We start from the raw sequence: 72,089 nt of genomic DNA, 5'->3' as shown, positions 1-72,089 counted from the left end.
CTCACGATTTGGAGGTAGAGTAATTGTTGTCTGTCTTGGGACTCGAACCCTCCCCACCGGGTAGCGGCTCCCACCATTCCTCCACAGTCCTCGGGCACGGATAAGGTGTTGGAAGACCTTTTGGGCGGGCCTGTTAGCAACTGTCGTTTTCCAGTAATCACAGCCCCCCTTGTTGAAGAGCAACTGGTCTAATTCTTTCAGGACGTTCATACCCACGATAGCCGGCACCTCTCTGTCGTATCGGCCCTCCGTTAACACAATCCCTTTTTTGCCTAAGTTCTGGCCACATGCACGTATGTTCATCCACACGACTCCTACAACCGGAATGGGAAGATTGTTTGCAGCCCTCAGTTTGATATGTGCCCCTTTGTCAATGGATACAGTTTGTCCAAAATGTTGGTAGAAGAACTGTTCTGGCATGGTGGTCACTTGGGACCCAGTATCCATCAAGCATCTTACTTATTTCCCTTCAAATTCGGCCATGATCGTCGGCGTGCTGGCTGCTATATCTTCAGGGCGTTGGTTTTCTCTAAGCTCAGTTGGTCTCCCCGCCATGTGCCCATCCATGGAGGGAGGCACTAGTTTAACGGCGGTCTTTCTTGAGAAGTCTTCCTCTCCGGACAGTGTCGGAATAAATGGTTCTGATTTCCACAGTTCCAACACTGGTAGTCTCCAGCGGGTCTCGATCGTCTCTGCTCGATCTGTCCCCTCTCTTCTTGATAGGTATGCGTGCGGGTATTTGGCCGCGGTGCTGTCGTTCTTACTTCTGACGCCGGGGCTTGCATATTCTTCAGCAACTCTTGTAGAGCAGTAACCGTCTCTTGTAACTGATCCACTTTAGCCTCAAGCTGGCTCGGTTCTCGGTTTTTCTCACCCGGGACTATCTTATGCATACAAACTTCTCCCCAGGCGTTCTGCGGGTCGCAGTTTTCAGTTTGTGCGCGGGAGACTGCTTCTTACAGTATCTCCTGGAAAGTTAGTTTTTTTTCTACCCTGAGCCGTTCACGGAGGGCACCTTTGATCTTGGGGTTATGTAACCCACGGAGGAATTGATCTCGTAGGGTACGGTCAGCATAACCGGGGGTTTGTGCTAGCTCTGGCTCTGCTGTAAGCATTTGTCTCATTATTCTCTGGAGTGCATTTGCATACTGTGGCAGACCTTCTTCTTCACCCTGCAGCCTGTAGAACAGTTGCGCCTGTAAATCTCCTGCTTCTGGTTTGCCGCCATACACTCTCTCAAGAATCTTCACCACCTGCTCTAACGTCTTTCGTTCACTCTCAGGGCGCAATAAAATAGTCTCTTGAGCATGGCCTTCAAGGGCAATCAACAATATCTCCCCTTGATTTTCTGCAGTCACTCCTGCTACTCTCAACATGCCCCTTACTCTCTGCGCCCAGTCATGGAGAGGTACATTGCTGCCAGTAAATTTTGGTATATGGGTCAGCATAGCCCCCAGGGACAGCTGCCTTGCTGGTATTCCCCCATCAGGTTGTATTAGAACACCTCCATCAGCGACACCACCCTGTCCGTCCATTGTTCCGTACCAGCCTGCGTATCCTGCCGACTACGCCAAATGTAATAACCTGCAGGTAACGGGATACGCAAGGACTGCACGGAACCACGGGGGTTAATCAATGCAAATTTAATAACATATTGCACAACACAGGTGGAGGAATAGTGCGGGAAAGGAGGGAGAGAAAAGCGGGAATGTGCACAGCAGTAGATATAATGTAATATACATACAACCACTTTGAATAGCTTGTCAAGGGTGGGAAGCCTCAGATTGTACTCCCAAAAGCAAAACACAAAAATCCTTATTAAGCAAAAAAACCGCAGGGTCCTTGTTACCTTACTCGTATAACACAGTGCAGAGTCTTTTCCTATCTGTCCCTAACTAAAAGTAGTGTGCACACTTAACTGCAGGTTTCAGCGTGGGGTACCTCGTCACCGTTGGGGCCCGTATTCTGCCGGCAGACACCTCTAAAGTTCAGTCTTTGTCCCGTCTCTGTAATTTGCCCGTGCTGTCTGGCTCCTCGCTCCACATCCAGCCTTTCTTGGATCTGTGTCTTGGGGAGATGTCACGCAACACTCAGGTACTTGGACCTTGTTCAGCAGGGCAGAATGCAGCCTTGCCTTCTTCAGCACGTCCGAACAAACACTTCTCTGCATAAACAGCTACCAAACAAAACTAGCTCCTCTGCACATCCTGTTCAGGACTGTACCAAGTAAATCAAGTAGCAGGGGTTTGTGCCCGCTGTTCTTTGTTTTGACAGCAGGTGGCAGCATAACAAGGAAAAGTCCACAGTCTTCTAACCTATATATGTAAATGTTAACAGGTCTTACACGTCCATTACCTCATATGCCCATTATCTCATACGCCCATTATCTCATATGCCCATTATCTCATATGCCCATTATCTCATACGCCCATTATCTCATATGCCCATTACCTCATATGTCCATTACCTCATATGCGCATTACCTCATATGGTCATTACCTCATATGCCCATTACCTCATATGGTCATTACCTCATATGCCCATTACCTCATATGTCCATTACCTCATAGCCCATTACCTCATATGTCCATTACCTCATATGCCCATTATCTCATATGCCCATTATCTCATATGCCCATTATCTCATACGCCCATTATCTCATATGCCCATTACCTCATATGTCCATTACCTCATATGTCCATTACCTCATATGCCCATTACCTCATATGGTCATTACCTCATATGCCCATTACCTCATATGTCCATTACCTCATAGCCCATTACCTCATATGCCCATTATCTCATATGCCCATTATCTCATATGCCCATTATCTCATATGCCCATTATCTCATACGCCCATTATCTCATATGCCCATTACCTCATATGTCCATTACCTCATATGCGCATTACCTCATATGCCCATTACCTCATATGTCCATTACCTCATATGCGCATTACCTCATATGCCCATTACCTCATATGCCCATTACCTAATATGTCCATTACCTCATATGTCCATTACCTCATATGCCCATTACCTCATATGCCCATTACCTCATATGCCCATTACCTAATATGTCCATTACCTCATATGTCCATTACCTCATATGCCCATTATCTCATACGCCCATTATCTCATATGCCCATTATCTCATACGCCCATTATCTCATATGCCCATTACCTCATATGTCCATTACCTCATATGCGCATTACCTCATATGCCCATTACCTCATATGCCCATTACCTCATATGGTCATTACCTCATATGCCCATTACCTCATATGTCCATTACCTCATATGCCCATTACCTCATATGCCCATTACCTCATATGCCCATTACCTCATATGTCCATTACCTCATATGCCCATTACCTCATATGTCCATTACCTCATATGCCCATTACCTCATATGCCCATTACCTCATATGCCCATTACCTCATATGTCCATTACCTCATATGCCCATTACCTCATATGCCCATTACCTCATATGCCCATTACCTCATATGTCCATTACCTCATATGCCCATTACCTCATATGTCCATTACCTCATATGCCCATTACCTCATATGCCCATTACCTCATATGTCCATTACCTCATATGCCCATTATCTCATACGTCCATTACCTCATATGCCCATTACCTCATATGTCCATTACCTAATATGTCCATTACCTCATATGTCCATTACCTCATATGTCCATTACCTCATATGCCCATTATCTCATACGTCCATTACCTCATATGCCCATTACCTCATATGTCCATTACCTCATATGCCCATTACCTCATATGTCCATTACCTCATATGCCCATTACCTCATATGCCCATTACCTCATATGTCCATTACCTCATATGCCCATTATCTCATACGTCCATTACCTCATATGCCCATTACCTCATATGTCCATTACCTAATATGTCCATTACCTCATATGCCCATTACCTCATATGCCCATTACCTCATATGTCCATTACCTCATATGTCCATTACCTCATATGTCCATTACCTCATATGCCCATTACCTCATATGTCCATTACCTCATATGCCCATTACCTCATATGTCCATTACCTCATATGCCCATTACCTCATATGGTCATTACCTTATATGTCCATTACCTCATATGTCCATTACCTCATATGTCCATTACCTCATATGTCCATTATCTCATATGCCCATTACCTCATATGTCCATTACCTCATATGTCCATTACCTCATATGCCCATTACCTCATATGGTCATTACCTCATATGCCCATTACCTCATATGTCCATTACCTCATATGTCCATTACCTCATATGCCCATTACCTCATATGTCAATTACCTCATATGTCCATTACCTCATACGTCCATTACTTCATATGTCCATTACCTCATATGGTCATTACCTCATATGCCCATTACCTCATATGTCCATTACCTCATATGTCCATTACCTCATATGCCCATTACCTCATATGTCCATTACCTCATATGCCCATTACCTCATATGTCCATTACCTCATATGTCCATTACCTCATATGTCCATTACCTCATACGTCCATTACTTCATATGCCCATTACCTCATATGGTCATTACCTCATATGCCCATTACCTCATATGTCCATTACCTCATATGTCCATTACCTCATATGCCCATTACCTCATATGTCCATTACCTCATATGCCCATTACCTCATATGTCCATTACCTCATATGCCCATTACCTCATATGGTCATTACCTTATATGTCCATTACCTCATATGTCCATTACCTCATATGTCCATTACCTCATATGTCCATTATCTCATATGCCCATTACCTCATATGTCCATTACCTCATATGTCCATTACCTCATATGCCCATTACCTCATATGGTCATTACCTCATATGCCCATTACCTCATATGTCCATTACCTCATATGTCCATTACCTCATATGCCCATTACCTCATATGCCCATTACCTCATATGCCCATTACCTCATATGTCCATTACCTCATATGTCCATTACCTCATATGCCCATTACCTCATATGTCCATTACCTCATATGTCCATTACCTCATATGTCCATTACCTCATATGTCCATTACCTCATAGCCCATTACCTCATATGCCCATTATCTCATATGCCCATTATCTCATATGCCCATTATCTCATATGCCCATTATCTCATACGCCCATTATCTCATATGCCCATTACCTCATATGTCCATTACCTCATATGCGCATTACCTCATATGCCCATTACCTCATATGTCCATTACCTCATATGCCCATTTCCTCATATGCCCATTACCTAATATGTCCATTACCTCATATGTCCATTACCTCATATGCCCATTACCTCATATGCCCATTACCTCATATGCCCATTACCTAATATGTCCATTACCTCATATGTCCATTACCTCATATGCCCATTATCTCATACGCCCATTATCTCATATGCCCATTATCTCATACGCCCATTATCTCATATGCCCATTACCTCATATGTCCATTACCTCATATGCGCATTACCTCATATGCCCATTACCTCATATGCCCATTACCTCATATGGTCATTACCTCATATGCCCATTACCTCATATGTCCATTACCTCATATGCCCATTACCTCATATGCCCATTACCTCATATGCCCATTACCTCATATGTCCATTACCTCATATGCCCATTACCTCATATGTCCATTACCTCATATGCCCATTACCTCATATGCCCATTACCTCATATGCCCATTACCTCATATGTCCATTACCTCATATGCCCATTACCTCATATGCCCATTACCTCATATGCCCATTACCTCATATGTCCATTACCTCATATGCCCATTACCTCATATGTCCATTACCTCATATGCCCATTACCTCATATGCCCATTACCTCATATGTCCATTACCTCATATGCCCATTATCTCATACGTCCATTACCTCATATGCCCATTACCTCATATGTCCATTACCTCATATGCCCATTATCTCATACGTCCATTACCTCATATGCCCATTACCTCATATGTCCATTACCTAATATGTCCATTACCTCATATGCCCATTACCTCATATGCCCATTACCTCATATGTCCATTACCTCATATGTCCATTACCTCATATGTCCATTACCTCATATGCCCATTACCTCATATGTCCATTACCTCATATGCCCATTACCTCATATGTCCATTACCTCATATGCCCATTACCTCATATGGTCATTACCTTATATGTCCATTACCTCATATGTCCATTACCTCATATGTCCATTACCTCATATGTCCATTATCTCATATGCCCATTACCTCATATGTCCATTACCTCATATGCCCATTACCTCATATGTCCATTACCTCATATGCCCATTACCTCATATGGTCATTACCTTATATGCCCATTACCTCATATGCCCATTACCTCATATGTCCATTACCTCATATGCCCATTACCTCATATGCCCATTACCTCATATGTCCATTACCTCATATGCCCATTACCTCATATGTCCATTACCTCATATGTCCATTACCTCATATGCCCATTACCTCATATGCCCATTACCTCATATGTCCATTACCTCATATGCCCATTACCTCATATGTCCATTACCTCATATGCCCATTACCTCATATGCCCATTACCTCATATGCCCATTACCTCATATGTCCATTACCTCATATGCCCATTACCTAATATGTCCATTACCTAATATGCCCATTACCTCATATGCCCATTACCTCATATGCCCATTACCTCATATGTCCATTACCTCATATGCCCATTATCTCATATGCCCATTACCTCATATGTCCATTACCTCATATGCCCATTACCTCATATGCCCATTACCTCATATGTCCATTAACTCATATGCCCATTACCTCATATGTCCATTACCTCATATGCCCATTACCTCATATGGCCATTACCTCATATGCCCATTACCTCATATGCCCATTACCTCATATGTCCATTACCTCATATGGTCATTACCTCATATGCCCATTACCTCATATGCCCATTACCTAATATGTCCATTACCTCATATGCCCATTACCTCATATGCCCATTACCTCATATGCCCATTACTTCATATGCCCATTACCTCATATGCCCATTACCTCATAGGTCCATTACCTCATATGTCCATTACCTCATATGCCCATTACCTCATATGCCCATTACCTCATATGTCCATTACCTCATATGCCCATTACCTCATATGCCCATTACCTCATATGTCCATTACCTCATATGCCCATTACCTCATATGGCCATTACCTCATATGCCCATTACCTCATATGCCCATTACCTCATATGTCCATTACCTCATATGCCCATTACCTCATATGGCCATTACCTCATATGCCCATTACCTCATATGCCCATTACCTCATATGTCCATTACCTCATATGCCCATTACCTCATATGTCCATTACCTCATATGCCCATTACCTCATATGCCCATTACCTCATATGTCCATTGCCTCATATGCCCATTACCTCATATGTCCATTACCTCATATGTCCATTACCTCATATGCCCATTACCTCATATGTCCATTACCTCATATGCCCATTACCTCATATGTCCATTGCCTCATATGCCCATTACCTCATATGTCCATTACCTCATATGCCCATTACCTCATATGTCCATTACCTCATATGTCCATTACCTCATATGCCCATTACCTCATATGTCCATTACCTCATATGTCCATTACCTCATATGCCCATTACCTCATATGCCCATTACCTCATATGTCCATTACCTCATATGCCCATTACCTCATATGTCCATTACCTCATATGCCCATTACCTCATATGCCCATTACCTCATATGTCCATTACCTCATATGCCCATTACCTCATATGCCCATTACCTCATATGCCCATTACCTCATATGTCCATTACCTCATATGCCCATTACCTCATATGCCCATTACCTCATATGTCCATTACCTCATATGCCCATTACCTCATATGTCCATTACCTCATATGCCCATTACCTCATATGCCCATTACCTCATATGTCCATTACCTCATATGTCCATTTGCCTCATGTGTCCATGGAGGACGTTACGGTGGGAGAAGAAGTGACTGCGAGGGTTAGATTTCCAAGCCCTGCGGATGTGTCACTACCAGTGTCCAAGACTACAGGATAATCAGCACCTTCTGGTGAAGGATGTCGCTGGCCTGAAGATTAATGCCGCGTGTACTGCTACCTGCCTGCAGGTTAATTAGCAACCAGCAAACTATGTTGCCTGCTGTCAGCAATGTAGCATGCATTACCACAATCCACTAGTTCTGACAGCCTGTAGCTGCCACCACTGCATACCATTCCCTCCATATCGCAGGAATATGCTCGTCTTCAAGGCTAGTTCATATCAACATATTAAACGTCCATGAGCTATTCGTATGCAAAACTAATCGCACCCAAGCGGCACATTGAGCAATGCAAGTCTATGTGGCAGTTTGAAGGTTTTTATACACAGATCAATGGTGCTTGTAAAAAAAAAAAAAAGGATCATATAGGGGTTACCATCTGTAATTCATGCTATCTTCACTGATCCATTACCATTATTAAAGGGGTGGTTCACCCATATTTTTTATTGTCTAGATCGATATTATATTGAGAAACAATGTTTCTCTCAAATACCTTGTGTTGTCAATAGTGCCTGTGAGAGGCGCTATTGCAGACCGCTGCTCCCCGTCCAGTGACGTACCCGTCCAATGCTGCCTCGTCACATCCGTGCAGCCGGCTGCATTCTGAGCCCATCTGCTCCCTGCTCCTCCTCCCTCACAGCACGTCTCTTGCTTGCAGTGTTCTGCGAGGAGGGAGGAGGGAGGGGGGAGCAGGAGACGCGCCATGCTAGGAGGGAGGAGGAGGGGGGAGCAAATGGGCTGTGACAGCAGTGAAGCACCGCTCACAGCTCAGAGTCTGGAAGACTGTAGCCGGCTGCACGGATGTGACGAGGCAGCATTGGACGGGTACGTCACTGGACGGGGAGCAGCGGTCTGCAATAGCGCCTCTCACAGGCACTATTGACAACACAAGGTATTTGAGAGAAACATTGTTTCTCAATATAATATCGATCTAGACAATAAAAAATATGGGTGAACCACCCCTTTAAGATAGACAGCTGTACTTGCCTGTGTTATTTATTTAATTGCTCATGTATAGATACCATACAGATGTACAGAACATACACACGGATGGTATAGAATTGCACTTGGTTTTCAGGAATAAAAGTTGACAATTTTTCATACGGAAGGGTGAAGCGGGCTACATTCCCACGGTCAGGGGACGCAGCGTCATTCATCTACCGACAGCGCTACTGTTCTCCACGGGAGGATGCAGTGTCCATACCAATGAACAGGATTATGAACACTGCGGATTTCTGCTGCATTCTCCCACACAGTGATACAGTGACACAGTCACAGTACAGGGTTAACACACAGTGATGTCACAGTACAGGGTTAACACACACAGTGATGTCACAATACAGGGTTAAAACACACAGTAATGGCACAGTACAGGGTTATGTGTCGGGCGGAGGCACGCAGACCACGGCAGGGGAGGCTACCCGAGGCGCTCGTATCCGGGATCATGGCTGTGGCTCGAGTGGCAGCCGGATCCGGGGCTTGTGCAGCAGCCTGCCGCCCACAACTGTGTAAAGGGGGTTATTTACAGGGGGAGACTTTGTCAGTGACGCCACCCGTGGGTTGCGGTGATTTGTTGGTAACACCGCAGCTGCCTTTGTATGGGATGCCCGGGGCTCATGGAGCGGGGCAGCAGGATGGTATTGTCGCGGGCGGAGGAGGGGGACGCGGCGCTCTCCCACTGCTCGGGTCCGGCCGCTGCTGCTGCTCGGTGGTGGCTCGAGCGGTGGGCCGGATCCCGGGGACTCGAGTTGCGTTCCTCGCGCGTGAGTGAAAAGGGGAGTTTGATTGTGGGGATTAGATATTGTCCGTGACGCCACCCACGGTTGTGGTGAGATTGGTGACACCACTGCTGCTCTGGACAGGGATGCCGGGACCGATGACAGGGAGCAGCTTGGATGTTAGTCCTCCCCTCTGTGGGTAGGGGGATTGGTTGTCCCGGGGCCCGGTGATGGGGTAGAGATGGATTGCAGGCGGATTACGGGGCCTGGCCAGGTGCAGGGTCGCGGGGGCAGCGCTGTGCCGCACGGCATGGTGGTACTCACTCAGCCAATGATGCACACAAAGTCTCCGGTAAAACAAACGGCTGGATGGACGGGTCCCACAGACGGCTGCGGTGTTTCTTCTCCCGGCAGGTTGATGGTGACTGCCTTTCCCTGCACCTGTGTAGTATGTACGGTTCCGATGGGTTCCCACCAGTAACCCGCTCCCCAGCTTGAAGGATGCTGAAGGAGCCCCTTTTGCCCGCAGGCTCTGGCCCTGGGAACTTTAGCCTTGGGGGTGACTGTGTTTCCCTCTCTCGGTTGGACTGTTGCCTTCTGTCGGGACTTGGCTGCTGGGAAACCCAGGAGGTTCCCTTCGCTAACGGATTTGACAAATTCACAGCGACTCCTAGCCTTGTCGGGGTCCGTAAGCCCCTGCTGGATGGTGCTGGCTTCTCTTTGCGTACCGGTCCGGTACCACCGGGCCACCGCCTGTCCACGGTCCTTACGGCTAGCTCCAATAGGCCACTCCTGCAGACGGACACCACCGTCTGCCAACCTTGCTGTTCCGTCCGGGCCCCACACCCGGACCAACTTCAGGCCTCTCAACTACTACTTCCCTCCTTCCACTTTCACTTCCAAACTCTATCTGCCTGCTTTTCCCGCCTCCAGGACTGTGAACTCCTCGGTGGGCGGGACCAACCGCCTGGCCCACCCACTGGTGTGGACATCAGCCCTTGGAGGAAGGCAACAAGCGTTTTTGTCTGACTTTGGTGTGCCTGACCGGGAGTGTGGGGTGTGTTGGTGTAGTACCTGTGATGACCTGGCTTGTCCAGGGTGCCACATTCCCCCTTAGCAAAATGCAGACCGTCAGTGGGCTGCCCGTCCATCACCGGTTTTATTTTCACAAACTGGAAAATATAAAACGGTAAAACATGTAATACAAATATATTAACTCTTCCCACATCGGGAGGCATATTTCTTAAACGTTACTAAACGGTACGGCTTCCGCTCTCTCCCACCCAAGCAACCTAGCCCTGATGCTGCCCCTAAGCAAATGGGCAGCACCCCTTGACCCCAGTCCAGCACAAGTTACCCGAGCGGGTTCTGTCCTTTTCAGGGGACCCACGTCCATGGGGAACCCCTGAAACCCCCAGAGGATTGCCACCGGTTGCGGTAGTGGCGGGCCTGGGCCATCTCTTCCCTCCAGGCCCATCCTCCAAATCAGCCTCTTCGGAGGCGGTAACGGTAGAGCCAACATTTTTATTTACATACCACAAGTTCGTGGTTGCCCTGCCAGTTCTCGGGCTTGTCCGTAGCACTTTCTACGCGTTGATTGCAAACAGTCCCCACGGGGACAACAGTTGCCGGCAACGACCGGTTCAAATCAGGGTTTCAATCAGGTAACATCTCGGTAATTATTCACCTATCATTCTTTTAAAACTTTCACAATGGTACTTTGGTGGTTCCAACGGGGACAACTTGCAATGGAGCTCCGCTGCCATCACTGCGATTCTTCGGCATCGGTCGGGGGAGGGGGCGCGGTGAACACCCGGGCCTCTTGGCTGCCCCTAAGCTTTGCATCCAACGCAAACCACCCCCTCTCCCCGCAGTGCCGGATGTACTGCACCAGGTCTCCCGGCAGGTTGCGGCCTGGGTGCTCCTTAGGCAGGTGGGCATTGACATCCCGCCGGGCTGTAAAGACTTCGGCCTCCAGGCCCGGCTCATAAATAAAGCCATAGCCCCGGCGGACATCAAACCGCCTCACCTGCCCTTCATACAGGGGGCCCCGGACATGGAAGGTCGCTTGCCGGAGGCTCTCTTTTTCCTGGATCGTGCGGGCCACCAACTCTGCCTTCTTTCTCTCCCTTTCCGCGATCTCCGGGCCCAGTGGTGTCGGCTCCCTGTCCCAATACGGGGCTGCTGTGAGCTACGGCGCACAAGTCGGGCACCGCGAGACCTTCTGGACACTGCCCACCACTGGCGATCTGGGTGGAAGGTCCCGCGGTGACTTGGCCTGGGGTGCTGCCTTGCAGCAGCAACCCGGCGCAACCTCAGCCGAGGTGTGGGGGATGGGCACAGGGGTCCTCTTTTGCCGGGCCTCCTGCACAGAGCGGCTTGTCGGCTCCGGTTCGGGGAAAGTCTCCGCGGATGCCTCCGGTTCAGGCTTTGGCACCTTCCATGGAAGCAGTTCTGATCGGTCGCGGGCTCCGGCGGCAGGCCGATCCGCCTGGGCAGACGTGCGGGGTACCGCTTCCGGTTGCGGTGATAGCGGGCCTAGTGGCGGGGGCGCGGCGGCCAATACGGGTAGCGGGGGAGGTAGCTGGGCGAGCTGGTGTGGACCGGGTCCCTCGGCCGCGATGACCGACCCACTAGGGGCACAGGGGAGTGGGTCACTCACCCTCCCTTGCGAAACTCCCTCTTCCTCGCGTCTCCGCACGGTCGCCACAACCTCCGCCATGTCGGCCTCCCACTCCTCCAGGAGGAGCTGCATCTTGACCTGCAGCCGTTGTTGGAGCTGAGCGGTCTGGATCTCCACCCACGCCGCGGTTCCAGGCGTGGGGGCTACGGTGCTGCGGGACGGCATGAACATGGCTCTGGCGGCCTCTTCCAGGAACCAGCAACAAGATGGCCGCAGGGTCCTGGCGTCCCTGCTTTTATAGCCGCGCGCTACATGCGGCCAGACGCCATCAGTCCCCCTTAGTCTCTTTCCGGCTTCTCCTCTACAGGGGCGGGGTTTAGGCCTTCGCGCCTCCACTGCTCGAGGAGACGCTTGAGCGGGAATTTTTCGCGCCCAAGATGGCGGCTTCTCCAAATTTTCGGCCGGACACCTCCGGCGGTCACAAGGCGCACTTCTACCAGACGGCAGAGTGGTAAGATCCTGTTCGTGACGCCAAGTTGTCGCGGGCGGAGGAGGGGGACGTGGCGCTCTCCCACTGCTCGGGTCCGGCCGCTGTTGCTGCGGCTGCTGCTCGGTGGTGGCTCGAGCGGTGGGCCGGATCCCGGGGACTCGAGCGGCGTTCCTCGCCCGTGAGTGAAAAGGGGAGTTTGATTGTGGGGATTAGATATTGTCCGTGACGCCACCCACGGTTGTGGTGAGATTGGTGACACCACCGCTGCTCTGGACGGGGATCCCGGGAGCGATGACAGGGAGCAGCTTGGATGTTAGTCCTCCCCTCCGTGGGTAGGGGGATTGGTTGTCCCGGAGCCCGGTGATGGGGTAGGGATGGATTGCAGGCGGATTACCAGGCCTGGCCAGGTGCAGGGTCGCGGGGGCAGCGCTGTGCCGCACGGCACGGTGGTACTCACTCAGCCAATGATGCACACAAAGTCTCCGGTAAAACAAACGGCTGGATGGACGGGTCCCACAGACGGCTGCGGTGTTTCTTCTCCTGGCAGGTTGATGGTGACTGCCTTTCCCTGCACCTGTGTAGTGTGTACGGTTCCGATGGGTTCCCACCGGTAACCCGCTCCCCAGCTTGAAGGATGCTGAAGGAGCCCTTTTTGCCCGCAGGCTCTGGCCCTGGGAACTTTAGCCTTGGCGGTGACTGTGTTTCCCTCTCTCGGTTAGACTGTTGCCTTCTGTCGGGACTTGGCTGCTGGGAAACCCAGGAGGTTTCCTTCGCTAACGGATTTGACAAATTCACAGCGACTCCTAGCCTTGTCGGGGTCCTAAGCCCCTGCTGGATGGTGCTGGCTTCTCTTTGCGTACCGGTCCGGTACCGCCGGGCCACCGCCCGTCCACGGTCCTTACGGCTAGCTCCAATAGGCCACTCCTGCAGAGTCACCACCGTCTGCCAACCTTGCTGTTCCGTCCGGGCCACACACCCGGACCAACTTCAGGCCTCTCAACTACTACTTCCCTCCTTCCACTTTCACTTGCAAACTCTATCTGCCTGCTTTTCCCGCCTCCAGGACTGTGAACTCCTCGGTGGGCGGGACCAACTGCCAGGCCCAGCCCCTGGTGTGGACATCAGCCCCTGGAGGAAGGCAACAAGGGTTTTTGTCTGACTTTGGTGTGCCTGACCGGGAGTGTGGGGTGTGTTGGTGTAGTAGCTGTGACGACCTGGCTTGTCCAGGGCGCCACAGTATCCCCTCCATGGGTAGGGGAGGTGTAGTCCCGGGGCACAGGTGTAGGTGGAGTGGAGTGCTGGGGCGCAGTCTGCGGGGATGAACCGAATGATACCGGTGTGTACTCATGAATAAAGTCACACAGAGTCCAAGTAGTAAACCAAGTGCCGGATACCGGTAGCTTCCGGAGAGGTGTGCTCGGGTCCGCACATCGGTAGACAGGACAGGTGTTCTTCCTCCTGCACTTCTGTGTTTTTGTCTGGTGTGTTGACTAGTCCGCATGAAACGGGGTAAATCCGATCCCGGTGTCTTTGTTGTGGGAGCTGTGGCCTGCGAGATCTGACCCTTGCGATTTTTGCAGGCACTTGCAGACGCCCTATCCCCCTCGTTGGGCTTCCGTCTCACTCTATCTGGGCTACTTGTGGGACAAGATGTGGAATCTTGTCCCCTGCTGGTTAATCGTAAAGGTGCTTGAAGCTGTCCTTGCCCTGGGGTCCAGGTACCCCGACTGTGCACGGCCTCTGGACCGGATTTCCGCTGTCGGCATCGGCAGGTTACAACCCTGCCCCAGTCCACTTAAGGTTTCGACCGGATCTCCGTCGCCTGTGGCCCTGCTCTGCTGTCTGCCCCCTAGTCAGCTCAGGTAGTCCGGTAGTCCGGGAGCTACAACCCCCGACTACCACTTCACTCCTCTCACTTCCACTGTCAGCACTACACTGACTTGTCTCCACCACTGACGTGTTCCCTCCTCTGACACCTCAGAATCCCTAGGTGGGTGTCACCATTTTCCTGGCCCCGCCCACTGGTGTGTCCCTATTGTCCTTGGGGGGAGTGACTAGGCTTTGTGGCTGGTGTTTGTACCTGTGTTAGGGGTTGTGTTGGTAGGCAAGGAGCAGAGAGTCCTGCACCTGAAAGATGGATGCAGTCTCTTGTGACAACCTGGTTTTGCCAGGGCGTCACAGTACAGGGTTATCACACACAGTGATTTCAGAATACAGGGTTAACACACACAGTGATGTCACAGTACAGGGTTAACACACAGTGATGTCACTTTACAGGGTTAACACACACAGTGATGTCACAGTACAGGGTTAACACACACAGTGATGGCACAGTACAGGGTGAATACACAGTGATGTCACAGTACAAGGTTAACACACAGTGATGTCACAGTACAGGGTTAACACACACAGTGATGTCACAGTACAGGGTTAACACACACAGGGATGTGACAGGACAGTGCAGTGACATTTGCACATTATTATATTCACCTGCACCTGTGCTGTGAGAGATCATGTTAGTGGCAGCCTCTGGCCTCATGCTGCACTTCCTGTCAGTCCTCCTGGCTGTGCTCAGATCCTGTCCTTTGCTTTTTCTTTCTATTCTTTCTGATCTCGCTTCTCGTTTTCTCTGCTCCTTCGACCTCTTTTCTCTCACAATGCTCAGATCTCTGCTCCTTCTGCCCTGCTTAGCTCCATATTTTCTTTTCTCCCGTTTACTGAACAAGCTCCACCCCCTCTTCTGATTGGCTGTTCTCCTCCTGGCATTTCTCACACCTCTCTGATTGGAAGAAGATGCTACCTAGCCACTCCCTCTTCTTCATTAGCGGCCATGTGGTGTGTAGTGTGGGTGTGTCTGCTCCTCTGTGTGTTGCCGCTAACTGAAGCTATACAAACAGTGTGGGCCCCCTGCGGCCTTAATCAACTGCTTGGTGACCGAGCCGGGCAGCCCGTCCCTGCTGGGAATGAGGAAAAATGAAATCGCAGACACAGCGGGCAGCCGTCATGGGGCTCCCCTCAGGTCCCGGGCCCCATAGCTGTGGCGTGGCCTGCCTCTATTGACGGTACGCCACTGCACCTTGCTAACGCAGAACTGATTTTACACGGCACACATACACAGTGCAAAACTTAAAAAAGAAAAAAGTCATGTTTGTAGACTGTCTATAAATTTATACATGGTCGGCATCTGAGCAAAGTTCACATATATCCTTTATATCAGGCTGCTTTTTTGAGCCTAAAGCAACTCAATGGATCAGAAGTGATGGCAACTCAATGTCAAGCAAAAAGAGAGATTAGATCCTGTGATCTCAACGTATTGTTACCCCTCTATAGATCACTTGTAAACAGAGTCGGACTGGTGCATCGGGCCACCGGAGAATCCTCCAGTGGGCCCCACCCCCAGTCCAGCACTGCAGTTCCTGAAACCTGCACATACAGGGTCGGAAGTCGGAATGGCCTGACGGGACAGCGGGGGTTCCCACAGTGGGCCCGCACAAGGTCCTTGGTGGGCCCCTGTCAGGGGCGTAACTACTGTGACCGAGCCCGGGGGTGCAGGGGGCCTGCCGGCCCCAGCCCCTGATGCAGATAGATGTGTTTCATAGTTTCATAGTTTTTAAGGTTGAAGGGAGACTCTAAGTCCATCTAGTTCAACCCGTAGCCTAACATGTTGATCCAGAGGAAGGAAAAAAAAAAACAATGTGTCAAATAAGCTCTAATGGGGAAAAAAATTCCTTCCTGACTCCACATACGGCAATCAGACTAGTTCCCTGGATCAACACCCTGTCATAAAATCTAATATACATAATTGGTAATATTATATTTTTCAAGAAAGGCGTCCAGGCTCTGCTTAAATGTTAGTAGTGAATCACTCATTACAACATCATGCGGCAGAGAGTTCCATAGTCTCACTGCTCGTACAGTAAAGAATCCTCGTCTGTGATTATGATTAAACCTTCTTTCCTCAAGACGTAGCGGATGCCCCCGTGTTCCAGTCGCAGGCCTAGGTGTAAAGAGATCTTTGGAAAGGTCTCTGTACTGTCCCCTCATATGTTTATACATTGTGATTAGATCCCCCTAAGCCTTTTGTTTTTCCAAACTAAATAACCCCCAAGTTTAATAACCTGTCTAGGTATTGCAGCCCACCCATTCCTCTAATAATCTTGGTCGCTCTTCTATCTACCTGTAAGATTATGCTATTTATAACCTTCTATACTGTTTCTATCAAGAAAAGCATCCGTTCCTCTCTTAAATTCATTCAGTGAGTTGGCCATCACCACTTCCTCAGGAAGAGAGTTCCAGAGCCTCACTGCTCTTACCGTGAAGAACCCTCTTCTATGCTGATGTAGGAATTTTCTCTCCTCCAATCGAAGAGAATGCCCCCTTGTTCTTGTCATAGTCCTTGGTACAAACAGATCATGGGAGAGATCTCTATATGGCCCTCTGATATATTTGTACATATTTATTAGGTCTCCCCTAAGTCTTCTCTTTTCTAGAGTAAATAGACCTAATTTTGATAACCTTTCCGTATATTGTAGTGCACCCACTCCATTTATTATTTTAGTAGCCCGCCTCTGAACCCTTTCAAGTTCAGTAATGTCTTTCTTGAGCACCGGCGCCCAAAATTGCACACAATACTCCAAGTGTGGTCTGACGAGTGATTTGTACAGAGGGAAAATGATGTTTTCATCTCGTGCCCCCAGACCTCTTCTAATGCATCCCATCACCCTATTTGCTTTGGTGGCTGCTGCCTGACACTGGGCACTCCAATTTAGATTCTTATTGACTAAGATGCCTAAGTCTTTTTTCATGTCTGATTTCCCCAGCGGTTTCCCATTTAGTAAGTAATCGTAGCATCTGTTTCTCCTTCCCATATGCATAACCGGTGTGTCGAAGGCTGCACATCCAGCTGAAATACATCGCAGCACAGAGATCCGTTGGGTCCCTGTACTGCAATGTACCGTCCGCCGATTAAGGCCATGAATATTGCTCCCCACGCACATGATCCTGGGCATGGGGAGCAGAGAATACACTGACAGCTGCTGAAGTGGCTGCGCATGAGACTGACGTCATGCGCTGCGCCACTTACATGCTGGCCAGTTTCCAGCGTCGCAGGAGGACGCTGGGGGAGCGCAGGGTAGGTGAGTACCATGGCCACCAGTCGCACAGGGCTTCTTCTGGCAGACAGCAGATGGGGCGCAGCAGGGAGCAGCAGTTCACTCTCACTTGCTGCTCCTGCGGTGCACAGGCTCCAGCACAGGGCGCCCTTCCGTGCTCTGTGTCCAGTCTGTTCCCGTCTTCACCACACACACAGAGAGGGGAGGGGCGCCTGCACTGCTGTGGCCGGAGAAGCTGCTTCTAAAGACCCTCTGAACTCCAGGAGGCCAAGAAGGAGGTGAGTATAATGTGAATCATGTGTTATGTGCTGTATGTATGTGTCATATACAGTCATGTGAAAAAGTTTGGGCACCCTTATTAATGTTAACCTTTTTTCTTTATAACAATTTGGGTTTTTGCTATTTCAGTGTCATATATCTAATAACTGATGGACTCAGTAATATTTCTGGATTGAAATGAGGTTTATTGTACTAACAGAAAATGTGCAATCCGCATTTAAACAAATTTGACCGGTACAAAAGTATGGGCACCCTTATCAATTTCTTGATTTGAACACTCCTAACTACTTTTTACTAACTTACTAAAGCACTAAATTGGTTTTGTAACCTCATTGAGCTTTGAACGTCATAGGCAGGTGTATCCAATCATGAGAAAAGGTATTTAAGGTGGCCACTTGCAAGTTGTTCTCCTATTTGAATCTCCTATGAAGAGTGGCATCATGGGCTCCTCAAAACAACTCTCAAATGATCTGAAAACAAAGATTATTCAACATAGTTGTTCAGGGGAAGGTACAAATAGTTGTCTCAGAGATTTAAACTGTCAGTTTCCACTCTGAGGAACATAGTAAGGAAATGGAAGAACACAGGTACAGTTCTTGTTAAGCCCAGAAGTGGCAGGCCAAGAAAAATATCAGAAAGGCTGAGAAGAAGAATGGTGAGAACAGTCAAGGACAATCCACAGACCACCACCAAAGACCTGCAGCATCATCTTGCTGCAGATGGTGTCAATGTGCATCGGTCAACAATACAGCGCACTTTGCACAAGGAGAAGCTGTATGGGAGAGTGATGCGAAAGAAGCCGTTTCTGCAAGTTTGCCACAAACAGAGTCACCTGAGGTATGCAAAAGCACATTTGGACAAGCCAGTTACATTTTGGAAGAAGGTCCTGTGGACTGATGAAACAAAGATTAAGTTGTTTGGTCATACAAAAAGGCGTTATGCATGGAGGCAAAAAACCATGGTATTCCAAGAAAAGCACTTGCTACCCACAGTAAAATTTGGTGGAGGTTCCATCATGCTTTGGGGCTGTGTGGCCAATGCCGCCACTGGGAATCTTGTTAAAGTTGAGGGTCGCATGGATTCAACTCAGTATCAGCAGATTCTTGAAAATAATGTGCAAGAATCAGTGACGAAGTTGAAGTTACGCAGGGGATGGATATTTCAGCAAGACAATGATCCAAAATACCGCTCCAAATCTACTCAGGCATTCATGCAGAGGAACAATTACAATGTTCTGGAATGGCCATCCCGGTCCCCAGACCTGAATATCATTGAACATCTGTAGGATGATTTGAAGCCGCTGTCCATGCTCGGCGACCATCAAACTTAACTGAACTGGAATTGTTTTGTTAACAGGAATGGTCAAATCTACCTTCATCCAGGATCCAGGAACTCATTAAAAGCTATAGGAAGTGACTAGAGGCTGTGATTTTTGCAAAAGGTGGATCTACAAAATATTAACCCCTTCAGCCCCAAGCCTATTTTGACCCTTAGGCTGGACTCACACGAGCGTATGGCATCCGATGCGAGAGCATCGGATGCGATATGCTAATGTCCCCCGGCTCAGGCTCTGCTGCGAGCGTGAGCCGGGTGCCATGCGACTGTAACCCGATCTTGCGATCGAGTCACAGCTGTGAAGCTGAGTGCAGGCGCTGCGGAGGAGAGGGAGGGGTTAATCCTCCCATCTCCTCCACTGTCAGCCTGTGCGTAGATCGCACTGCACTGGGATAACATCCGAGTGCAGTCCGATGTATCTCTCGCATCCATTCACTTGAATGGGTGCGAGAGATACGGCTCTCGCAGACAATCGCAGTGTTACGGTTGCTGCGAGCACTGGAGACTATGTCCAGATTTCTTGCTACTGCACATGTGCGAGCGCTGGAGACTAAGTCCAGATTTCTTGCTACTGCACATGTGCGAGCGCTGGAGACTAAGTCCAGATTTCGTGCTACTGCACATGTGCGAGCGCTGGAGACTAAGTCCAGATTTCGTGCTACTGCACATGTGCGAGCGCTGGAGACTAAGTCCAGATTTCTTGCTACTGCACATGTGCGAGCGCCGGAGACTAAGTCCAATCTTGGAGCCATTGCACATGTGTGGGTGACATCATCGCTGACACGAGGTCACATGTCTCTGACACCTTCTATGCCGATTGGTCGCTGGTCATGTGCTTGTGACGTCTTGCTCGGTGATAGGCCAGCATGACGTCACTCCTGTCGTTCTGGCAGCGGATTGGCTCTGGTGTCCTCCATCTTGGATGAGGCACAGAGTCTATATAAGACCCTGACACACGCCGCATGGTGCTCAGTCCTCTTGGTTCATGCATATGAGTAGACGCTCTGTGCGCGTTCCTCTAGGCATTCCTCTGTCTATGCTAGGTGAGCGCTACCGGCAGGGTAGCGTTCTTATACCTTACAGCTTCGGCTGCTGTCCGTATCCTTACCTCTTAGGGGAGCGGACATAGGCAGGTGCCTGAGGCACATGGTCTGGCTGGGCCTTGTGATTCTACTCGTAGGTGGACGTTGCCGCTAGGGTAACGTTCCTTATACTGCGTCTGGCAGTTGTTCGTATCCTCGCACACTAGGGGAGCGAACAGAGGTAGGAGCTTTGTGCGGCTTACGCTGCTGTTCGTCTCTTTTGCACCACTAGAAGAGCGGACCTAGGCAGGTGCCATATCTAGTGGTTCGTGTCCTCGCACACTAGTGGAGCGAACGCAGGTAGGAGCTTTGTGCGGCTTACGCTGCTGTTCGTCTCTTTTGCACCACTAGAAGAGCGGACCTAGGTAGGTGCCATTTCGCACACATTGCCTTTGTCTCTGTGATTGTTAACAGAGATCATTCCACACACCCTCCAAGTAAGGGAGGAATTGCTTTACTTACTTATTATATCCTTCTGTGAGTTAACAGAGGTATTGCACTCTGCCATAGTCTGCAGCAAAGTCTTTGCACGGTGGACCCTGACTGTCTGATACTCCTTTCGGTTATTATCAGACAGCCCCCCGTAACATTAGGACTGAGCCAAGGGTCTGGCAGTTATGGCAGAATATCAGCAGTTACACCGTTACATACAAGTACTTGAGTCACGGCTCAAGAGTATAGAGGATAAACCTCAGACCATGGTGACATCTGCACATGATCCTCGACTTGCTCTGCCAAACAGATATTCTGGCGATGCCAGATCATGTCGTGGTTTCATTAGTCAGTGTCAGATACACCTAGAGGTCAACTCTTCTCGCTTCTCTACGGAGAGGTCCAGAGTAGGCTTTATCATCTCATTACTTCAGGACAAAGCCTTAGAATGGGCGACTCCCCTATGGGAGCGCTCTGATGTGGTTACTCTGAGACATCAAGACTTTCTTGATGCTCTTAAGGCGGTATTCATGGGTCCGCAGGTTACCCATGATGCGGCCCTGAGACTGTTAGATCTATCTCAGGGTTCGTTATCCACTAGTTCTTATGCCATTGCTTTTAGAACTCTGGTGGCAGAACTAGATTGGCCAGAGAAGGTGTTGATTCCTATCTTCTGGAGAGGGTTGGCAGGCTATGTCAAGGATGCCCTTGCTACTCGTGAGGTCCCTGCTTCTCTGGAGGACTTGATCACAGTTGCAACGAGGATCGATGTACGCCATAAGGAACGTAGACTCGAGGTCTCTTCCTCACGCCCTAAGCATCGGGCTATTCCAGTTGTTGAGGGTCCACTACCATCTTCCTCAGCATCTGAAACATCTCCCACTCCTATGGAGTTAGGTCATACGTTCTCCAGACTACGCAAGTCTGGTCCTCCTATATGTTACGTATGTCGTCAGGCTGGGCACTATGCCAACAAGTGTCCTAGTCGTCAGGGAAACTCCCTGGCCTAGTAACCATTAGAGGGGGGTTACTAGAGACGTCTTCTGCACCCTCTAAGTGTTGTATCCCAGGTCAGCTCTCGTTATCTGAGAATACATGGCCTATTATGGCTTTTGTGGATTCCGGAGCTGACGGGATTTTTGTGTCCTCAGGATTTGTAAAGGGACACAATATTCCCTCTATCATGTTAGAGGCGCCTATTCCTGTCCGTGTTGTTAATGGAACTATGTTGTCTGACTCCATTACATTGAGGACAGTTCCCTTGCGCCTTTCCCTGTCTCAGGGTCACATAGAGGAGATTTCTTTTCTTGTTTTGCCTGAGGGTATAGACGACGTCCTTCTGGGTCTTCCATGGCTTCGGACTCATGCTCCTCACATTGACTGGGAGTCTGACAGCATTATTAGTTGGGGTTCGAAATGTCAGTCCCGATGTCTTCCCTTACCACCTAAGGTCGTTGCGGTTGCATCAACTGATCTCTCTCCCATACCTACACCCTATTTGGATTTCGCTGACGTGTTCTCCAAACAGGGTGCTGAGGTTCTTCCACCCCATAGGCCGTATGACTGTGCCATAGACCTTATCCCAGGTTCGGTTCCACCTAAAGGCAGGGTTTACCCCCTGTCGATACCTGAGTCGGAGGCCATGTCGACCTATATAAGAGAGAGTTTAGAGAAGGGGTTCATTCGTAAGTCTGTCTCTCCCGCGGGAGCTGGGTTTTTCTTTGTTCGGAAGAAAGAGGGTGATTTGCGTCCCTGCATAGATTACAGGGGTCTCAACGCAATCACAATAAAGAACAAATACCCATTACCTTTAATTTCGGAGCTCTTTGACAGACTGAGAGGAGCTCAAGTTTTTACGAAGTTGGATCTGCGGGGTGCGTATAACTTGGTACGAATTCGAAAGGGTGACGAATGGAAGACCGCTTTTAACACCCGAGACGGTCACTATGAATACCTCGTCATGCCTTTTGGGTTACGTAATGCACCCGCAGTATTTCAGGACTTCGTAAACGATGTGTTCAGGGATTTACTGTTATCCTCAGTAGTGGTGTATCTGGACGACATCCTGATTTTTTCTCCTGATCTGGAGACTCATCGTCAGGATGTCGTTCGTGTCCTTTCCCGTTTAAGGGAGCACTCATTGTTTGCTAAACTCGAGAAATGTGTATTCGAGCAGTCCTCATTGCCTTTTTTGGGTTACATTATCTCACAAGAGGGTCTGGCTATGGATCCTGCGAAGCTCTCTGCTGTCCTGCAATGGTCCGAACCTCATTCCTTGAAGGCGGTGCAACGCTTCTTAGGATTCATAAATTATTACAGGCAGTTCATACCCCATTTTTCTACTTTGGTGGCCCCTTTGGTGGCCTTGACTAAGAAAGGTGCTAATCCCAAAGCCTGGTCTACTGAGACATCTCAGGCTTTTGAGGCAGTAAAAAGACACTTTTCAACTGCTCCCGTTCTTCAAAGACCCGATGAGAATAAGCCCTTCCTCTTAGAGGTTGATGCCTCTTCAGTGGGTGCTGGTGCGGTCTTGTATCAAAAGAACGGTGCAGGTAGAAAAAGGCCGTGTTTCTTCTTTGCTAAAACCTTTTCACCGGCAGAGAGAAACTATACCATTGGGGATAGGGAACTGCTCGCCTTGAGATTAGCCTTGGAGGAGTGGCGTCACTTGCTGGAAGGAGCGAAACATCCTTTCCAGGTCTATACAGACCATAAGAATCTGACGTACTTACAAACCGCTCAGCGTCTGAATCCTCGCCAAGCCCGCTGGTCCTTGTTTTTCTCCCGCTTTCACTTCTCCATCAACTATCTGTCTGGGAGTAAGAATAACAAGGCAGACGCCCTGTCTCGCTCTATGCTTTCTACCCAGGAAGAGATTGACGAACCTCGTCTTATCCTTCCCTCCAGGGTTTTTCATACGCTCTCCCCTGTGACGTTAGACCAAATCCCACCGGGCAAGACCTTTGTTCCGCCTGATCGACAGAATGATATACTGTCATGGGCCCACACCTCAAAGGTGGGTGGGCATTTTGGTATTAGGCGGACACGAGAGTTACTGGAGAGGTGGTATTGGTGGCCACACTTAGCCAGCCACGTCAAGAGATATGTCGGTTCCTGCTACTCGTGTGCTCGCAACCGTCCATTACGGCAGAGACCGGCTGGGCTCTTGCATCCTTTACCAGTGCCAGATAGACCATGGGAGGTGGTAGGCATGGACTTTGTGGGTGATCTTCCATGTTCACAGGGACATAGATTTGTGTGGGTCATTACGGACCATTTCTCCCGGATGGTTCATCTCGTACCGTTATCGAGAATCCCATCTTCCAGGGTACTAGCCAAACTATTCCTCAAGCATGTCTTTAGGCTTCACGGGATGCCAGATCGTATCATTTGTGATAGAGGCCCGCAATTTACTTCCCGTTTCTGGCGAGATCTTTGTAGCCTTCTGCAAATTGAGTTGAATCTCTCTTCGGCATACCATCCGGAGACTAATGGTTTGGTTGAACGTACCAATCAATCTATGATTATATACCTTCGACACTTTGTTGCTGAGAACCACGATAACTGGTCCTCCCTCCTACCCTGGGCAGAATTTGCCCTTAACAATTCGCTGGCTGAGGCCACTGGGCAGACACCGTTCGTACTCAATAATGGGCAACACCCTAGGGTACCGGTACCGTTTCCCGCTGCTGCACCTCCTCCTCTTGTGGCCGACTGGGCAACTAATGCCAGAGAGGTTTGGGATCGGACTCAAGAGTCGATCCAAGCAGCTAAGGACCGTATGAAGACGGTGTCCGATAGGTTTCGTCGCCCGGCTCCTGTCTTTTCTCCAGGGGACTTTGTGTGGCTCTCTGCAAAACACGTGAGACTTAGAGTGAGCTCTGTCAAATTTGCTCCTCGCTTCCTGGGTCCTTATGAGGTTCTTCGACAGGTAAATCCTGTAGTCTATCAATTGAAGTTACCTGTCCATCTTAGGATTCATGACAAATTCCATGTCTCACTGCTAAAGCCGGCTATTTTACCTCACGCTCGTGAAGTGCACTCTCCTGCCTCTGATTCCTCTCGCTCTAGCTATGAGGTACGAGCCATAGTTGGTTCTAAGATGGTTAGAGGGCGCAGGTTCTTCTTGATAGATTGGGAGGGCTATGGCCCGGAACATCGCTCTTGGGAGCCTGAGGAGGCTGTCCATGCTCCCGACTTAGTTGCCGATTACCTGCGTCGCCGGGAGGGGGGCCCTTGAGGGGGAGGTACTGTTACGGTTGCTGCGAGCACTGGAGACTATGTCCAGATTTCTTGCTACTGCACATGTGCGAGCGCTGGAGACTAAGTCCAGATTTCTTGCTACTGCACATGTGCGAGCGCTGGAGACTAAGTCCAGATTTCGTGCTACTGCACATGTGTGAGCGCTGGAGACTAAGTCCAGATTTCGTGCTACTGCACATGTGCGAGCGCTGGAGACTAAGTCCAGATTTCTTGCTACTGCACATGTGCGAGCGCCGGAGACTAAGTCCAATCTTGGAGCCATTGCACATGTGTGGGTGACATCATCGCTGACACGAGGTCACATGTCTCTGACACCTTCTATGCCGATTGGTCGCTGGTCATGTGCTTGTGACGTCTTGCTCGGTGATAGGCCAGCATGACGTCACTCCTGTCGTTCTGGCAGCGGATTGGCTCTGGTGTCCTCCATCTTGGATGAGGCACAGAGTCTATATAAGACCCTGACACACGCCGCATGGTGCTCAGTCCTCTTGGTTCATGCATATGAGTAGACGCTCTGTGCGCGTTCCTCTAGGCATTCCTCTGTCTATGCTAGGTGAGCGCTACCGGCAGGGTAGCGTTCTTATACCTTACAGCTTCGGCTGCTGTCCGTATCCTTACCTCTTAGGGGAGCGGACATAGGCAGGTGCCTGAGGCACATGGTCTGGCTGGGCCTTGTGATTCTACTCGTAGGTGGACGTTGCCGCTAGGGTAACGTTCCTTATACTGCGTCTGGCAGTTGTTCGTATCCTCGCACACTAGGGGAGCGAACAGAGGTAGGAGCTTTGTGCGGCTTACGCTGCTGTTCGTCTCTTTTGCACCACTAGAAGAGCGGACCTAGGCAGGTGCCATATCTAGTGGTTCGTGTCCTCGCACACTAGTGGAGCGAACGCAGGTAGGAGCTTTGTGCGGCTTACGCTGCTGTTCGTCTCTTTTGCACCACTAGAAGAGCGGACCTAGGTAGGTGCCATTTCGCACACATTGCCTTTGTCTCTGTGATTGTTAACAGAGATCATTCCACACACCCTCCAAGTAAGGGAGGAATTGCTTTACTTACTTATTATATCCTTCTGTGAGTTAACAGAGGTATTGCACTCTGCCATAGTCTGCAGCAAAGTCTTTGCACGGTGGACCCTGACTGTCTGATACTCCTTTCGGTTATTATCAGACAGCCCCCCGTAACACGCAGCATGCTGCCGCTTTTCTCGCATCCAGAATCTGGATGCGAGAAAAGCTGACCAACAGCTCAACCTCATTGCCTAACATTGGTCAGAGTGCAATGCGAGAATTTCTCGCATTGCACTCGTCCGATTTTCACGCTCGTGTGAGCGTACCCTAAAGACCAGGCCATTTTTTGCAATTCTGACCAGTGTCACTTTATGAGGTTATAACTCTGGAACGCTTCAGCGGATCCCGGTGATTCTCAGATTGTTTTTTCGTGACATATTGGGCTTCATGTTAGTGGTAAATTTAGGCCGATATTTTTTGCGTTTCTTTGTGAAAAAAAACGGAAATTTCACGAAAATTTTGTAATTTTCAAACTTTGAATTTTTATGCTCTAAACCCAACGAGACATATGACACAAAATAATTAATAAATAACATTTCCCACATGTCTACTTTACATAAGAACAATTTTGGGAAAAAAATTTTTTAAGGAAGTTATAGGGGTTCAAAGTTTATGAGCAATTTCTCATTTTTACAACAAAATTTACCAAGCCACGTTTTTTAGGGACCACATCACATTTGAAGCGATTTTGAAAGGTCTACATGACACAAAACACCCAAAAGTGACACCATTCCAAAAACGGCACTCCTCAGGCTACTCAAAACCACATTCAAGAAGGTTATTAACCCTTCAAGTGCTTCACAGTAACTAAAGCAATGTGGAAGGAAAAAATGAACATTTTACTTTTTGCAACAAAAATGTTAATTTAGCCTCAAATATTGCATATTCACAAGGGTAGCAGGATTAAATGAATCCCCAAAATTTGTTGGGCAATTTCTACTCAGCACGCAGATACCTCATATGTGGCGAAAAAACACTGTTTGGGCGCACGGCAGGACTCGGAAGGGAAGGAGCGCCATTTGACTTTTTTGAACAGAAAATTAGCTGGAATCGTTAGCCGCACCATGTTGCGTTTGGAGAGCCCCTGAGGTGCCGAAACAGTGGAGCTCCCCCACATGTGACCCCATTTTGGAAACTAGACCCCTCATGGAATTTATCTAGATGTTTATTGAGCACTTTGAGCCTCTGGGGGCTTCACAAAAGTTAATAGAGTTGAGCCGTGAAAATAATAAAAAACTTTTTTACCACAAAATTGTTACTTCAACCAGGTAGCTTTTTTTTCACAAGGGTATCAGGAAAAATTGCACCATAAAATGTATTGTGCAATTTCTCCTGAGTACACAGACACCTCAGATGTTTATTGAGCACTTTGAACCTCTGGGGGCTTCACAAATGTTAATAGAGTTGAGCCGTGAAAATAAAAAAAAATTTTTTTACCACATTTTTTTTTCACAAGGGTATCAGGAAATCTTGCACCATAAAATGTATTGTGCAATTTCTCCTGAGTACACAGACACCTCATATGTGGTGGAAATAAAATGTTTGGGCGCACAGCAGGGCTCGGAAGGCAAGGAGCGTCATTTGACGTTTCAAACGCAAAATTGTCTGGGATAATTAGCGTATTCCATGTTGCGTTTGGAGACCCCCTGAGGTGCCGAAACAGTGGAGCTCCCCCACATGTGACCCCATTTTGGAAACTACACCCCCATGGCATAGAAAAAAAAACAGCGGCAGATGGGGGGGGGGCGGCGGCAGATGGGGAGGCAGCGGCATATAAAGGGAGCATCTGTGATTGTGAGACGGCGGCTGACATAGGGTGGGGGCGGATGGGAGAGGGCACAGTGGATGCAGGAGCGGCAGAGGATGGGGTGAGGGGGGGATGGGGTGAGGGGGGGATGGGGGGGATGGGTGGTAAGGGGAGTGGGAGGTGAGATTGATGATAGTTACCCTACAGGATGGATCTAGGCAGCTGGATCACAGGAAATGAAGGAGGCAGCAGATCGGGGAGGGTGAGAGGTGGGGGAGGGAGCGCAGCGCAGATCACGGAGGAGACAGGTGACCAGAGCACAGATCACGGGGGTGAGAGGTGAGGGAGAGAGGACAGCAGATCACGGGGGTGACAGGTGAGGGAGCACAGATCACGAAGGTGACAGGGGAGGGAGCGCACATCACGGGGGTGACAGGGGAGGGAGCACAGATCACAGGGGTGACAGGGGAGGGAGCACACATCACGGAAGTGACAGGGGAGGGAGCACACATCACGGGGGTGACAGGGGAGGGAGCACACATCACGGCGGTGACAGGTGAGGGAGCGCACATCACGGCAGTGACAGGTGAGGGAGCGCACATCACGGCGGTGACAGGTGAGGTAGCGCACATCACGGCGGTGACAGGTGAGGGAGCGCACATCACGGCGGTGACAGGTGAGGGAGCGCACATCACGGCGGTGACAGGTGAGGGAGCGCACATCACGGCGGTGACAGGTGAGGGAGCGTACATCACGGGGGTGACAGGTGAGGGAGCGCACATCACGGGGGTGACAGGGGAGGGAGCGCACATCACGGCGGTGACAGGTGAGAAGCGCACATCACGTCGGTGACAGGTGAGGGAGCGCACATCACGTCGGTGACAGGTGAGGGAGCTCAAATCACGGGGGTGACAGGTGAGGGAGCGCACATCACGGCGGTGACAGGTGAGGGAGCGCACATCACGGCAGTGACAGGTGAGGGAGCGCACATCACGGCGGTGACAGGTGAGGGAGCGCACATCACGGCGGTGACAGGTGAGGGAGCGCACATCACGGCGATGACAGGTGAGGGAGCGCACATCACGGCGGTGACAGGTGAGGGAGCGCACATCACGGCGGTGACAGGTGAGGGAGCGCACATCACGGGGGTGACAGGTGAGGGAGCGCACATCACGGGGGTCACAGGGGAGGGAGCGCACATCACGGCGGTGACAGGTGAGGGAGCGCACATCACGGCGGTGACAGGTGAGGGAGCGCACATCACGGCGGTGACAGGTGAGGGAGCGCACATCACGGGGGTGACAGGTGAGGGAGCGCACATCACGGGGGTGACAGGTGAGGGAGCGCACATCACGGGGGTGACAGGGGAGGGAGCGCACATCACGGGGGTGACAGGGGAGGGGGCGAGTAGCCGATCATGGGGGTGAGAGGTGGGGAGGAGCGGGCAGCACATAACGGAGGAGAGGGGGCGGGGCCGGGAAGCACATAATGGAGAGGGGGCGGGGCCGGGCAGCACATAACGGAGGAGGAAGCGGGCAGCCGATCTCGAGTGGAGGGGGTTGGCAGCACATCACGGAGGTGAGGGTACGAGCAGCCGATCACGAGGGAAAGGGGCCGGGCAGCAGATCGGGGGGGACCGGTGGCACTGTGGCAGATGGAGGGCGGCGGCGGCGGATCGGGAGGTGTGGGGGTGAGGGTGCGGGCAGCAGATACGAGGGGTGGGGATGCGGGCAGCAGATCGGGTGGCAGATCGCGGAGGGCAGCGGCGGATCGGGAGGTGTGGGGGTGAGGATGCGGACAGCAGATACGAGGGGTGGGGGTGCGGGTGGCAGATCGCGGAGGGCGGCGGATCGGGAGGTGTGGGGGTGGGGGTGCGGGTGGCAGATCGCGGAGGGCAGCGGCGGTGGTGGATCGGGATGCCAGTTTCATACAGTGCAATGGGAGCGCGGCAACTTCCGGGTCCCATGCTCCGGTCACATAATAGCATGGGACCGGAGCTTGTCGCCCTGCCATTGCACTGTGTACACTCACTGTGCTGGCGTGCTGCAGGGCCGACAAGTGAAGCTGATGGGGCGGTCACCGGCAACAGGTCCACTGTGATTGGAGACAGCGGTCACAAGGCCGATCTCTCCAATCACTGGAGCTGGGGGAGGGTGATCCAGTGAGGTCACCCAGCTCCAGCCAATGGCCAGTGCTATAGCTGCACTGGTCAGGGCTGGATTTCAATGTTTCAGTCACTTTAAGTGGCTGGAACATTACAGTGGCTCTGTTTGGTTGAGCGGCGTTCGTCAGCCAATCACAGCCTCCGTAGGTCCGGGGAGGAGGCACCACCCCTCCTGAGGTCAGATACAGGTCCCCTCCTCCCCGAATCTGCGGTTTATGCTAACTTTTCACAGTCACCGGAGGCTCCGGTGCCGCGATTACGCCATGACGGAAAGATCTGTCCTTTGTCGTTAAGGCCCAGGGCACCGTGATGGATCTTTCCGTCCATGGTCGTGAAGGGGTTAATGTCATTTTTATGTTGAGGTGCCCATACTTTTGCACCGGTCAAATTTTGTTTAAATGCGGATTGCACATTTTCTGTTAGTACCGTACAATAAACCTCATTTCAATCCAGAAATATTACTAGAGTCCATCAGTTATTAGATCTATGAAATTAAATAGCTGTTGCAAAAACCCAAATTGTTATAAAGAAAAAAGGTTAACATTAATAGGGGTGCCCAAACTTTTTCACATGACTGTATAAGATATGTGTGTCCTGTATAGTGTGCAATATGTTGCTGTCTGTCTATGCTATCTGTCTGTGTATACTGTCTGAGTATACTATCTGTCTGTGTATACTGTCTATCTGTGTAAACTATCTGTCTGTCGGTGTATACTGTCTGTCTGTACATCCTATCTATCCATCCATCCATCCTATCTGTCTGTCTGTACATCTATCTATACATCCATCCTATTTATCTATACAAAATTCCATATGCCTCATTATGAAAGTGAACATATAGTACAATTGTTTATTTTTTTTTTTACTGTGTGCGGTGTGGTGGGGGGCTATATACCAGGATGAGTGGGCTATATACCAGGATAGGTGGCTATATACCACAATGGAGGCTATATACCAGGAGGAGGCGCTATATACCAGGATGGAGTGCTATATACCAGGATGGGGCCATGATGGGGCCATATATACCAAGATGGGCCATGCTGGGGTCATATATACCAGGATGGGCAATTATGGGGACATCTATACCAGGATGGGGCCATATATACCAGGCTATATCCATGATCAGGGTCATACACCAGGATGGGGCCATAATGGGGACACATACCAGAGTGGGTCCATATATACCAGGCTATATCCATGATCGGGGTCATATACCAGGATTTAGACATATACCAGGATGGGTCCATGATAGGGAGATATACCATGATGGGGTTATGATAGGGACATATATACCAGGATATGACCATATATACCAGGATATAGCCATGATGGGGGTCATACACCAGGATGGGGCCATGATGTGGACATATTTACCAGGATGGGGGACATATTTACCAGGAAGTCACCCAGGCTCAAACTCTGCATCGGGGCCCATCAGACTATAGTTACGCCACTGGCCCCTGAGCTGCATATAGAGGGGGCCCGCCACTGGTAACCCTTTGTGAATGGGTTTTGGACCATCAAACTCTCCGGACTCTTCGGTGACCAGCGCCGACCTCCTCTTCTTAGTGACGTCACCCCTCTTCAGACTCTCCGGTATCCAGTACCGACCTCCTCTTCTTAGTGACGTCACCCCTCTCCAGACTCTCCGGTATCCAGAGCCGGCCTTTTCTTCTTAGTGACGTCACTCCTCTCCAGACTCTCTGTTGTCCAGCGCCGTACTCCTCTTCTCAGTGACGTCACCCCTCTCCAGACTCTCCGGTGTCAAGCGCCAGCCCCTCTTCTTAGTGAAGACATCCCTCTCCAGATTCTCTGTTGTCCAGCGCCTGTCTCTTCTCTTTAGTGACGTCACCCCTCTCCAGACTCTTCGATATCCAGCGCCGGCCTCTTCTTCTTAATCAAGAAATAACGTTTGGAACACCATTCTAAGTCTGAACTGGGTGCAAAAAACCTAAAAAATCTACACTATATAGAGAGAAGGTATGCACACCAGTGACTATGCAAGGGGAATATATGAAAAGCAGAAACTGCTGTGTGAATACTGACATGATTTTTTAGAATGGTGTTCCAGACGTTATTTCTTGATTGATTTGTAGTTTTTCTTTTGTGAACCCGGCCCCACCCACACCTATTGCCAGTCCACATTATACGCGTATATAGCCTGGGTCTCAGCTTCCCATACACGGTAAGTTTTTTAACTGCATGAGAGGACACACACAAACTAGGGACCCCAACGTAGAGAAATACTTTGGCGTAGTGTTGGGGCTCCATTGTATTGATCAATTCAATAGCTAAATTTCTCTTTATTCATATGTTCATGGCAGTAATGCAAATTCCATTTTTCATACTTTCACTCTTACATATAGCTATTGGATTTTTCATGCCAGTATTCACACAGCAGTTTCTGCTTTTCATATATTCCCCTTACATAGTCACTGGTGTGCATATGTCGCGGGCGGAGGAGGGGACGCCGCGCTCTCCCACTGCTCGGGTCCGGCTGCCGCGGCTGCTGCTGCTCGGTGGCTCGAGCGATGGGTCGGATCCCGGGGACTCTAGCGACGCTCCTCGCCCGTGAGTGAAAGGGGGTTTTAGGGTGTGGGGATTGGTTATTGTCCGTGACGCCACCCACGGTTGTGGTGATTTGTTGACACCACCGCTGCTCTGTATGGGGATCCCGGGAGGGATGGTATGGAGCAGCCAGTTGTTGTGTTGCCCCTCCGTGGGTAGGGGTTGGTGATCCCGGGGCCCAGTGATGAGGTGGGAGATGCAGGGCTTGGTGGGCGCAGGGACACGGGGGCAGCGCTGTGCCTTGCGGCACTGTGGTACTCACTCAGCCTGAGACGTTGACACAGTTTTCGGTAAAACACACGGCTGGAAAGACGGTTCCCACGGACGGCTGCACTTGCTTTCCCCAGTAGGTGACGGTGACGGTCCCTCTGTCCTGCACCTAAGTTGATGATGGTTGCGATGGGTTCCCACCGGTAACCCGCTCCCCGGCTTGGATATGGGCCGGAGGAGCCCTACTTTGCCCGCAGGCGCTGGCCCTGAGAAACTGGTGCCCTGGCGGTGGCGGTGTCTCTCTGTAACGGTCGGACTGTTGCCTTCAATCGGGACTTGGTTGTTTGGAGACAGACGTCCCCTTCACTGACGGATTTGGCAAATTATGGCGACTGCTAGCCTTGCCGGGATCCGAAAGGCCCCTGCCCTGGTGCTGACTGTTCTTAGTATACTGCTCCAGACCGCCGGGCCACTACCCGTCCGCGGTCCTTCCAGCAACCTCCGAGCAGTCACCCCTGCGGACTCTCACCGCCGTCTGCTGACCTTGCTGTCACAGTCCGGGGCACACACCCGGACCAACTTCAGGCTTTACTACTGTCACTTTTCTGTCACTTCAGCTTTTCTCGTTAGCTCCACTACTACTTCCTTCTACTTTCTCCTCCTAAACTCACTTCACTTCCCTCACTCGACTCTACTGTTTACTCCTTCACTTCCCTAACTGAACTCTGTTCCTCACTCAAGCTCTGCCTGAGCTAAACTGCCTGGTTCCTCCCGCCTCCAGGGCTGTGAACTCCTCGGTGGGCGGAGCCAACCGCCTGGCCCACCCCCTGGTGTGAACATCAGCCCCTGGAGGAAGGGAACAAGGATTTTGGTAGCTTGGGTGTTCCTAACTGGGGTGTAGGGTGTGGTGGTGTGATGACCTGTGACCCCTGGCTTGCCCAGGGCGTCACATTCCCCCTTAGCAAAATGCAGACCGTCCGCGGGCTGCCCGTCCAATACCGGTTTTATTTTCTGTAAAATATAAAAAAAGGTAAACGGTAACATAATATAAATTATAACATCATCCCACAACGGGAGGCACATTTCTTAAACGTTGCAAAACGGTTTACGGTTACGGTCTCCGCGCTCTCCCACCCAAGCAACCTGGCCCTGATGCTGCCCCTAAAACCCAGGCAGCACCCCTTGACCCAAGTCCAGCACAAGTTACCCGAGCGGGATCTGTCCTTCCCCTCCAGAGGGTAGCCACCGGTTCCTGTGGTGGCTGGGCCCCAGCCTGCTCTGCTGAGGGCCCTCCCTCCAACCTGCCTCTCCGGAGGCGGCAACTGCGGAAACAGTAACGGTAAAACAACTTATTTACAAGCCACTAGCGTCTGTGGTTGCCCTGCAAGTTCACGGGAATTCTCCATGCAACCTTTTCAAACGGTCCCCACGGGGACAATGGTGCCGGCAACGGCCGATTTTCTCACAATCACGGTAGAATCAGGTGAAACTTCGGTAATCATTTTGCTTATCATCACTTTAAACTTTCAAACAAACACACTTAACACCCTGTTTTCTTTCCCCTCCCCCTTTAAAGAACGGTTTCCCTGTACCTAAGTGGGGGCCTACCTAGGTTGGGACGGGTGGACCTCCGGGGTCCGGTGTCAGTGTGGCTAGGCAGTGGGGCAGAGGGAACAATCGGTTCCTCCTCCCGGCTATCGTGTGGGGCAGGCGGAGGCATAGGGGAGCTGGGCACAGATTCATCCCTGGGCACTGGCACTGGTTCTGGCTCACGGTTGACCGCTTCCACCACTTCTTCATCCACAGGTTGTGGGAACAGTATCACTGGAAGAATCACCGCGCCATTCTGTGTAGGCCAGTCTGCTGGGAAGTCTCCCATCGCAGTGTGGATCACCTCTTTCGCCTTATCCGCTGGTAGGGGAACCGGTACTTTTGCCGCCGCTCTTAAGGCTGGTGGGCACCTTTTCAGATGGTCCCGGGAAACTGTGGCCAAAGTGCCTCCTTGATCACGGCTGATTTGGTAGGCCTTCCCATCTTCCCAGCCTGTGGGCTGTATGACGTACGGGTTCTGTTCCCATTGATCATCCAGCTTGTGGGTTCTCCTCTTCCGCTTCAGTACGACGTTTCCGGGCTGAAAAGGGCCAGCAGATGCCTTTTGATTAAAGCGCTGCTCCTGCAGTTCCCGACTCCGACTTAAGTTCTTCTCGACATATTCTTGAATCTGCCGGTATTGCGCTCTACGCCGAGTTTCCCATTCAGCTGTCGAAGGGAGTGCTTCTGGGGCCTCCAACCCCATTTCCAGGTCCACCGGCAGGCGGCCGGGGCGAGCCCTCATCAGATATGCTGGGGTGCACTTTGTTGAGCTGGACGGGATATTGTTGTACATATCGACCAAGTCGGGTAGCTTTTCCGGCCACAGGTTCCGCTCTTCCAGCGGTAACATCTTGAGGAGTCCCAGGACCAAGTGGTTCATCTTCTCACACATGCCGTTGGTCTGGGCATGGTAAGGGGTGGTCCGGATCTTCTTACAGCCGTACAACTGTAGATTTCAGATCTACAGGTCCGGGAGCACTTGGGCACCAGCGATCATAATATGGTAAGCTTCAACATAATATTCAATAGAACATTTCAAAGGGGGAATGCTAAAACCTGGAATTTTAGGAAAGCTGATTTCAACAAATTAAGGGAAGAGCTTAAATGTGTAGATTGGGACAAAGTCATAATAACTGGGGATGCCGAACATAAATGGGGTAAGTTTAAGGATATACTACTAGAGTCCTGTAAAAAACGTATACCCTCTGGTAATAAAATGTCCAGGAATAAAAAGAAACCACTATGGATAAATAAGACTGTACAAAGTATAATAAAACAAAAACAAAGGGCATTTAAAATCTTAAAGGCTGAGAATACAGAAATAGCATTTCAGAAGTATAAAGATATCAATAGGAAATGTAAAAAAGAAATCAAACAAGCAAAATTAGCTACTGAAACAAAAATCGCCAATGACATTAAAATAAATCCCAAAATCTTTTATAAATACATTAATGCAAAAAGGAAAACAAAGGATAGTATCGGCCCCTTAAAATATAATAACAAGTTAGTTATAGAGGACAAACAAAAGACTGAGATATTAAATAGGCATTTCTCATCTGTATTCACCAAGGAACTGACTGTACCAGGGATCATTCAACAAGTGAAAAATCAAATTTCACCACCCGATATAATTAATTTAACACAAGATGAAGTACGCCTACGTCTGAGTAAAATAAACATTGACAAATCCCCAGGGCCAGATGGCATTCATCCACGAATATTGAGGGAATTGAGCTCCGTAATCGACAGACCGCTGTATCTCATCTTTTTAGACTCACTTGTAACAGGGTTGGTGCCTCAGGATTGGAGGATTGCTGATGTGGTACCGATATTTAAGAAAGGTAAGAGGGTAGATCCAGGCAACTACCGTCCAGTAAGCCTGACATCAGTAGTATGCAAAGTTTTTGAGGGAATTTTAAGGGATGACATGCAAAAATATATTGCAGAAAATAATATGATAACTGACAAACAGCATGGATTCATGAAAGATAAGTCGTGTCTAACCAACCTGTTGGGGTTCTATGAGGGGGTAAGTTCAAACCTGGATATTGGTAATGCAGCTGATGTGATTTATTTGGACTTTGCAAAGGCATTTGATACTGTACCACATAATAGCCTTATACTAAAGCTCCAGAAGCAAGGACTAGGGGACACAATATGCAACTGGGTAAGGAATTGGCTAAAAGATAGGAAACAAAGAGTAGTCATAAATGGAACATTCTCTAAATGGGCCATAGTCAGCAGTGGGGTGCCGCAGGGATCTGTGCTAGGACCAATTCTTTTTAATCTCTTTATTAATGACCTTGTGGATGGGATTGATAGTACAGTGTCAGTCTTTGCCGATGACACCAAACTATGTAGGATATTAAAAACTGACCTGGATAGTACAATATTACAAAAAGATCTGGATAAGATGTCAGAATGGGCAGATACTTGGCAAATGAGATTTAATGTTGATAAATGTAAAGTAATGCACCTAGGACGGAGTAATTCTATAGCTGCGTATACATTAAATGGAAGTAAACTCGGGACTACAGAACAGGAGAAGGACTTGGGTATTCTCATTACAAATAAGCTGAGCAGCAGCACTCAATGTCAAGCAGCAGCTGCTAAAGCAAACAAGATTTTAGGGTGTATAAAAAGAGAGATTAGATCCCGTGATCCCAACGTATTGTTACCCCTCTATAAATCACTTGTAAGGCCACATCTGGAATACAGGATCCAGTTTTGGGCTCCACATTTTAAAAAGGACATTCAGAAGTTAGAGTCAGTTCAAAGGCGGGCAACTAGACTATTACAAGGAATGGAAGGCCTCCCATATGATGACAGGTTGAAAAAGTTAGATATGTTTAGCTTAGAAAAAAGACGTCTCAGAGGAGATCTCATTTATATGTATAAATACATGTGTGGTCAATATAAAGGACTGGCACATGACTTATTACTTCCAAAGACAGTACTAAGGACCAGGGGGCACTCACTGCGAGTGGAAGAAAAGCGATTCCAACAGCTAAATAGGAAAGGGTTCTTTACAGTTAGAGCAGTCAGACTGTGGAATGCCCTACCACAAGAGGTAGTAATGGCAGATACTATAACAGCTTTTAAAAAAGGGCTGGATGATTTCCTCAGTACACAACACATTGTTGGTTATAAATGACTTAGTGACTAAATGTAGAACTGGTGGAGGAAGGTTGAACTAGATGGACCTAGGTCTTTTTTCAACCTAAGTAACTATGTAACTATGTAACTGGCAAAACTCATGGAACACCTCCGCTTCAAAAGCCGGGCCTTGGTCACTAAGCACCTTTTCTGGATATCCATGTGGCCGGCAGAAATAAGCCTGGAACGCTCGAGCGGCAGTTCGACCAGTTAGGTCCTTGACGGGTACAACCACCATAAATCTTGAATAGTGGTCGACGATGGTCAACGCGTAGGCGTACCCACTTCGGCTGGGGGTGAGCTTGACATGGTCTAGGGCGACCAGTTCCAGCGGCTGATGTGTGATGATTGGGTGTAGGGGCGCCCTCTGGCTGGTCTCGTCCTTCCTCCTCAGCGTGCAAGGACCACACTCTCGGCACCAGGCTTCTACCGACTCCCGCATCCCACTCCAGTAGAACCGCTCTCTCAACAGCATCTCCAGCTTTTTCCACCCGAAGTGTCCAGCACAATCATGGTATGCCCGCAAAACGGTAGCCACATCAGCTTGGGGAATAACCAACTGGTAGATTTTCTCATGAGTCTTCGGGTTGATCAGCTCACGGTACAGCTTCCCTTGATGTAGATACAGCCGTTTCCGTTCCTTCCACAAGCGCTGGGCTTCAGCTGGGGCGGCAGGGTCCATTCCAACAGCACCTTGTTCCACCAGGGTCTTGACGAGGCGGACAGCCGGCGCCTGGTTTTGAGCTTCCTGCCACTCTTGACTGGGCCGTGGGTCCAGGTCCACCCGTTGGTGATGTACCTGTACCTTCTCAGTTGGTGGCTGGTGAAATGCAGGCAACTCGATCTCCTCGAGGTCGTCATCCTCGCACCCTTCCTCTGACAAATGGGGCATTCGGGAGAGTGCATCAGCATTAATGTTGACACGACCAGCACGGTACTTGATGGTGAAGTCATAGTTGGCTAGCCGGGCCACCCACCGCTGCTCCAACGCGCCCAACTTGGCCGTGTCCAGGTGAGTCAACTGATTGTTGTCCGTGAAAGCGGTGAATTTTGCTGCAGCAAAGTAGTGGCGGAACCTCTCTGTGATAGCCCATACCAATGCCAGGAGCTTGAGCTTGAAGGAGCTGTAGTTCTCAGGGTTCCTTTCAGTTGGCCGATGCTTCCGGCTAGCATAAGCAATCACTTTCTCCTTCCCATCCTGGACCTGGGACAGGACTGCTCCTAGTCCCACATTGCTGGCGTCTGTGTGGAGGATGAACGGGCAACCATAGTCAGGATACGCTAGGACCTCTTCTCCGGTCAAGGCCGCTTTCAGCTGGCAGAAGGATTCCTCATGCTTTTCTTCCCACACCAGTGGGGCTCCGATGGGTCTACCACCTTTGGTCTGTCCCACGAGGAGATCTTGCATGGGGGCAGCCATCTTCGTGTACCCTTTGATAAAGCGCCGGTAGTACCCCACCAGACCCAGAAACTGCCTTACTTCCCTCACGGTGGTTGGTCTCGGCCAGCCCTGGATGGCAGTGATCTTCTCAGGGCCGGGGGCGACACCTTCTGCACTTACCACGTGCCCCAGGTACTGCACTCTGGGCTTCAGCAGGTGACACTTAGAGGGCTTCAACTTCATCCCGTATTTGGCAAGGGATGCGAATACCTCGGCCAGGTGCTCCAGATGGGCTTCATACGTCTGGGAGTAAACAATCACATCATCCAAGTACAATAGGACGGTCTCGAAGTTTAGGTGTCCCAGACAGCACTCCATCAGCCGTTGGAAGGTTCCTGGGGCATTGCACAGCCCGAACGGCATACTATTGAATTCGCAGAGCCCCATCGGGGTGGTGAAGGCGGTTTTCTCCCGGTCTTCCGGGGCCACGGCCACTTGCCAGTACCCACCGGTGAGGTCAAGGGTAGAGAAGTAATTTGCAGTTCTCAATGCGGCCAAAGACTCTTCAATACGGGGCAGTGGGTAGGCATCTTTATGGGTTATCTGATTAATCTTCCGGTAATCCACACACATCCGCATGGTACCATCCTTCTTCTTGACCAGTACCAACAGAGCGGCCCAGGGACTACAGCTGTCCCGAATAACCCCTGCCTCCTTCATATTCCTCAACATATCTTTGGCACACTGGTAATGTGCAGGGGGAATAGGCCTGTACCTCTCTTTGATAGGGGGATGTTCACCGGTGGGGATATGGTGTTGGACCCCTTTGATCTGCCCAAAGTCTAGTGGATGTTTACTGAACACCTGTTCATACTCCCGCACCACACTGTATACTCCTGCTTTATGATGCGTAGGGGTATCATCAGTGCCCACGTGTAGCTGTTGGTGCCACTCATTTACCTCCCCTGGAGGTGGGGAAGTGCTGGTAGTAGGTAAAGAGACTGAGGGACTGGCTTTGTGGATGGTGTGGGGATCCAGGGTGAGCAGCTTGGCAATGGTGGCATACCGGGGAATCCTGACTTCTTCCTCCCCACAGTTCAGCACCCTCACGGGCACTCTTCCCTTCTTCACATCTACCACCCCTCAGGCGGCCATTACAGTGGGCCAGTGCTCGGAGGGTATGGGCTCCATTATGGCAGGGTAGTCACGCCCCTGAGGCCCTACTGCTGCCCTACACCAAATCATCATCTCACTCCTAGGGGGCACAATCAACGGAGCAACATCCATCACTCTCACTCCACCAATCTCTCCTCCTGTTGAGTTTACATGCTGGCGGTAAATCAAGGCTCGGATCTCACGCTGCACAGCTCTCTGTCGGCTCCCCGCCGCCGTGGCGGCCAGCTGTTGCAGTAGGGCCAACACATCACCCATACAGTGCTCCATCACATTGGTTCCTAGCACTATCTTCGGGTTATGATCACTGGGTTCATCCATGATCACAATCATACCCTGGTGTTGCAGTTCAGCTTGCCCTACTGTCATAGCCACCTGTTTATACCCCACTTGGGTCAATGGGAGTCCATTGGCAGCAATTAGTGTTATACTAGTATCTGGGGGTGCCAGCTCGTCCATCCCCCAATACCGCTGGTACAATGTGTATGGTATGGTGGTTACCTGTGATCCAGTGTCCAAGAGAGCCATCACCGGGATGCCGTCCACAGCCACGGGATGATGGGCCGGGCCCCGATATATTGGTCCCGCCAGTCCGGGGGGCCATGGGGTTCTACTCCTGAGGATTGGCCCGGGGCCCCAGGGGTTGCTCGTTTAACGGGCACTGTCGGATGTAATGCCCAGGCTTACGGCACTTGTAGCAGGTTGGAGGTCTGCTCCGCGGGTTGCTATTACTTCTCCGCTGCATCCAGGGGACATCCTCAGGGCTGTCGGCAAGCTGTATCTGTGTTGAAGGCTGAGATCTGGTCAAAGGTTGGAGTGCAGCAAGAGTCTTGGCGAGGTCTCTGTCCATGCGACGGACCTGGGCTGCCAGTTCCTCCATAGTGCTGCTTGGGGCTGCAGGTGTTGGAGAGGTTGGTAGGGCAGGGGCCACCACAACGGGGGCCGTCTCAATGGGCCACGGGGCTGGCTCCAGGACTTCTGAAGCTGGGGGCTGTAGTGCTTTAATGGCCCGTTCCTTTAACACAGCAAAGTCCACATCAGGGTGTTCCAGGGCCCACAGCCGGAGTTGTTTGCGATCCTCAGGGGATCTCATCCCCTGCACAAATTGCTCTACTAACATCTTGTTGCTGTCCGCCTCATTGATAGGATTCACCCGCTTTAGCGTGCGGTTTGCAGACGTAAAGCATAGTCCCGAATGCTATCCACAGCCCGTTGCCGGCACTGGTAAAACTGCATCCTCAGCTCAGCTTCAGTCCGGGTCTCAAAGGCAGTCTGTAGCTTCTCAAAGATGGTGGCTACAGAGAGCCGGACCCCTCGGCCCAGGTCTCCGCCTCCTGCTCAGCCGCACCGGTTAACTGGCCCAGCACTACCGCCGCACGTTGCTTATCGGTCAGGGGGTACAGCTCTAGCAACGGGTTAAGCTTTTTCCGGAAGACCTGTAAAGCATCAGGTTTCCCGTCATACTGCGGTAGCCAGGTAGCTCCGGGCGCATAGGGCAAGGAGAACGGCATGACCTGAGCGAGCGCGGGGGCCGCGGCACCTCCCGCCAGCGCGGCCTGGACCTGGGCAGGCCCATTCCCATCCGCGGGTGCCACGGCGGCTGCGACCGCCGCTCCTCCAGCGGCTCCGTCGGGCGCAGACATCTTGTTTCCGTCCCCCTTAGCTTCTTTCCGGCCCCTCCTCTATCGGAGCGGGGTTTTGTCCTTCGCGCCTCTGCTACTCACGAAGACGCTCGAGCGGGAACTTTTCGCGCCAAAGATGGCGACTTCTGAAATTTTTCAGCCGGATACCTCCGGCGGTTACAAGGCGCACCTCTACCCAACGGCAGAGCGGTAAGATCCTGTTCGTGACGCCAAGTTGTCGCGGGCGGAGGAGGGGACGCCGCGCTCTCCCACTGCTCGGGTCCGGCTGCCGCGGCTGCTGCGGCCTGCTGCTGCTCGGTGGCTCGAGCGATGGGCCGGATCCCGGGGACTCTAGCAATGCTCCTCGCCCGTGAGTGAAAGGGGGTTTTTGGGTGTGGGGATTGGTTATTGTCCGTGACGCCACCCACGGTTGTGGTGATTTGTTGACACCACCGCTGCTCTGTATGGGGATCCCGGGAGGGATGGTATGGAGCAGCCAGTTGTTGTGTTGCCCCTTTGTGGGTAGGGGTTGGTGATCCCGGGGCCCAGTGATGAGGTGGGAGATGCAGGGCTTGGTGGGCGCAGGGACGCGGGGGCAGCGCTGTGCCTTGCGGCACTGTGGTACTCACTCAGCCTGAGACGTTGACACAGTTTTCGGTAAAACACACGGCTGGAAAGACGGTTCCCACGGACGGCTGCACTTGCTTTCCCCAGTAGGTGACGGTGACGGTCCCTCTGTCCTGCACCTAAGTTGATGATGGTTGCGATGGGTTCCCACCGGTAACCCGCTCCCCGGCTTGGATATGGGCCGGAGGAGCCCTACTTTGCCCGCAGGAGCTGGCCCTGAGAAACTGGTGCCCTGGCGGTGGCGGTGTCTCTCTGTAACGGTCGGACTGTTGCCTTCAATCGGGACTTGGTTGTTTGGAGACAGACGTCCCCTTCACTGACGGATTTGGCAAATTATGGCGACTCCTAGCCTTGCCGGGATCCGAAAGGCCCCTGCCCTGGTGCTGACTGTTCTTCGTATACTGCTCCAGACCGCCGGGCCACTACCCGTCCGCGGTCTTTCCAGCAACCTCCGAGCAGTCACCCCTGCGGACTCTCACCGCCGTCTGCTGACCTTGCTGTCACAGTCCGGGGCACACACCCGGACCAACTTCAGGCTTTACTACTGTCACTTTTCTGTCACTTTAGCTTTTCTCGTTAGCTCCACTACTACTTCCTTCTACTTTCTCCTCCTAAACTCACTTCACTTCCCTCACTCGACTCTACTGTTTACTCCTTCACTTCCCTAACTGAACTCTGTTCCTCACTCAAGCTCTGCCTGAGCTAAACTGCCTGGTTCCTCCCGCCTCCAGGGCTGTGAACTCCTCGGTGGGTGGAGCCAACCACCTGGCCCACCCCCTGGTGTGAACATCAGCCCCTGGAGGAAGGCAACAAGGATTTTGGTAGCTTGGGTGTTCCTAACTGGGGTGTAGGGTGTGGTGGTGTGATGACCTGTGACCCCTGGCTTGCCCAGGGCGTCACACATACCTTCTCTCTATATGGCCTCTTCTTCTTAGTGACGTCTCCCCTCTACAAACTGTCCGGTGTCCAGCGCCGACTTATTCTTCTTAGTAACGTCACCCCTCTCCAGACTCTCTGTTGTCCAGCGCCGTACTCCTCTTTTTAGTGACGTCACCCCTCTCCAGACTCTCCGGTGTCAAGCGCCAACTCCTCTTCTTAGTGAAGACATCACTCTCCAAATTCTCCGTTGTCCAGCGCCTGTCTCTTCTTCTTAGTGACGTCACCCCTCTCCATACTCTCCAGTACCCAGCACCGGCCTCCTCTTCTTAGTGATGTCACCCCTCTCCAGACTCTCTGGTGTCCAGCGCCAGCCCCTCTTCTTAGTGAAGATATCCCTCTCCAGACTCTCCAGTGTCCAGCGCCTGTCTCTTCTTCTTAGTGACATCACCCCTCTCCAGACTCTCCGGTGTCCAGCGCCAGCCTCCTCTTCTTAGTGACATCACCCCTCTCCAGACTCTCTGGTGTCCAGCGCTGTCCCCTCTTCTAAGTGATGTCACCCCTCTCCAGACTCCCCAGTGTCCAGCGCCGGCCTCCTCTTCTTAGTGACATCACCCCTCTCCAGACTCCCAGGGACACGCTGTGCTATGTGTCCCAGAGGTGAATCTGTTCCTGTTGCGTATCATATCCGATGCGATAGCATGGGATGTGATATGCTAACGTAGCACCCCACTTTGCAGGTGGTTAACCTACTCGTTGCCGGGCTGTTTCAGGTCGGGTCAGGCGTTGTCACAGGTGGCCTTGCCCAGTTCCGTTGCCCCAAGTTGTACAGTAAACGGTGGGGAAATGGGGTAATTGGAGAGAGTTTTTCATGATGCCACCTGTGGAATGTGGCCAGTGGAAGCCGCCGCTGCAGAGTTTCTCGGGGGGGCAGGTGTTATGGCAGCCGGGATAGTATCACTCCCCACAGGCGGAGCGGTGCCCCGGGTGGATGAAGAGGAGAGGTAATGGCGGCCGGCGCCTAAGCGCTGGGCAGCAACGCTGGTAAGGACAAGCCAACACAGTCTCTGCGGGTTCAAAGTGTAGTTTACTCACAACTTCAGTCGCCAGCCCAGTTGTGCCAGTCACCGCCGTGATGGGCTTCGGTTGATCCCGGATCCCCGGAAGGTCAGAAGTGGTGTGGTAGTCTGTGGGCCCATCCTTGCTGCGCTTTGTACTGCGGGTACCTCTGGCTTGAAGCACTTAGAGTCCCTTCCATACTAGGTAGAGTACCGTTCCCTATGCCAGTAGCGTGGATCCCCTTGAGTCTGACCGTAATCTAGGCCCCGTAGTCTTAAGAGTACGTTACACGCTGCGATCTCGCTAGCGAGATCGCAAGCGATCGTACCCGCCCCCGTCGGTTGTGCGACACGGACAAATCACTGCCCGTTGCGCACAAACTCGTTAGTCCCCGTCACACGGACTTACCTTCCCTGCGACGTCGCTCTGGCCGGCGAACCGCCTCCATTCTGAGGGGGCGGTTCGTGCGGCGTCACAACGACGTCACACGGCAGGCATCCAATAGAAGCGGAGGGGCGGAGATGAGCGGGACGTAACATCCCGCCTACCTCCTTCCTTCCTCGTTACCGGTGGATGCAGGTAAGGAGATGTTCGTCGCTCCTGCAGTGTCACACGTAGCAATGTGTGCTGCCGCAGGAACGAGGAACAACATCGCTAATAAGCAGACAACGATTTTTGATTTCAGGACGACCTCTCCACTGCAAACGATTTTGACCTCTTTTGCGATCGTTTAAGGTCTCTCGTAGGTATCACACACTGCAATCTCGTTAATGAAGCCGGATGTGCGTCACAAACACCGTGACCCCGACGATAATTCACTAACGATATCGCAGCGTGTAAAGCCCCCTTAGGTGCCACTTGGCTCTGGAAACTTGTGTGGTCAGAGGGGCATGGAACCCCTCTGTCCGGCAGAATCTGATGATGCAACGTGGATTTGCACCACCCTAGGGTGCTGCACCCTGAACAACGCTGGCCCCGGGAGAACTGACAAGCGTCCCACATAAGCTACCGGGAAAGACGTCTGCTCGCTACCTCTCCTGCTGGAGAACTGCCTTCTGTTGCTGTGTGTGACTAATAACTCCCCCTGGTGGCCGCCCCTCCCCCTATCCAGGTCCTAGGCTAGTGGATTGGGGCCCGTGGTGTGATGGTATCCTGTAAATGCCACACTGTAGGTAACCCCTTTTTGTACCCGATCCTAGCCCAGTCCCCAGTGGGGAAGGGGCATCCCATGTGTGAATGTGGTAGTGAATGGTGAAACCGGTACTGACCTTCCTTGAATCCATGATCAGCACTGCACCCTAATTGGAGTGCAGTACCCTGTGGCGACCAGAGCCTCATTGGCGCCACACTAATGACCCTCGGGCTCAGGCTCTGCTGCAATCTTGTGATCGGATCATAAGTGCATAGAAAAGGGAGAGAGTAATCTCTCCATCTCCTCCACAGCTATCTGTACATACAGTATATTGCACTGCACTCTGATGACATCCTAGTGCAGTGCGATGTTTCACATGTACCCATAGACTGATATGGGTGTGTGTGATGTGAGATTCCCTGCCAAACGCAGCATGCTGTGATTCTTTTATCATGCCAATATGTATGAGAAAAAAATAGCAGATGGACACTGCCCCATAGTTTTACACTTATGCAAGTGCAATCCGATGTTTTATCAAATTTCATTCGTCCTTGTTAAACGCAAGTGGAACTGATGCCTTATGGTGTAAGTGTGGCGCCCCTGACCTGGTCAGGCACCACTGAGTACTGCACCCATGCTGGGGACAGTACAATACAGGTAATCCAGAAGGCTGACCGGGGTGTGGAACACAGGCGCATAGTGATCAGGTCTCACACATGTACCCATGAGAGGACCCCTGGGGATCCCAGGAGAGGGAAAAGCCTTGACCTTCACTGGAATAGTGGAGGGGGCCAAAAGCCTCCATCTCCTCTCAAGGGGTGTGGTAAGAGAAGCTGGTTGCTAGGTGGCGTAGGCAAGAACAGGAGAGGAGGGGCAGTGAGTCAGTTAGAGCAGAACTCCATAGGGCTCAGTGAGGAGCAGACCTGTGGGGCTGTTGCTGTCTAACAGCGCCCGCGCAGTGGCTACTGACGGGGGAGAACGGTCAACTAGGAGTGCTACCCGAAATCCATCTTCAGCTAAAGAAAGGGCACGGAGTGGGAAGTAAGGAGACTGCTAGAGAGCACCAGGCCCAAACGGGCGGCAGATCCCGAAGCGGAGATAGATCCAGCTTTCTTTTGCTAAACCTGCCGGTGTGGGGCTCTCAAAGCCCACGCCACAACACCACAAAAGCCGCAGCCACGTAGCCACAGTTAGGGCCCATAGGTCACAGGAGGCAAGCAGCTGGAGTGGCCTGGTCCAGGCGACAAGCAAACGGCAAACGAAGGGGAGAGAGGCTGCAGCATCTTCCCTGGGTGACCCCCATAGGGACTCAAAGTCGGGGTTACCCCAAACCACCAAGGGCTAAGGAAGGCGAGTTAGTAGTCACCCTCACAAGTCAGCCTGAAGGACACCTGGTTCCCGCCTGGTTCATCCCAGCTACGCCCGGGTTACTCACCCTGCCACCTGAAGTGAGTAAAAACCCTGAAAGACATTCTGCCTGTGTGGAGTTATTCTGCGCCTTGTGGTTCTACGCACCTACACAGGGCCCTGGGGCTTGCCTCACTCTCAGGAGGCTATTCCAACTAACTGCACTCACCATCAGCCCCAGGCGTCCCTCAACCTGCAGTGGCGGTCCCCACTGACCGCAATTCTGAGAGTGGCGTCACGACAAGAAGAAGATCTCCTACCTGTGACCAGATCCAGCCGAGTGGAGTCCCTGAAGGTAATGCACCGACACTACACCTGTGGGGCTTCACATCTAGCGTCACGAACAGGATAAGGACTAGACCTGTTCAGACAGGTGACCATGTGCCTGGGCGGTCCGCTTGGAAAATTGGAAGCGCCGCCATATTGCCACCATGAAAAGCGCGCTGAAAAACAACAGCAGCCCGCGCTGGGAGAAGTTACCGCCCACGAAGAGGTGTGGCTACCCAGAGATCCCCTGCAGAGTTCTGACCTCGCTTGTGAAGAGAGCGGAAGCGTCCAGAGACGTCGGGACAGAAAGGGAGCCAGAAGCCTGCTGCTGGGAGAGGAGCTGCTGAAAGAGGCAGAGCGGAAACTGAACAGCTTGCTACTAGAGGCAACGGCGAGTCCACTGCTGGGAAATCGTGCAGAAGAGGGCGCAGAAGAAATGGCGTCTGACCGCAGAAACCCAGAACCGGGCTCCGCTGCCTGGTGGTATCGGGAGCTGGCCCAGTTCTGCGACCGACTGGAGACCCGGGTCGTGGAGCAGATCAGAGAAGAACGAATGGAACTTCTGGAGATGGCTGCCGCGGTTCAGGCCTATGAGAGGGGAACCGCACGACGAGTGCCAGACCGGACGGCGACGACTCAGACCCCGATGCTGCCACCGATGGGTGAGTCCAGTATTACCCCTGTCGGCCCGGATGCCCCGACCCCTGCTGCCACGCCCGCGGTCCCTGAAGAGGCGCCCGGCGCGGCGACGCTGAGCCAGGCCGCAGCCACGCCAGGTGCGGCCCGCCAAGCCCAGGCCGCCGCAGCGATGCCCTGCTCGGCCCGCCAAGCCCCGGCCGCCGCAGCGATGCCCTGCTCGGCCCGCCAAGACCCGGCCGCAGCGATACCCTGCTCGGCCCGCCAAGCCCCGGCCGCCGCAGCGATGCCCTGCTCGGCCCACCAAGACCCGGTCCCTGCAGCGACGCCCAGCCCAGCCTGCACAGACCCCATCGCAGCTGCGACGCCGATCCAGGCCGCCGCCATACAGGGCGCGGCCCGCCAAGACCAGGCCGCCGCCATACAGGGCGCGGCCCGCCAAGACCAGGCCGCCGCCATACAGGGCGCGGCCCGCCAAGACCAGGCCGCCGCCATACAGGGCGCGGCCCGCCAAGACCAGGCCGCCGCCATACAGGGCGCGGCCCGCCAAGACCAGGCCGCCACCATGCCAGGCGCGGCCCGCCAAGAGATTGCATCACCATTTTCCCCGGCCTGCAAGGCCAGAGCAGACACCGCTCCCCAGTCCAAAGAGGTCCCTGCTGGAAAGCCCACGCTGGGGGAGGACCCCGCATACTGGCAGCTGAAGGCTGACATGGAGGCCAAGTTTCCACAATGGTTGGTGGACCAGTACATGCTCCCTCCGCATACCCCCAAGAGGATTCCAGCAACCCCTGCAGCAACCACGCCAAAGAGTCCCCCGCCTGGGCCTGTTGAAGGAAGTTCATCCCCAGCACCGCCACCAAAGGAGTGCCAAGAAGAACTAAGGGGGAGAGGAGGCCAGGAAACTGAGGAGCTGACTCAGGAGCCACCAGCAGTGGATCCATGCCCCGAGCCAGAGATGCTGCCGTATTCCCGCTGGGACGAGGAAGACCTGACACCTTCTGCTGAGGAAGATCTGCCCCAAAGCCTCACCTGGGAGCTTGTAAGCTGCACTTCGCAGAATCCAGCCCGCAAGACACAGCGCCGCAGTAGAACCCAGTCTTTCCCTGCACCGCCATCCCCAGAGCAGAGAGAAGTCACGGCCAGAGACCTACAAGAAAAACGGTTCCTGAGAAGAGCCAAAGCACAGGTCAGAGGACCCCTTTGTAGAGGAGTAGTGGAGGACTTCAGCCTAAAGTCAGGATACGGGTTCATTGTTGCACCTGGTATCAAAGAAGGTATCTTCGTCAATAGAAGAGATGTGAGAGCTCATCTGCCCAGAGGACACCCTGGCAGAAACTTAAAGATGGGAGACTCCGTACAGTTTACCCTGCATCAAGGCGAAAGAGGCTGGTACGCGCTAGATGTAGTGCCATGTCCCAAAGAAGAAAGGAAAGACAGCCATAAAGAAAGAAAAGACCAAAGACCTAATGACGAGACAACTACAGATGAGGAAAAAGGTCAAGAAAGCAACAGGTGCCGCAGCCCTACAGGCCCAAGCCCTGGTGAAATGGAGGAGTCTGCATAAGTTAAAGTAAAGCAAGTTACCAGTTTGAAAAGTTTGTTTTGCAACGTTTACGTTTAAGCATGTGCCCACAAAAACTATTGTGAGAAAACCATAAACCTTAAGGCTATGAACTGGCTATAGCCACAAACTCTCGCAGTGTAAATAGTTACACCAAAAGGGCACCACCACCACCAGAGTCAGCCTGTTTAGGGGCTTGGCTCGTCTGCAACCAGGAGGAGCCCGTCCGTATATAGGGCCTTGGCTCACCTGCGACCAGAGAGCATGCCTGTTTATGGGGCCTGGCTCTCCACCACAAAGAGGGTACCTGGTCAGCACCAACTGTGGAGGCCGCCTCTGCATCCTGCCAGAAGAGGCTGAAGGCGCGGATCCACCAAGCCAGGTATACCCTGAAACCACCAGCCCATGAAAGCCGCCTCTACATCCTGCCAGAAGTGGCTGAAGCCGCGGCCAACGTGAAAGGGTTTTGGGTGGGTTAACGGACTTGTGGGTGGAGGGTGGTGATGTATGGTACCTGGTGCTTTTAAAAATGTTTTACATGTTTTAATGTTTTATGCATTTTAAAATGTTGTCTTGCAGCCCGAGGACGTGCTGGTGATAACTAAGGGGGAATGTGGCGCCCCTGACCTGGTCAGGCACCACTGAGTACTGCACCCATGCTGGGGACAGTACAATACAGGTAATCCAGAAGGCTGACCGGGGTGTGGAACACAGGCGCATAGTGATCAGGTCTCACACATGTACCCATGAGAGGACCCCTGGGGATCCCAGGAGGGGGAAAAGCCTTGACCTTCACTGGAATAGTGGAGGGGGCCAAAAGCCTCCATCTCCTCTCAAGGGGTGTGGTAAGAGAAGCTGGTTGCTAGGTGGCGTAGGCAAGAACAGGAGAGGAGGGGCAGTGAGTCAGTTAGAGCAGAACTCCATAGGGCTCAGTGAGGAGCAGACCTGTGGGGCTGTTGCTGTCTAACAGCGCCCGCGCAGTGGCTACTGACGGGGGAGAACGGTCAACTAGGAGTGCTACCCGAAATCCATCTTCAGCTAAAGAAAGGGCACGGAGTGGGAAGTAAGGAGACTGCTAGAGAGCACCAGGCCCAAACGGGCGGCAGATCCCGAAGCGGAGATAGATCCAGCTTTCTTTTGCTAAACCTGCCGGTGTGGGGCTCTCAAAGCCCACGCCACAACACCACAAAAGCCGCAGCCACGTAGCCACAGTTAGGGCCCATAGGTCACAGGAGGCAAGCAGCTGGAGTGGCCTGGTCCAGGCGACAAGCAAACGGCAAACGAAGGGGAGAGAGGCTGCAGCATCTTCCCTGGGTGACCCCCATAGGGACTCAAAGTCGGGGTTACCCCAAACCACCAAGGGCTAAGGAAGGCGAGTTAGTAGTCACCCTCACAAGTCAGCCTGAAGGACACCTGGTTCCCGCCTGGTTCATCCCAGCTACGCCCGGGTTACTCACCCTGCCACCTGAAGTGAGTAAAAACCCTGAAAGACATTCTGCCTGTGTGGAGTTATTCTGCGCCTTGTGGTTCTACGCACCTACACAGGGCCCTGGGGCTTGCCTCACTCTCAGGAGGCTATTCCAACTAACTTCACTCACCATCAGCCCCAGGCGTCCCTCAACCTGCAGTGGCGGTCCCCACTGACCGCAATTCTGAGAGTGGCGTCACGACAAGAAGAAGATCTCCTACCTGTGACCAGATCCAGCCGAGTGGAGTCCCTGAAGGTAATGCACCGACACTACACCTGTGGGGCTTCACATAAGTCTATGAAGCGACAGACTGAGGCCCCATGGACTTTCATTGAGACTTTCACGCAGAGAGCATAGAGTGAAATGTCTAATCGCAATTGTAGTGACGTCACAGAAAAGTAGCGAAGAATGACGCTGGACACCCGAGAGAGGAGCAGGAGGAGAGTACATGAATAAACTCACACTACATTACAGGCACATACACATTTAACAAATCAAAATCTTAGTGGGAGGCTTCTTTAAAGGGAATCTGTCACCAGGTATTTGCTCCCCCATCTGAGAGCAGCATAATGCAGAGGCAGAGATCCTGCGATGTGTCACTTACTGAGCTGTTTGCTGTCATTTTGATAAAATCAGTATTCTCTTTGCTGCAGATCTAGCAGTTATACAGAGCTGGTAAATATTCTGGACAATCTGCAGCACACCAAGTAGTCCTGTAATGATAATCTCCTGCTGATTAATCAGTGATTTTATCAAAATTAAACTAAGCGGCCCAGTAAGTGACACATCGCTGGAATCAGGGTCTCATTATCTCCATTATGTTGCTCTCAGATTAGGTGGCAAAAACCTGGTGACAGATTCCCTTTCAGGACATACTGGGATTTGTAGGTTAATGCGATAGAAGTGTATGGGCGGCTGACCTGATATTGGAATTGATCCCTGTGCTAAACTGGGTGCAGATTCCATTTACTGACGGTGTTTCTGCTGTTGGATTCATGTGCTGATGGTGGTTCTCATTGTGTATATATGTAGCAATCCATAACTCGTCAGAGGTCGTCAACTAACAGAGGTGATCACCTTTCTGCCACTATCACGCTACCGGAGCCATCACCCTGCTGACTCCATCACTATATATATTGGCGGTGGTCGTGGTGCTGTATTTATCTACTGACAGCAGTTATGGGACTGCATTCCTATTCTAATGGTGGTTCTGGCACTGCATACATATACTGACGGTGGTTCTGGCACTGCATTCATCTGCTGACGGTGATTCTGGCACTGCATTCATTTATTAATGGTGGCTCTCGCTCTGTATTTATCTACCGGCGGCAGTTCTGGGACTACATTCATATACTAAAAAAATTGGCACCAGGCACGCCAATTGAAGTGAAAAAATACATTTTATTACAACTTCAAACAGTTCAACATTTCGGTCGCTGCTTGGACCTTCTTCAAGAACCAGCTGTGAAGCCGTATAAGAACTACTCGTAAGTAAGAAGAAAGGGACAGAAGCCTGTCTTATGATAATGGAGAGGCGAACGAGAGAAGTTCAAGTGTAAATGAGAAACCAGGTAGGAAGTAGACCTGTTATAAGAATGGTTTTGAGTAGAAATTCACCTATAGCGAACCGTATGTGAATCATTAACCAGCAATGATGAAGATTGCTCCTGTTGTGGAAAAGGTTTGGGTGAGAGTTCACATGAAGTGGCTACCATGTAGATTATTGGTCAGAAATGGTGTAGATTGTTCAATACTTGTAACAACACAATTTGTGCGGAGTCCACCGCTATTGAATATAAAAATAAATGTAGGTAGTTGGGTGTCTACACCAGAAAGGGCAGAAAGGGCAGAAAAGAAGTATGCGATATCCACCGCTTGTAATAAAAGTAAGGTAATCTGGCTGACGACACCAAAGGGGCAAGTATCCACCATTTGTTGAGGGTATGGTGACTAAGGTTGCCGTTAGCAGACGGAGAAAAAGAAATACGTGGTATACATTGCTACTGGAGAGCGCCCACAGCTGGTTCTTGAAGAAGGTCCAAGCAGCGACCGAAACGTTTACCTGTTTGAAGTTGTAATAAAATGTATTCTTTTTTCACATCAATTGGAGTGCCTGCTACTAATTTTTCTATATATGGACTTGGACCCTACCTGAGCACCCACACCCTCACAGAAGTGCCGTGATAATTTTTCATTAAATTCATATACTGACAGTGGTTCTGGTGCTGTATTCATCTACTCACAGTGGTCCTGATCTTGTATACATGTAGCAAGCCAAAACTTGCTTTGTGGCTATGTTAAAACTTATAAATCCTCAAAACATAGAGTTTTGAGATTATAAGGAGGAATTGTTGAGGTTGTTCTCCCAAAAAATCAATGTATGTATGTATGTATGTATGCATAATCTCTCCAAATCCTCCTCATATACACAAAACTTGATTCTTGTGAATATATTAATGTACTGATGGTTGTTCTGTTGATGTTTTTATGCAAGTACCTCTTTACATTTTTTTGCGGCCCTTGGGATTGGTTCAGTATGGCAATGCAGCCCTTGGAACAAAAGATGTTGTACACCCCTGGTATGTAGTGTTGGGTTTGAGAGGCTTAGGGTGGATCTCTGTGTCATACTTTACCTTTTGAGACCCTGTTTAATGTGGATTACCAGTTTTATTCTAACATCTTAGCTATATACCAGGGAAACTAATCCATATCTGTAGGATCTGACGTCTAATAATATATGAAGACCTGGCTCTTCCCCAATATCAGCCATCTGGGGATAGGATTTAGACCTGTGCACTGACCCTATATACTGAGCTCCTGTGTATAATGTCACCAGTGGTAATTGTGGAGACACGGGGCTCAGTGGGTGCTCTCGTCCATTAAAACCCGCCGCCTTTAGAAAGACAGCGTGGCTCAGGGCTCATCCCAACTGAACGCCGGCCTCCTTAACCGTGGGCGTAACACTACTCAGACAACACAGGGTGAGGGAACCACAATAATTAGACTTTATTGGATCCCCAAACAATTAACGGCACATAACACATAACCAGCAAAACACACAAATGTAACAGGCAACAGAGTCTCACCCTTCCGCTGGCTCACCAGGGATTTAGAATGTCCATGCCTCACAGGTTCCAAGCTGTCTGAGGACTGCAAAGTCTGTAACAGGTGACTGAACTGTCCCAACCTGAGTGTCCTCCTTAGGTAGTCTTGGTTTGATGTTACAATCCTGGCAGCCGGAGTCGAAATCCCTAGGCTGTGGATATGGTCTCCAACCGGATCCGGAGTCCCTAGATTGAAGCCATAAGATAACCTGATCCTCTAGTCAGCTCCAAAGAGCTTAGACTGGATCCATCAGCATCCATCAACCTTCATCAACCCTGGTGGCTTAAAGAAGTCCCTTTTATAGCCATAACCTTCCCTTAGGATACACTGCGTCCTAATCGATTGGTTGGACAAGATTGCTTCTCCCATTGGATGAATTTCAAGCTGCATGGATAATGTTCATTTAAATGATGTGCATAGAAAGACTCAGTATATCTACATGGAGTCGGCAAGTCACCGACTAGACAATGGCTACTAAGGTAATTACATTATCAATTCACAACTACAATACAATGAATGCTCAGAGGGGCCTGGCAGACACAATGGTTTAGCAAACATGAGTTAACAAAAACTTCAATACTAAACTCCCAAGAGTCTTGTAGAAACAATGAGGGCTTATCCCCCATCTATACACACAGAAGAACAATAGTCTAGCTGAATTTTAAGAAACTTTAACCCATGCTAGGCATTGGGTGTCCATGTCGTCACATTCCTCCCCCTTCTTAATATTAGCCAGACATGATAGGCTTCCGATCATCCTTCTCCTCTTGACGGCATTGTCCTTTTTAATGGTGAGGTCAGCAACAGAGGCTCGCATCTATACACCTCCCCCTGATTGCCTCCCCCAAGTTGAGCAGCCATATTGTGGGCAAGCACTAAGGTGGGGTCCATGAGTTGGGCCTGCACAAATCTCCCACTATCAATCCTCCCCCAGTCAATAGCCACAGTGTGGGTAGGCTTACTCACGGTTCTTGGCTCAGAAGTGGATTATGGAGACCGGGAATGCAAACCATCCCTGGAAAAGATGTTAGAAAGATCCACATCAGGGTCCTGCTTGGCTTGGAGGTGGGTGATGGCTTCTTCAAACTGACTGGATAGTCCTTGTCCTAGGTCATTCTCCAAAATGACTGGTGTGAGCAGGTAATTCACAAGCCCCACTTTCACTTCCCTTTCCCAAAACAACAGGCTTGGTGGGGCCATCTATGAACCCCACTTCAACTTCCTCCTGGCTAGTCCCCGAAACAACAGGTGTGGGGAGGCTGTCCATAAACTCCATATGGACCTCTTCCTGGTCAGACCCCAAAGTAACTGGTGTGGGGACGTTGTCTATAAGCTCCACATCAGCCTTGCTCTGATTAGTCTCCACAATGACAGGTGTGGAGAGGCTGTTCACAAGTCTCACATCAACCTCTCCCTGGTCCTTTCCCGAAATAACTGGTGTGGGGACGGTGTCCATAAGCTCCACATCAGCCTTGCTCTGGTCAGTCTCCACAATGACAGGTGTGGGGAGGCTGTTCACAAGTCTCACATCAACCTCTCCCTGGTCCTTTCCCGAAATAACTGGTGTGGGGATGGTGTCCATATGCTCCACATCAGCCTTGCTCCGGTTAGTCTCCACAATGACAGGTGTGGGGAGGCTGTTCACAAGTCTCACATCAACCTCTCCCTGGTCCTTTCCCGAAATAACTGGTGTGGGGACGGTGTCCATAAGCTCCACCTCGACCTCTCCCTGGTCAGTCCTTAGGTCCAACTGCACACATGCCAGAGGAATGTCTGAGCGCTGGCCCTCAGCCAGGGAGATGGATAATTGGGAATCCGGTACAGGGTCTTCCGGGGAAACAATAACTGGGCTTACCAGAGTGATGGATGATCCAATGTCTCGAAGTCCCTGAGCCTGTATATCACCGACCTTGACCGTCTGGATGTGGGGATGGAGGTTGGCTGGTGTACGTTGTCCGACCTGCCGTAGGGTGTGGACTGGATAAACCACTTCCTCAGCTATTGGTGTTTCTTGGGAGTAGCATTCCTCAGGTCTCGTTGGTTCATCTCGGCATATGTTGACTGGTTGGACTGGCAGATGGGCTCCAAGCATGCGGCCTCTTTGTTTTGGTGCAGCTTCTGCTGGGTAGCGGGACCATCCTTCTCGACCGGCTGGTGCTAGCAGTACGGCAGCTGGAATCCCATAAACATATTCCATAACCCAAGCCCTCTCTTCTCTTGAGGATCTAGGCCCCAATGCATCCAACAACGCTGTGGCTTGGGCCATTTTGGACAAAGTTGATTTCCGATTGTCACTAGATCCATGATGTGGCACATAGTTTAAATCCTCTGGGTCAATATCGACGGGATCCTCATCGTCCTCTGCATCATTCTGGGCATCCCAACGGACTAATTTCTGGATCCAGACTGACCGAGTCTCAGCGTTCCAGTAAATAATCCTTCGCCTCTGACACAGATCCTGTAGCATCCATTTACTGCAGCGGTCGTAACTCCTCTCTTGTCCTTGTCCCATGGCTGAGCTGGTGGGGTTGGACATGGCAGCGTCCGAAACCTGAATGGCTCCCCTATGGCCTGCTGGGTATCCTTATGTGCCTCCCTGGTTGTTGAGCCCTGGACGGTGTCCGAAAACACCAGTCCGCTGCAGCTCCCCTGGGTAAACCAGGCTGAGTAGTATCCCACTGCTGCCACTAATTGTGGAGACATGGGGCTCAGTGGGTGCTCTCGTCCACTAAAACCCGCCGCCTTTAGAAAGATAGCGTGACTCAGGGTTCATCCCAACTGAACGCCGGCCTCCTTAACCGTGGGTGTAACACTACTCAGACAACACAGGATGAGGGAACCACAATAATTAGACTTTATTGGATCCCCAAACAATTAACGGCACATAACACATAACCAGCAAAACACACAAATGTAACAGGCAACAGAGTCTCACCCTTCCGCTGGCTCACCAGGGATTTAGAATGTCCATGCCTCACAGGTTCCAAGCTGTCTGAGGACTGCAAAGTCTGTAACAGGTGACTGAACTGTCCCAACCTGAGTGTCCTCCTTAGGTAGTCTTGGTTTGATGTTACAATCCTGGCAGCCGGAGTCGAAATCCCTAGGCTGTGGATATGGTCTCCAACCGGATCCGGAGTCCCTAGATTGAAGCCATAAGATAACCTGATCCTCTAGTCAGCTCCAAAGAGCTTAGACTGGATCCATCAGCATCCATCAACCTTCATCAACCCTGGTGGCTTAAAGAAGTCCCTTTTATAGCCATAACCTTCCCTTAGGATACACTGCGTCCTAATCGATTGGTTGGACAAGATTGCTTCTCCCATTGGATGAATTTCAAGCTGCATGGATAATGTTCATTTAAATGATGTGCATAGAAAGACTCAGTATATCTACATGGAGTCGGCAAGTCACCGACTAGACAATGGCTACTAAGGTAATTACATTATCAATTCACAACTACAATACAATGAATGCTCAGAGGGGCCTGGCAGACACAATGGTTTAGCAAACATGAGTTAACAAAAACTTCAATACTAAACTCCCAAGAGTCTTGTAGAAACAATGAGGGCTTATCCCCCATCTATACACACAGAAGAACAATAGTCTAGCTGAATTTTAAGAAACTTTAACCCATGCTAGGCATTGGGTGTCCATGTCGTCACATTCCTCCCCCTTCTTAATATTAGCCAGACATGATAGGCTTCCGATCATCGTTCTCCTCTTGACGGCATTGTCCTTTTTAATGGTGAGGTCAGCAACAGAGGCTCGCATCTATACACCTCCCCCTGATTGCCTCCCCCAAGTTGAGCAGCCATATTGTGGGCAAGCACTAAGGTGGGGTCCATGAGTTGGGCCTGCACAAATCTCCCACTATCAATCCTCCCCCAGTCAATAGCCACAGTGTGGGTAGGCTTACTCACGGTTCTTGGCTCAGAAGTGGATTATGGAGACCGGGAATGCAAACCATCCCTGGAAAAGATGTTAGAAAGATCTGTGTAGCCCCACAGGTGTTGTGTCGGTGCATTACCTTCAGGGACTCCACTCGGCTGGATCTCGTCACAGGTAGGGAATCTTCTATTGTCGTGACGCCACTCTCAGTATTGCGGCCAATAGGGACCGCCACTGCAGGTTGAGGGGCGCCTGGGGCTGATGGTGAGTGCAGTTAGTTGGAATAGCCTCCTGAGAGTGAGGCAAGCCCCAGGGCCCTGTGTAGGTGCGTAGTACCACAAGGCGCAGAATAACTCCACACAGGCAGAATGTCTTTCAGGGTTTTTACTCACTTCAGGTGGCAGGGTGAGTAACCCGGGCGTAGCTGGGATGAACCAGGCGGGAACCAGGTGTCCTTCAGGCTGACTTGTGAGGGTGACTACTAACTCGCCTTCCTTAGCCCTTGGTGGTTTGGGGTAACCCCGACTTTGAGTCCCTATGGGGGTCACCCAGGGAAGATGCTGAAGCCTCTCTCCCCTTCGTTTGCCGTTTGCTTGTCGCCTGGACCAGATCACTCCAGCTTCTTGCCTCCTGTGAGCTATGGGCCCTAACTGTGGCTACGTGGCTGCGGCTTTTTGTGGTGTTGTGGCGTGGGCTTTGAGAGCCCCACACCGGCAGGTTTAGCAAAAGAAAGCTGGATCTATCTCCGCTTCGGGATCTGCCGCCCGTTTGGGCCTGGTTCTCCCTAGCAGTCTCCTTACTTCCCACTCTGTGCTCTCTCTCTAGCTGGAGATGGGTTTCGGGTAGCACTCCTAGGTGACCGTTCTCCCCCGTCGGTAGCCACTGCGCGGACGCTGTCAGACTGCACAGCCCCAGGGATCTGCTCCTCACTCGAGCTCCCTGGACTCTACACTGAACTGGCTCACTGCTCCTCCTCTCCTGTTCTTGCCTACGCCACCTAGCAACCAGACTCTCTTACCACACCCCTTGAGAGGAGATGGAGGCTTTTGGCCCCCTCCACTATTCCAGTGAAGGTGAAGGCTTTTCCCCCTCCTGGGATCCCCAGGGGTCCTCTCATGGGTACATGTGTGAGACCTGATCACTATGCGCCTGTGTTCCACACCCCGGTCAGCCTTCTGGATTACCTGTATTGTACTGTCCCCAGCATGGGTGCAGTACTCAGTGGTGCCTGACCAGGTCAGGGGCGCCACATTCCCCCTTAGTTATCACCAGCACGTCCTCGGGCTGCAAGACAACATTTTAAAATGCATAAAACATTAAAACATGTAAAACATTTTTAAAAGCACCAGGTACCATACATCACCACCCTCCACCCACAAGTCCGTTAACCCACCCAAAACCCTTTTACGTTGGCCGCGACTTCAGCCACTTCTGGCAGGATGTAGAGGCGGCTTTCATGGGCTGGTGGTCTTCAGGGTATACCTGGCCTGGTGGATCCGCGCCTTCAGCCTCTTCTGGCAGGATGCAGAGGCGGCTTCCACAGTTGGTGCTGACCAGGTACCCTCTTTGTGGTGGAGAGCCAGGCCCCATAAACAGGCATGCTCTCTGGTCGCAGGTGAGCCAAGGCCCTATATACGGACGGGCTCCTCCTGGTTGCAGACGAGCCAAGCCCCTAAACAGGCTGACTCTGGTGGTGGTGGTGCCCTTTTGGTGTAACTATTTACACTGCGAGAGTTTGTGGCTATAGCCAGTTCATAGCCTTAAGGTTTATTTCTCACAATAGTTTTTGTGGGCAGATTCTTGAACTTTAAAACGTTGCAAAACAAACTTTCCAAACTGGTCAAAACTTGCTGTACTTTACTGTAAACTTAGGCAGATTCCTCTTCACCAGGGCTTGGGCCTGTAGGGCTGCGGCACCTGTTGCTTTCTTGACCTTTTTCTTCATCTGCAGTGGTCTCATCATTAGGTCTTTGGTCTTTTCTTTCTTTATTACTGTCTTTCCTTTCTTCTTTGGGACATGGCACTACATCTAGCGCGTACCACCCTCTTTCTCCTTGGTGCATGGTGAACTGTACGGAGTCTCCCATCTTTAAGTTTCTGCCAGGGTGTCCTCTGGGCAGATTAGCTCTGACGTCTCTCCTATTGACAAAAATGCCTTCTTTGATACCAGGTGCTACGATGAACCCGTATCCTGACTTGAGGCTGAAGTCCTCCACTACTCCTCTGCAAAGGGGTCCTCTGGCCTGGGCTTTGGCTCTTCTCAGGAACCTTTTCTCCTGTAGATCTCTGGCCGTGACTTCTCTCTGCTCTGGGGATGGCGGTGCAGGGGAAAACTGGGTTCTACTGCGGCGCTGTGTCTTGCAGGCTAGATTCTGCGAAGTGCAGCTTACAAGCTCCCAGGTGGGGCGGTTGGGCAGGTCTTCTTCCGCAGGCGGTGTTAGGTCTTCCTCGTCCCAGCGGGAATATGGCAGCATTTCTGGCTCTGGGACTAGCACTGCTGCTGGCTCCGGGGGCAACTCCTCAGCTTCTTGCCCTCCTCTCCCCCTTAGTTCTTCGCTGCACTCTGGTCGTGGCAGCGCTGGGGATGAGTGTTCCTCAGCTGGCCCAGGCGGTGGACTCTTCAGCGTGGTTGCTGCAGGGGTTGCCTTAGGGGTGTTCGGAGGGAGCATGTATCGGTCCACCATCTCCTGTGGGAACTTAGCCTCCAGGTCAGCCTTCAGCTGCCAGTATGCGGAGTCTTCACCTATCAGGGATTTCCTAGTAGGGACTTCCTTAGGCTGGGGAGCGGTGTCTGCTCTGGCCTTGCAGGCCGGGGTAAATGGTGATGCAATCTCTTGGCGGGCCGCGCCTGGCATGGCGGCGGCCTGGTCTTGGCGGGCCGCGCCCTGTATGGCGGCGGCCTGGTCTTGGCGGGCCGCGCCCTGTATGGCGGCGGCCTGGTCTTGGCGGGCCGCGCCCTGTATGGCGGCGGCCTGGATCGGCGTCGCAGCTGCGATGGGATCTGTGCAGGCTGGGCTGGGCGTCGCTGCAGGGACCGGGTCTTGGTGGGCCGAGCAGGGCATCGCTGCGGCGGCCGGGGCTTGGCGGGCCGAGCAGGGCATCGCTGCGGCGGCCGGGGCTTGGCGGGCCGAGCAGGGCATCGCTGCGGCGGCCTGGGCTTGGCGGGCCGAGCAGGGCATCGCTGCGGCGGCCTGGGCTTGGCGGGCCGCACCTGGCATGGCTGCGGCCTGGCTCAGCGTCGCCGCGCCGGGCGCCTCTTCTGGGACCGCGGTCGTAGCAGCAGGGGTTGGAGCACTTGCGCTGGCCGGGGCAACTCTGGACTCACCCATCAGTGGCACCATCGGGATCTGAGTCGTCGCCGCTCGATCTGGCAGGCGTCGCGCGGCTCCCTCCTCGTAGGTCCGAACCGCCGCAGCCATCTCCAGAAGCTCCGTGCGTCCCTCACTGAGCTGTCGCATGATCCTGGCCTCCAGCTGATCGCAGAAGATAGCAAGCTCCCGGCACCACCAGGCAGCAGAGCCTGGTTCTGGGTATCCACGTCCGGACTCCATCTCTTTTCTCTGCAGCAGCAGGCTTGTGGCTCTCTTTCCTTCCCGCCGTCTCCGGACGCTTCCGCTCTCTTCACAAGCGAGGTCAGAACTCTGCAGGGGATCTCTGGGTAGCCACACCTCTTCGTGGGCGGTAACTTCTCCCAGCGCGGGCTGCTGTTGTTTTTCAGCGCGCTTTTCATGGTGGCAATATGGCGGCGCTTCCAATTTTTCAAGCGGACCGCCCAGGCACATGGTCACCTGTCTGAACAGGTCTAGTCCTTATCCTGTTCGTGACGCCAGATGTGTAGCCCCACAGGTGTTGTGTCGGTGCATTACCTTCAGGGACTCCACTCGGCTGGATCTCGTCACAGGTAGGGAATCTTCTATTGTCGTGACGCCACTCTCAGTATTGCGGCCAATAGGGACCGCCACTGCAGGTTGAGGGGCGCCTGGGGCTGATGGTGAGTGCAGTTAGTTGGAATAGCCTCCTGAGAGTGAGGCAAGCCCCAGGGCCCTGTGTAGGTGCGTAGTACCACAAGGCGCAGAATAACTCCACACAGGCAGAATGTCTTTCAGGGTTTTTACTCACTTCAGGTGGCAGGGTGAGTAACCCGGGCGTAGCTGGGATGAACCAGGCGGGAACCAGGTGTCCTTCAGGCTGACTTGTGAGGGTGACTACTAACTCGCCTTCCTTAGCCCTTGGTGGTTTGGGGTAACCCCGACTTTGAGTCCCTATGGGGGTCACCCAGGGAAGATGCTGAAGCCTCTCTCCCCTTCGTTTGCCGTTTGCTTGTCGCCTGGACCAGATCACTCCAGCTTCTTGCCTCCTGTGAGCTATGGGCCCTAACTGTGGCTACGTGGCTGCGGCTTTTTGTGGTGTTGTGGGCTTTGAGAGCCCCACACCGGCAGGTTTAGCAAAAGAAAGCTGGATCTATCTCCGCTTCGGGATCTGCCGCCCGTTTGGGCCTGGTTCTCCCTAGCAGTCTCCTTACTTCCCACTCTGTGCTCTCTCTCTAGCTGGAGATGGGTTTCGGGTAGCACTCCTAGGTGACCGTTCTCCCCCGTCGGTAGCCACTGCGCGGACGCTGTCAGACTGCACAGCCCCAGGGATCTGCTCCTCACTCGAGCTCCCTGGACTCTACACTGAACTGGCTCACTGCTCCTCCTCTCCTGTTCTTGCCTACGCCACCTAGCAACCAGACTCTCTTACCACACCCCTTGAGAGGAGATGGAGGCTTTTGGCCCCCTCCACTATTCCAGTGAAGGTGAAGGCTTTTCCCCCTCCTGGGATCCCCAGGGGTCCTCTCATGGGTACATGTGTGAGACCTGATCACTATGCGCCTGTGTTCCACACCCCGGTCAGCCTTCTGGATTACCTGTATTGTACTGTCCCCAGCATGGGTGCAGTACTCAGTGGTGCCTGACCAGGTCAGGGGCGCCACAGATCCACATCAGGGTCCTGCTTGGCTTGGAGGTGGGTGATGGCTTCTTCAAACTGACTGGATAGTCCTTGTCCTAGGTCATTCTCCAAAATGACTGGTGTGAGCAGGTAATTCACAAGCCCCACTTTCACTTCCCTTTCCCAAAACAACAGGCTTGGTGGGGCCATCTATGAACCCCACTTCAACTTCCTCCTGGCTAGTCCCCGAAACAACAGGTGTGGGGAGGCTGTCCATAAACTCCATATGGACCTCTTCCTGGTCAGACCCCAAAGTAACTGGTGTGGGGACGTTGTCCATAAGCTCCACATCAGCCTTGCTCTGATTAGTCTCCACAATGACAGGTGTGGAGAGGCTGTTCACAAGTCTCACATCAACCTCTCCCTGGTCCTTTCCCGAAATAACTGGTGTGGGGACGGTGTCCATAAGCTCCACATCAGCCTTGCTCTGGTCAGTCTCCACAATGACAGGTGTGGGGAGGCTGTTCACAAGTCTCACATCAACCTCTCCCTGGTCCTTTCCTGAAATAACTGGTGTGGGGATGGTGTCCATATGCTCCACATCAGCCTTGCTCCGGTTAGTCTCCACAATGACAGGTGTGGGGAGGCTGTTCACAAGTCTCACATCAACCTCTCCCTGGTCCTTTCCCGAAATAACTGGTGTGGGGACGGTGTCCATAAGCTCCACCTCGACCTCTCCCTGGTCAGTCCTTAGGTCCAACTGCACACATGCCAGAGGAATGTCTGAGCGCTGGCCCTCAGCCAGGGAGATGGATAATTGGGAATCCGGTACAGGGTCTTCCGGGGAAACAATAACTGGGCTTACCAGAGTGATGGATGATCCAATGTCTCGAAGTCCCTGAACCTGTATATCACCGACCTTGACCGTCTGGATGTGGGGATGGAGGTTGGCTGGTGTACGTTGTCCGATCTGCCGTAGGGTGTGGACTGGATAAACCACTTCCTCAGCTATTGGTGTTTCTTGGGAGTAGCATTCCTCAGGTCTCGTTGGTTCATCTCGGCATATGTTGACTGGTTGGACTGGCAGATGGGCTCCAAGCATGCGGCCTCTTTGTTTTGGTGCAGCTTCTGCTGGGTAACGGGACCATCCTTCTCGACCGGCTGGTGCTAGCAGTACGGCAGCTGGAATCCCATAAACATATTCCATAACCCAAGCCCTCTCTTCTCTTGAGGATCTAGGCCCCAATGCATCCAACAACGCTGTGGCTTGGGCCATTTTGGACAAAGTTGATTTCCGATTGTCACTAGATCCATGATGTGGCACATAGTTTAAATCCTCTGGGTCAATATCGACGGGATCCTCATCGTCCTCTGCATCATTCTGGGCATCCCAACGGACTAATTTCTGGATCCAGACTGACCGAGTCTCAGCGTTCCAGTAGATAATCCTTCGCCTCTGACACAGATCCTGTAGCATCCATTTACTGCAGCGGTCGTAACTCCTCTCTTGTCCTTGTCCCATGGCTGAGCTGGTGGGGTTGGACATGGCAGCGTCCGAAACCTGAATGGCTCCCCTATGGCCTGCTGGGTATCCTTATGTGCCTCCCTGGTTGTTGAGCCCTGGACGGTGTCCGAAAACACCAGTCCGCTGCAGCTCCCCTGGGTAAACCAGGCTGAGTAGTATCCCACTGCTGCCACTAATTGTGGAGACATGGGGCTCAGTGGGTGCTCTCGTCCACTAAAACCCGCCGCCTTTAGAAAGACAGCGTGACTCAGGGTTCATCCCAACTGAACGCCGGCCTCCTTAACCGTGGGTGTAACACTACTCAGACAACACAGGATGAGGGAACCACAATAATTAGACTTTATTGGATCCCCAAACAATTAACGGCACATAACACATAACCAGCAAAACACACAAATGTAACAGGCAACAGAGTCTCACCCTTCCCCTGGCTCACCAGGGATTTAGAATGTCCATGCCTCACAGGTTCCAAGCTGTCTGAGGACTGCAAAGTCTGTAACAGGTGACTGAACTGTCCCAACCTGAGTGTCCTCCTTAGGTAGTCCTGGTTTGATGTTACAATCCTGGCAGCCGGAGTCGAAATCCCTAGGCTGTGGATATGGTCTCCAACCGGATCCGGAGTCCCTAGATTGAAGCCATAAGATATCCTGATCCTCTAGTCAGCTCCAAAGAGCTTAGACTGGATCCATCAGCACCCATCAACCTTCATCAACCCTGGTGGCTTAAAGAAGTCCCTTTTATAGCCATAACCTTCCCTTAGGATACACTGCGTCCTAATCGATTGGTTGGACAAGATTGCTTCTCCCATTGGATGAATTTCAAGCTGCATGGATAATGTTCATTTAAATGATGTGCATAGAAAGACTCAGTATATCTACATGGAGTCGACAAGTCACCGACTAGACAATGGCTACTAAGGTAATTACATTATCAATTCACAACTACAATACAATGAATGCTCAGAGGGGCCTGGCAGACACAATGGTTTAGCAAACATGAGTTAACAAAAACTTCAATACTAAACTCCCAAGAGTCTTGTAGAAACAATGAGGGCTTATCCCCCATCTATACACACAGAAGAACAATAGTCTGGCTGAATTTTAAGAAACTTTAACCCATGCTAGGCATTGGGTGTCTATGTCGTCACAGTAATATTAGTTGGGTTTTTTTCATTATTGAACTATTTTTGGTCACTTTGTGGTGATATAATGTGGTCTGGTCATTGTGTGGCGGTATTTTTCTCTTGTATGTGATATTATTCAGTCACTATGTGGTGATATGATGTTGTCTGGTTATGGTGTGGTGGTATTTCTCCCTTGTATGTGATATTCAGTCACTATGTGGTGATATGATGTGGTCTGGTCATGGTGGGGTGATATTTCTCCCTTGTATGTGATATTATTCAGTCATTATGTGGTGATATGATGTGGTCTGGTCATGGTGTGAGGCATTTCTTCCTGGTATGTGGTATTATTGGTCTTGGTGTAGTGGATTGTGGTCAGTCATTTGTTGTCTCCGATAGCAATAAGAGGAATATTCTTTATTTCCAATAGAGACTAAATACTTGGACGGTTAACCTCTCCATGTTCAGTGACTATTACAGAGTGAGTAATATTCACTTACAGAGGTTCCTTGGTGAAAACAGGTGATCACCTCTTCTAAGGCCACGTGCACACGTTGAGTATTTGGTGAGTTTTTTAACTCCAGGATTTGTAAGCCAAAACCAGGCGTGGGTGGTAAATATAGACATGCCTGTGTTTCTCCGATTGTCCCACTCCTGGTTTTGGCTTACAAATACTGAGGTAAAAAACTCACCAAATATTCAATATATGAATGTGTCCTAACGATAAGTGATAACTTAGTCATCAGTGGGGTCCGACTGCTGCTGCTGGGATCTGCACTGATCGGCAACATGTCCAATTTCTATCTCCATTACACTGGAGACCATGTAATACTCGACCCCTGATCCATTTATTCCCTCAGTGGCTGCCACGTGCTGTACTTGGCTTTTTCTGGCCACCCTACAGAGGATGAATTTAGCTGCGTTCACACATCTCACCTGCCGCCGCTCCAATTTATAATAGGGATAAAAGTGCCCTGTCAAGAATAAAAGTTACCTTTTCTTCTGAATGGTGCGGTTTCAACTGGTCTGGTTCCACCGATCAATAAGTGATCACCTATCTAACCTGTGGATCGGTGATAACTTGTCACCAAAGACCCTGTACTGCAAACTACTGTAATTGTACATGAGTTATTGTGTGCACAGGAGATGTGCAGGAGCCGCCTGTGCTTTACAGTCAGCGCTCCACTATAATGGGGATAACAGCTTACAGGTATTTGTATATTGCGGTAAGGAGAGCCCCTAGAGTCAATTCCTCCTGTGGGCCCCAGACACCCCAGTCCGACACTGCTTTTAAGTCCATGTCTAGAATATGGGATCCAGTTTGGGGCTCTACATATTAAAAAAGACATTCAGAATTTAAAGTCAGTTCAAAGGCGGCTAATTAGATTATTAAAAGGAATGGAGGCCGCCCGTATGATGAGTAATGGAGGCCGCCCGTATGATGAGTAATGGAGGCCGCCCGTATGATGAGTAATGGAGGCCGCCCGTATGATGAGTAATGGAGGCCGCCCGTATGATGAGAGGTTGAGAAAGTTAGATCTGTTTAGCTTAGAAAAAAGACGTCTCAGAGGAGATCTCATCAATATAAAGAACGGCACATGACTTATTGTTTCCCAAGACAATATTAACACTAGAACTACTGAGGTAGTCATTTTGACTACTTTGCACCATGTATTTCTAAATAGGTGTCACGAGTCCAGTAGTTCTAGTGTTAAGGACCAGAGGCACTCCCTGCCAGAGGAAGAAAAGAGATTCCAACAGCTATATAGGAAAGGGTTCTTTACAGTTAGAGCGGTCAGACTGTGGAATGTTGAGGTAGTAATGGCAGACACTATAACAGCTTTTATATCAGGGCTGGATGATTTCCTCAGTGCACAACATTGTTGGTTATAAATGGCAAAATGTATAATTGGTGGAGGAGGGCTGAACTAGATGGACCAGGGGCTTTTTTCAACCTATGTAACTACAGTATGTAACTATGTAACACTAGCAGAAAAGTGTAAAAGTTGCCATCAGCCTTTTTCCATATTTACTCCTGGGCGCTGGTCTGGGGATGCAGCCTCTTGTTATATGAACATTGTGATCGGGCCACCGGACAGATGGGACAGATCACATTGCAAGCAAACATCAATTTCCTGCTTGTTAATAAATCAGATAGAAAAAGCAATTCACAACAGAAATATATTAATCCAGCCTTAAATGCTTAACCGCATTAACCATCTAACGACCTATTACGTACATTTTCATCATAAGTCAATAAGGACTCAGTAGCTGATCGTTCGTCATACCAGGCAGACACCTGCAGTGTTACATAACCAGAATCTGCCTGTTGTGTAGCATCGAGAGGTTTCGCTGATGGCTGCAGTTTTACCAAGTAAATGGCGCTGTCAAATTCTGAAAGCTGCATTTAAATGACATCACTATAGTGGCAAGTGCGTCATCTATGGAGCACTGCAACCCACTGTGGAGCACTGTACACACTGCAGGTTGGCAATTTTAATTGCCTTTTGAAAAATTAAAAAAAAAACGGTCGTATTTTATCCATTTATTATTGGGGGTATTAAAAAAAAATTGCTAGTGCAGTCTGAGCACACTGCATGTTCCACTTTTAATTACCTTTACAAAAATTTAAAAAAAAACAGTCTGTTTCTATCCAAGTATTATTTTTGGTCTTAATTTTTTTTTTTAGTACAGTATCTACACACTGCATGTTGGCAATTTGAATTGCCTTTAGGAAAATGTTAAAACACTCGTCTGGTTCTAGCCATGTATTATTAGTATTCTTAAAAAAAAAAGAAAAATGGAGGGGAGCCAGCACTGCTTATGAGTGGCATGCAACAATGAAAAAGTAAAAAGTGTAATATTAACAAATTCATTCCTACTGTAACAATTCAATGAGATTTTTGGCAAATAATTGATCAATGATTTGAGCCCCCCTGCCCCGTCACGGCAAATCTCTATAAGGGGGGTCCCTACACTACAGTTATAATATACATACGTACCATAAGGTCTCGTGTAATGCGCAGGACCATATGAGAACATCACCTACCTAAGAAGTGTCAGAACCGCTCCCATGCTGCAAGGGCTGACAACTGCGAGTAAAAGGGCAGTCCAGGTGCCAGCGTGTGCGGCAGAACCACACACACCAGCACAATGTCAGAAATAGCCCCACAGTGTCAGACCAGCAGACATGGATGAAGGGCGGAACAGCCCCAGGCAGGTGGTGCTTAAGTAATAATGCCTATGGAACAGGAGGCGGTGGCTGTATGTGAACAGGCACCAACATAAATTTTGATGGCAACAGAAGGAATTTGCAAACCACACTGGGCGTGCACGGCATGGTGGCGGTCAACCACCTGACCAGTAAACGAAAAATGGGGGGGAGCCAGCACTGCTTATGAGTGGCATGCAACAATGAAAAAGTAAAAAGTGTAATATTCACAAATTCATTCCTACTGTAACAATTCAATGAGATTTTTGGCAAATAATTGATCAATGATTTGTGCCCCCCTGCCCCGTCACGGCAAATCTCTATAAGGGGGTCCCTACACTACAGTAGAGATTTGCCGTGACGGGGCAGGGGGGCTCAAATCATTGATCAATTATTTGCCAAAAATCTCGTTGAATTGTTACAGTAGGAATGAATTTGTGAATATTACACTTTTTACTTTTTCATTGTTGCATGCCACTCATAAGCAGTGCTGGCTCCCCTCCATTTTTCGTTTACTGGTCAGGTGGTTGACCGCCACCATGCCGTGCACGCCCAGTGTGGTTTGCAAATTCCTTCTGTTGCCATCAAAATTTATGTTGGTGCCTGTTCACACACAGCCACCGCCTCCTGTTCCATAGGCATTATTACTTAAGCACCACCTGCCTGGGGCTGTTCCGCCCTTCATCCATGTCTGCTGGTCTGACACTGTGGGGCTAGTTCTGACATTGTGCTGGTGTGTGTGGTTCTGCCGCACACGCTGGCACCTGGACTGCCCTTCTACTCGCAGTTGTCAGCCCTTGCAGCATGGGAGCGGTTCTGACACTTCTCAGGTAGGTGATGTTCCTATATGGTCCTGCGCATTACACGAGACCTTATGGTACCTATGTATATTATAACTGTAGTGTAGGGACCCCCCTTATAGAGATTTGCCGTGACAGGGCAGGGGGGCTCAAATCATTGATCAATTATTTGCCAAAAATCTCATTGAATTGTTACAGTAGGAATGAATTTGTGAATATTACACTTTTTACTTTTTCATTGTTGCATGCCACTCATAAGCAGTGCTGGCTCCCCTCCATTTTTCGTTATTCTTAAAAAAGAAATGTTAGTGCAATCTGTACACACAGCATCTTGGCAATTTTATTTGCCTTTATAATTTTTTATTTTTTTTTTAAAAAAAGGTCTGGTTTTATCCACGTATTATTTGCGGTCTTATTAGTTATATATATATATATATATATATATATATATATATATATATATATATATATATATATATATATATAATATATATAATTATAAATTACTAGTGCAGTCTCCACACACTGCATGGTGGTAATTTTAATTGCCTTTAGAAAAAAATTAAAAAACACCGCTCTGGCTATTATAACCACGTATTATTGGCAGGCTTTAAAAAATTGTGTTTATTGCCACTTTTATGGTTCTGGTGTAAATTACGCACTGAAATAAATTTTTATAGGTATTGGTAGTGATGCCTGCTGAGAAATTGCTATTGAACAATGTAAAACGGTGTTCTTCTAACTTTTAGTAACTAAATAAATCTTTTGTTTCAGGCATCTGACAGGTGTGGGCGTTGGGTTGCGAAACATCTGTTTAAAAGGGGAAGGATACATTAACCATGACTGGTAAATTAGGACGAGGTTATCGTACAAAGGGGAATAGGCGGTGTGTTGGAGGTATATGTGTGGGAAGTTCTGTTAGTCAAAGGTCTAGTGAGCAACAGCGGCTCATTCTATCCCAAAAGAAATGAGGACAACTTCCATTACTGGACAGCTTACTCCACTAGATTTGTTTGGCAGCCACAGCTTCAAGTTCGAAACGAGGCTGATAAACAGCAGGTGCTGGAGTGGATGGCAAGTGCTGCATCAAGTGGCCTCTCCTTATCTTCCTCCACCTCAACTTCACACACACTTCATTCCAAAGAGGTGCCACTCCAATTACACTTGTTTGTGCTCACATTACAAATGTCCAAATGGTAAACTGATTGTGGGGAACCACACATGGGCGAGTCTCATGAGCTGTTCACACAATCTATTCCATGGGCATCACACATCTGCTCAAAAGATTCCAAGAGTCATGAGGAGGAAAGCATCTGCACCAATGCCCAAGATGTTTTTGAGTTGGAAACTGGCTCGGGCAAAGTAGGGTCCCAGCAGTATGCCGACCCTCATCAGCTGATGTTAAGCCCTGGCGATGAATGTGATGATGATGACACTCATATACCTGAGGTGCATGCATACTGTGCTGTGATGCCAGGTCAGGAAGAGGAGGAGGGTGACAACATAGAGCATAACGACGAAGTTGGAGATGCCACTTGGTGTGATTCCAGAAGAACACAGCTGAGTAGCTCCACAGATGACGAGGAGGAGGAAGCAAAGGATGTTACAGTGGCAATTCCCACACAAACATGTAGTGATGCAACCATGAGAAGCACTGCATCCTCAGCCACAAAGTTAGAGAACACCATTTTACATTGTTCAATAGTAATTTCTCAGCAGGCACCACTACCATTACCTTATAAATTTATTTCAGTGCGTAATTTAGAGCAAACTCAGAAAAGTGGCAATAAACACTTTTTAGATGCTGCACTAAAAACTTTATTAGGCCCTCCAATAATACGTAGTTATACCCAGAGCAGTAGTTTTAAATATTTCTACAGGCAATTAAAATTTCCAAGATACAATCCGTAGATACTACACTAACAATATCTATAACTGTGCTGGTCTGTGTAATTTGGAGCAGGCAGCAGCACCTATTTGGAGGCCTCACGAGCAACTGTTTTTCATGCACTACAAATACCTGCAATCCCTATTTCAATGATTTCATGTGCCCTTTTGTGACACAACACTTCTCCCTACAGTACATGTCCCTATTCTAAACTATTGCTGGCTTATCTACCTAAATTGCCTGGCATTAAAACCCCAATCTCACTGTCTAGCAGCAGCACCTTCCCTGACGACCAACATTCAGAAAATTGAGCCGATGCAAAATGGCCACTATTTATATACACATTGACATGTGACTTAGCAAGCCAATCACTGATGCCCTTCTGTCTCCACCTGGAG

The sequence above is a fragment of the Anomaloglossus baeobatrachus genome, chromosome 12, assembly GCF_048569485.1.
Source record: "Anomaloglossus baeobatrachus isolate aAnoBae1 chromosome 12, aAnoBae1.hap1, whole genome shotgun sequence".
Classification (NCBI taxonomy): Eukaryota; Metazoa; Chordata; class Amphibia; order Anura; family Aromobatidae; genus Anomaloglossus; species Anomaloglossus baeobatrachus.
The sequence above is the reverse complement of the archived record's forward strand: the minus strand, read 5'-3'. Positions refer to the sequence as shown.